Below are 72089 nucleotides of genomic sequence, written 5' to 3'. Positions count from 1 at the left end.
TTTAGTGTTCTTGGCCTGAACATGCAGAGGAGTGAAAGGCGTGCAAGGAATTAAGTGGGTTGGAATGATTTGGTATATACTGGGGGGAACGTGCTGTCTGTGGACTGACTAACCTTGAGCAGATGAAGCAGCGGGGGGAAACCATGGAGAGGTCTGTGGGGCCTGTGTGGATAGGGGGCTGTAGTCTTGGTGTATTACACACGACAGCTAGAGACTGGATGTGAGGAATGAGGCCTATTCTTCGCATCTGCCATGTGCTACCTCTCGAACATGGGAAATATGTATGAAATATATATATGTATATATATATATATATATATATATATATATATATATATATATATATATATATATATGTATATCCATGTTCATACTACTCGCCATTTCCCACGTTAGCGAGGTAGCGTTAAGAACAGAGGACTGAACCTTTGAGGGAATATCCTCACTTGGCTCCCTTCTCTGTTCCTTCTTTTGGAAAATTAAAAAAGGGAGGGGAGGATTTCCAGCCCACCGCTCCCTTCCCTTTTAGTCGCCTTCTATGACACGCAGGGAATACGTGGGAAGTATTCTATCTCTCCTATCCCAGGTATGATATATATATATATATATATATATATATATATATATATATATATATATATATATATATATATATATATATATATATATATCCTGCCCCCAGGAGTCCCTTCCATCTTTATGGGGCACTTACTACGGTAAGACATCCGGCTACGTCTTCCAGACGGGACCTTAGGTCATAAAGTGTCGTGATGTTGTGTGCGTATGTGTCTATCTGGGGCAGAGTGCGGGGCAGTAAACGTTCGGCGTCTTCACTTTGGTAGTTGCATCGTGGGCAAGAAGGGTCTTGGGATGTGTTGTATCGGTGCTTATCGTATTGTAGGGATGGATGATACCCAGATTCTATACGGGAGAATGTGACTCCTTTTAATCTGTGGAGTGTAGTGTCAGGTGGGTGAGTATATGGGGAGGGGAATCGAGTGTGTGTTTAAGACACTGATGGGGAGGAGGGAGTTTGTTGTTTCGTGCTCGTCGGGTCATTCAATCTGTATGTGTTTGTGTTATATTTGTTGTGGGTGTTGGGGGATATGTGTGTGTGAGTAGATATTGCTGAAGTGGGAGGAAGTAGACATTCTATTGTTTTTGAGATGGGTTTGATGGGCTGTTATTTCTTTATAGATGGGAGGGGCTTAAGTGTTGTTGCTGTTGAGGTGAAACTGAACTAGGAGGATCTTTGTTTCATTGGTTGAGTACTTGCTCAACAGCCAGTCATTACTCTGAGTGCTGTCCTTACATGTGGTTTGCAGCGTTGTTATATTTGTTTTGAGAGGATGGACGAGCAGACAGGTGAGGGGTGATTTAGCATGGAAAAGATGAATTGCTTGAAGAGGATGCTAAGGAATTTACTTTTTGGTTCATATCTGGCACCAGTGAGTGTTCTGAGGGCATTTCATTTGTGGTGTTTTTCTCTTGGAAAAGTCGAAGAATTACTTCATTAGCTCACATCCACCCTCCTGCCGTCATATGTTATGCACTAAAACTAGAGCCCCTTATCCACAGCTTGGCAAGCCCCACATATCTTTCTGTGGTTCCCCCTAACCTCCTCGCCCTACAGACAACGCGTCACCCGCTGCCTACCACACACTACACCTAACTCGCTGCATACCACACCCCACACCTAACCCGCTGGACACACCACACCCCACACTGAGCACGCCACACCTCACACTCTCCTGTGTGTTTACTCCCCGACCACTCAGAGTATCTTTCACTCCTTCCATTTCTGTTTTGGTCTCCCTCTTCTCCTTTTCCCCTCCACTTCTGACACGTATATCACCTTAGTCAGCCTCCCCTCAATCCTGTCCATATGTTCAAACCATTTTAGCGCTCTCTCTCTCTCTCTCTCTCTCTTCAGCTCTCTCATACATACTCTTAATGCTACCACACTTTTCCTTTTCCCTCTCATTACTTCCTCGATGAATCCATCTCACTCCACATAATGACCTCAGGCATTTCATTTCCAACACATCCTCACTTTTTCGAACCTTTTCGAACTGCGGCCCACGCCTGCCTCACACCTGTACACCATCACTTTCCTCACACTCGTTTATGCACCTGGAACCTTAACCTCGACACCCAAGCTGTGGATAACCTTAGCTTCCATGGTTCCATTCGCTGCTTTGTCCACTCCAAGGTAACTAACCCTCTCCACTTCTTCCAAGCTCTCTCCATTTCAACTCACACCCCAAGTAGCCTTACATTGTAACATTACCTTTATTTTCATTGCCTCTCAACTTTATCCTTCTACACACACACACACACACACACACACACACACACACTCACACACTCACACTCCTGCACTCAGACACTGTGGACCTTCCATGCAGTTTCTCACTCGACTCTGCCACGAAGACCGTATCATCACCAGACAGCAACTGACTCACCTTCAAGGCCCTCCCACCCGCCAAAAGACTGCACGCCCGCCCCCTTCCTCCAATATCCTTCTATTTACCTCCCTCACCACCCCATCAATAAACAGATTACACAGCCTTGTTGACTGCACACATCCTTGTGTACGACCCATTTTCGGGTGTAACGACTCTGCTTCCTCACCTCCTTCGCGCACATATGCCTCACTCTCCTTATTAGGAACTCTACCCACTGCTACTAGTGACTTTCCTCCCACATAAAAGCATCTCCATCAACTTTATCATAAGCTTTCCCCAGATCCATGAATACTGTCTACAAGTGATTCTATTTCTGCCAAGTATTTCTCACACAGATTCTTCAAAGTAAACACCTGAGCCTCACATCCTCTTACCGCTCCTGAACCTGCATTGCATACACGCACACACACACACACACACACACACACACACACACACACACACACACACACACACACACGTTTTAGTTCAAGTAATATTCATCCGACCTAACAAATTAACATATAACATTACCTCTCATTATACGTTAAGTCAACATAAGTGAAGGGAACTCAGATCTGGATACAATAGGATTCGATACGTGTTGAACTGGTTTAGGTCAGGTTGGGTCTAGTGAGTGTGAGTACATTCTCATTATTTCCTGCTTCACATTCTGGATACATGTGTTCATATATATATATATATATATATATATATATATATATATATATATATATATATATATATATATATATATATATATATTGACTTTTGAATTTAGTACATAAAGAATTCACGAAATTTCGTACAAATTGGCACAGAGTCAGCTGCCAGTCGCTGTTATACTAGCTGAGAGAGAGAGAGAGAGAGAGAGAGAGAGAGAGAGAGAGAGAGAGAGAGAGAGATAGAGAGAGAGAGAGAGAGAGAGAGAGAGAGAGAGAGAGAGAGAGAGAGAGAGAGAGAGAGAGAGAGAGAGAGAGAGAGAGAGAGAGAGAGAGAGACCTTTGCAAAAGGCGGGCCGAGCGCGTGGCGCTCACCGCAGGTAATTGGTAAATCCAGGGTGATCTCTCCACACACACACACACACACACACACACACACACACACACACACACACACACATTTGTGTGTTTGTCTATATATATATATATATATATATATATATATATATATATATATATATATATATATATATATATATATATATAATATATTGGATAATAGTGTGTATGTCTATGTATCACACTACCACAAGAGAGTGTTGCTGTAACCTATGATTATAAGCAACGGTAACGGGGTCAGTTACGAGAGTCCTTGATACCAAGGACCAACACAACCAAACGTTCTTGGTAACGTAGCTCTGGCTGCTCCTCTCCCCTCCCTGGGATTGACCAGCATATGCCAGCTGATCCTCCATCACTATACGTTACCTCCTACAGCCAGGTATATTGCTAGCGTCCACGAGACTATCTCTCATATCATGCCTACATGGAGAGCAGTTGTAGTGATAGTATTATCAGTAGCGTAAGTGTAATCATTAGATGTAGCAGCAGCAATATCAACAACAGTTAGGAGTATCTTCACCAGCAGGAGACGTATTATCATCGGTAGTAGTACACATCATTATCATCAGCGACAGCTGGAGTGTTATCATCATCAGCTGTAGTTATATCACGAGCCACAGTTGGAGTATCGTCATCCTCAGCAGCAGCAGCAGTAGAGGCGGGAACAGCAGCAGTGGTTGCTCTTGTGACGACAACAGTGATGTTCTTCCTCCTCCTCCTCCTCAAACCCCGACACCATCCTTAAAGCCTCTTACAGCCTTTAGCAAAAACCTTCAGGACATTATTCTAGGAGCATATGGATCAAAACAATGCAGAGACTCATTCAAGATTCACCTTTAAGCCTTCGTTAGCTTGGGACTTAGCACTGTGTTCCTCAGGAGTCCTCGGATATCCTGGAGGCTCTCAAAGATTCCAGACCAACTTTGTCTTCCTGGCCGGATCTGTGATTACCAAGTTACACAGAACTGGACTCAACCGGTTACCTCGACCCCAAAGTCAAGAAAGACCCCCAGCCAAAACCCCCTAACCCCACTCCCTTCACCCCCGCCGCCACCACCACCGCCAGTTCTGTAAAGAGGTTTTGTGATCTGGGTTGCCAAAGACAGGTCTCAAAAGGCGGTTGGGGATTAAAACGTTCGCAAGGGGAATTTTTTTTTTTTTCGGAATAGTTGTTGAGATTTCGGATTTCCTAGTGAGATAAGAAGGATCTAGAAACGGCACTGAAACGTTGCGTTCACGTCTTGAATTGAGGTGCTTCTCGAGACGAAAGTTGAGGTTGTGACCAGGACGCTGGGAAGTTTTTAAAGCTTGTTCGGTATTCCAGGCACTGATGGCATCCCATTTTTGATCCTCGAGATAGATTTGCGGTTTCAGGCATTCTCCTCTGGGCTTACGGAGTTTATTTAACCGTGGGGTGAAGGCTCCAATCTAATCCAGAGATTCACAAAATAAGTCTAGGCTAAAAGTCCCAGCTCAGCCCTGGGAAGTTTCGTAGAAGACACGCGCTGAGGTTCTTGGTAATACCTGTAGCTCGAACGAGGACCTGGATATGTATTTAGAAATCCCTCAATGACTGGAAGATCTCGGAGGCATACTTCAATACCCATGTATGGTGAAAAGGTGGTTCTCGAAGCGGAAAACGAAGCTCCATCCTCTGGATTCGGGAAGATCCTGAAACCCACAAAGCTTTCATCATAGCTTCCAGCAGAATCCTAACTGGAGGCGGTAGAGTCGTGTCAGACGTCCGTCCAGAAGACAGCCAGACAAAATTGCATTGAGTCATCCAGCGATCATTGCCGCAATCAATCGTGAACTACGTAAATGTTCTTAGGAATCAGATGCTGGAATGCGCTTTCGAACTGTGCCTGCAGGACTGGAAAGTCCGTCCAAACTCTGAGATTCAAGACCCGGAAACTTACTTTTGGCAAATTCATTCTTGCACTTGAAAGTGGCCCTTGACAAAAGAATTCCAGGGACTGTAAAAGAGCTCTCGGACGCCGAGTTTTAGTGTCGATATATATTTTTTTCCCCCCAGTGTCTCTTGTCATTTACCGGAAAACTGCACCGAAGTTCCCCGCGACGCAATTAAAGTAAAAATTTCCATGAGTTTGTGGGAATTATCCGCGAGGCTCCAGCGTCGTCATCAAGGAGACGCCGTGAGGGGACCACCAACATGGTCATCAGCTGCATGTCGGACCCCACATACACCTGGGGTGATGGGCACCACATACACCTGGGGTGATGGGCACCACATACTCCTGGAGTGATGGGCACCACATACACCTGGGGTGATGGGTACCACATACATCTGGGGTGATGGACACTACATACACCTGGGGTGATGGGCACCACGTACACTTGGGGAGATGAACACCACATACATCTGGGGTGATGGACACCACATACACCTGGGGTGATGGGCACCATATACTCCTGGAGTGATGGGCACCACATACTCCTGGGGTGATGGGCACTACATACCTCTGGGGTGATGGACACCACATACACCTGGGGTGATGGACACCACATACACCTGGGGTAGTGGGCAACATAAACACCTGGAGTGATGGAAACTACATACACCTGGGATGGTGGATCCACCTGCAGTGTTGGATCTCACATATGGGGATCCCTCATACACCTGGAGTGATTGGATGACACATCCGCTTGCAGCTTTGGACCACATATATGCCTGGAATGGTGGACACCACACACACACACACACACACACCTGGAGTGTTGGGCCCCACACACACACATAGAGTGGTGGGCCCCACATATACCTGGATACTGCTGAATACACCATTCTACCTCCAGAACCGTCTTTCCTCACCGTCCCTTGTCGGTATACATATTGAATTTCATCTAAAAGAACAGACTGTGTACACACTCGTCATATATATATATATATATATATATATATATCTTTTCTTTTCTTTCAAACTATTCGCCATTTCCCGCATTAGCGAGGTAGCGTTAAGAACAGAGGACTGAGCCTTTGAGGGACTACCCTCACCTGGCCCAATTCTCTGTTCCTTCTTTTGGAAAATTAAAAAAAAAAAAAACGAGAGGGGAGGATTTCCAGCCCCCCGCTCCCTCCCCTTTTAGTCGCCTTCTACGACACGCAGGGAATACGTGGGAAGTATTCTTGCTCCCCTATCCCCAGGGATAATATATATATATATATATATATATATATATATATATATATATATATATATATATATATATATATATATATATATATATAAACAAGAGTCAAAACCATTTCTTTCATTTATTCTTGACGTTTCGAGATACGCTCATCTACCGAATCTGCAGTTACAAATATGATAGATTATCTGAGTGAACACATAAAACAAATCACCTGTGCTATTTACATGAACGTATATTATTAGATATATTGTTTTTTTCGTCTGTTACTGGCGCTACCTCCCTAACGTGGGAAACGGTGATCAAGTATGACAAGTTTATATAATCACGGTACAAAGTTAGAGAGATTAAAACAATTTTTTCTTTTATTCCAGAAATGAAATGAAGTAAAACCCTACATGCCACATTTTGACAACCCCCATACACCGAAGCCCCACATCGCAAAACCCCACATCCTCCCTCCCCACACTCCAACACCCCACCCCGAAACCCCACCAGCAGACACCCCACACCTCACCTATCCCAGCACATTGACACCTCACACCTGCACAACCCCACATCCCATACCCCGCCACCCCACAAACCAGGGAGACAGGTGAGACTCACACTTCATAATAAAACTTTGGAATGTGCTTTTTTTTTTTGTTTTTTCCTCTCTCCTGCGTGTCTTGCGTCATCTTGTTCCCCACATTGAGTAAAAACGTCTGAGACCGAAATTACTGTACGATTACCTTCGGCTCAGCTCACAGCTTCACCGATGCTGCTGCTGTTGTTGTTGTTGTCCTTCTTGGTAACATGCTTAAGGTTATAATGTACTATTTTTCCCCTCCACTTGTTCGTCATTTCCCGCTTTAGCAAAATAGCGCCAGGAACAGACGACGAATGGCCCCATTCGCGTGGATGATACACGCCGCGAGGAGATTTATCATACACGACCATTGTATTTCTCACTAGAATTGTACTTCTGAATCATCAAGTGACCCATGGCTAGCCAGATGTTGACAATGTCTTTCGATATCCGTGGCCTTCGGTTGGCTATCACTTCTTTACCCTATTTTACCTCCTCTTCGCTACCTCCCCACCAACCAGTTCTCCCTTTCTACCCCTCTCCCACAACAACCCTCTCTTCACCTCCCCTCCCTCTTGGGGAGCTTTCGTACATTTGTGTTCCCTTCCATTACCTTTGGGTGCTCCCGCGTGCTGCTGGCCACGATAACAAAGATATCTTCCTCTGTCTGGGATGAGCGCGAATTTGGACAGGTAATTTAATCCCCCGTTCCTTTGTTTTCGGAATTTATCGCTCAGATAACCGTGGAACCCCTCTACAGTTTTGTGAATAGAATCTTAATAAGATTGGGCGAATATGGACGTATGTTAACGTAAGGATAAACATGTGTTTATAAAATACTTGTTATATCTTATGTGTTTTAGAAGAGTTTGTATGAAGTTGGCCGTATTATTGGAACACTGGCGCGGGGTATAAAAACAGGCACGGGCGGACCCAGACTTCCACTCCGACGCTCAACTTTATGCATTAGTCCTCAGCGGAGCAAAACATGGCGAGAGGTTTGGTCGAGTTAGCTCCCGAAAAAAGAAGTATATCACGCCTCGCGGGGGAGATGGTGATTAGGCGCGTCTTTCACTCATCGGGAAGACTTTAAGACTTTCTATAGCAGAAGAAATTCAGAGCAAAATCCACTCTGGTGCATTCTCCTCTCTCTCTCTCTCTCTCTCTCTCTCTCTCTCTCTCTCTCTCTCTCTCTCTCTCTCTCTGTAAATAAGAGAAGCCATTCAGGTGGCTTTTGAGCTTCGTACGCGTATCAAAAGCTTGCAAGTCTTCTTGATTATCATCAGCGTGTCGAATGATGATGATGATGATGATGAATATTCACTATACATATTCAGTGGCTGACCCTGATCGATGATAATGGCCTTTGAGGTGGAGTCATTCACTGCTGTTCTACACTGACTTGTTGAACTCGTTAGGTGTCTCTTGCTTGTCGATTACCATTGGCTTGTGGAGCTTATTCACTATCAGTGGCTTGTGGATCCTGTTCATTATCAGTAGCTTGTAGAATATGCTGACTATTTACTCTCTGGAGGAGGCAGTCGATTATCATTGGCTTGTAGAACCTGTTTGTTTATCAGTCGCCTGTGATGCACGTTCATTACAAGCCATGATCAGTCTGATCACGAATGGTTTATTGGTTACCTTATCAATGGCAACTACGTCTGCAAACTGGTATAGTCTCCTCTGAGCTCTTGTGTAGTATCTGTAACCCGAGATGATTATGAGGTGCTTGTGAGCTGCTTGTGAGTTCTCGTTAATTACAGGTAATTTGTGGTGTCTGTAGATGATTACTAGCTTATGGGGGGGTCAATCAGCCCCCTCTTGAGTACGAGGATATGGCCCTTGAACACGACGGTATGGCCCTTGAACACGATGGTACGACCCTCCAAAACGAAGCTGCGATCTTGAGGTAGGATTTTCTGGTCTTTGATCTAATCCTTAAGAGGTAGGTCAAAGGCCAGTCCAGCATACTCAACGTTCGTACCACTGTGCTCATAGTTGTTGTTTTTTCTTTCTTTTTGTTACCGTCGTGCTCAAGGCTATAGTTATCGTCCTCAAGGGGTATTACCGTCGTGCCCAAGTGTCGTACCGTCGCTTTCAAAGGATGTTTCGTCATACTGCAGGGTCGTACCAGCGTACTTAAGGGGTATGAATGACATGCTTGAGAATCGTACCGTCGTTTTCAAGCGTTGTACCGTCGTTTTCAAGCGTTGTACCACCTTGTTCAAGGGTCGTACCGTCGTACTCATGGGTCGTACTGTCGTGCTCAAGGGGCTCCATTATCAATGCCTGGTTATTATCTCTTTATAATCGGATAAGGCAAAGGTTTCCGTCACGAGGTTCATCATCACGACTCATATTTTTTTTCCTATTTTTCATCTGCGTTGTTGTGGGCACAAAGACACACCCCCCCCCCTCCCCTCATCCTCCAGCAGGAGGCACGCACTCGATTCCTTTTTTTTTTTTTTCATCCACGTGGATGGAAATGCTGTTGTTTTTCGTCCGAATGAGGTCACCCACGTACCTCCCATGGGTAGACAGAATACTGATGTCCTGTGGGAGGAGGAGGAGGAGGTCCTCTCTCTCGCTCATGTGTCCCGCACCACAGTGGCATACCAGCGTCTTACATCAGGAAAGTTTCGCTTTGACAACTTCTACTGAACCTGCTCCAGGATGGTATACAGAAAACCCCCACTTGGAAATATCATACGTGGATTTCTCGAGGCCCCGAGTCCCATGTATAGTCGACAAGTCTCATGTCACTACGGTTACGTGGTCAGTGAGTGTCTGTGGACTGGTTTTGTGGCAGAGAAGATATATATATCCTGTGCTGGCATAGTGACGGTGCTCCGTGGTATGGGACGAGGACCAGCCCAGCCAGGCAGAATACGCCGGTCAATAACACATCAGCCTTGTTGATCCCACGTCTGCTACTGAAGCTTGGTCTTGCAACAACGACCGTCACATCATACCTCAAAAAAAAAAAAAAACTGATTTTCGTTAAAGCACCTGTGTTTCTTCCTTTCTTTTTTCTATTTTGATTTGCTAATACTCAGATGCTAAGCATTCCAAGCCTCTGAAATATCATGTGTAAGAAAAAGGTATTATTATTTTCATCAGAACCTTCCATATTAAAAGAGACATCCGTATGTGGCATGTACGTGGCATGAAGCATCGTAGATCGAAAATGGCTTTCCTGAAAATCAACGAATTTCAGTATTGAATCTTCCTCTGTAACTTTTGCTGTGACTTGGATGGAAAAAAAAGAAATAATCTGATATTGTAGAATGCTTAAATCATTTACTGCAGGGACGAAATGAAGATTGAAGAATACAACGACAACACAATCGAGCTGTTTCCAAGACATAGAGAGGGGCCAAGAGAGGAGTAGTTTGCACCCACAGACGAATACTAAAGTCAATGTCTCCGGCAGCTGACACAGTAATGAAGAAGCAGAGACCGTGTCTTGGGAGGGACAGTAAGCCAACCACTCAGCAGGGCGAGCCAATGAGACGAGAGATAAGAGAACCTCCAGGGAGGAGGATGGCACCTTTGTGCTGTTGTGTCCAGGATCCAGCCACACCGCCGGACAGACGAGGCGAGCCCGGCCCTCCCCCACCGCCCGCCCGCGCCACCGATGAACTCCATCACACACGTGTTTTTAATCGCGGGATAAATCCATGGACGATTTATTTCACTGAATGTCAATCTCCCGGTTCATTTGTCTCCATTCATTGTCAGGGTTTTTCCCTCCCCCTCCCTCTCCTCCTCTCATGCTCCGCCAAATATTTCCCCAGTGTGAGGCCAGAGCCGTCCAGGGATGGGGCTACAAATATCAGGAATTAATCACGGCGTCTTTGTGTCGACGTTTGGCATAGCCTGGATCTCAGGGGTTGGTGGCGTATGTGGTAATCATGAGGCCGCTGCCATCCCGAGCCTCTCCAACCGCACTCCTGATGACCTATTGTTGACGGCGATATTAGCATGGATATTTTCCCCTCCTCCTTCCTCCTCCCCCACTTCCCTCTCTCTGTAGTACGTCTGATGGTGCAATGTCTATTACTGGTGACTTGATATGATAGCTTCGTGTGGCGTCATACACACCCACGCTCACTGAGGACGTGGTTCATGCAGACATGAAGAGGTCGTATGATAGTAGAGAATGTTCAAGAGATGGGGTCCATACCAGTATAAGACTCCCTCCCCATACAGTGCAAATGGACACACACACACACACACACACACACACACACGTGCGTGTGAGAGACGTGAGTGGCATGCATTAGGTGGGAAATGGATATATGAGAAAGAGTCGTGAGTGGTGGGGGTGACGAACTTGAGTTGCTAGTGAGAAAGAGAAATGTATGGTTCATGCAGGGAAGGAGTGTGGGCGAGTGGTAGATGTATGTATAAGAGAAAACGGTAAGAGGTAAGGAGGAACGGAAAGGGACTGAGAAAAAGGGCAAATGAGTGTTGGGGTGAGCGAGTATCAGCAAACCTCAGAGAGAAATAGAAAATATTTTGGAAGAAACAAGACAAGTAGGAGGATCGGTGAAGGGGAAAATGGGGAAGTGATATCTGGCAGAGGTGAAATGAAAACAAAATGGATTGAGTGTTTTGAAGGATTGTTGAAGTTGAATATGCTTGATGATTATATATATATATATATATATATATATATATATATATATATATATATATAAGCAAACGGACCAAGGCGATTGTAATACGAGAGCTTGTTAGGTATAGCTTAATTAGTCTCAACTGGTGCTCAAAGTCCGTCATCCAGCGCCAGCCTGGTAATAATATTTCATAACACAGATTTATTTCTTGAAATCATTCGAGTTAGGAGACTCAAGTGTGTCATTATGGAAAATGAATGATAGACTAAAAGAAGGATATCCCATTTTTTATTCCCCGATAAAATGAATATATTACGACAGCGTAGTTTAAAGAAAGAAGATATAGTTCATATAAATGTCATAACTGTAACAGGAGGGGTAGGTAAGAATTCACAGAAGAATTTATATACCTCGATAATCCTGGCTGGTCGCTGGTAAACAGGTTCTCAAATACCACCAAACAACCAGTGGATAGTTGTCTCATTAGAGAAATGGATCATTTATGTCATATACAATTCATACATAGTGTAAGTTATTACAGTGTATATAATCCTTTTTCTAACTGCATTTTCGTCATAATAATTTGAAAGCTCCTGACAAATAGGATTATATTGTAAATCATCGTTGCCACAGTAGTTCTTGATACCCGAATTTGAGAGAGAGGTCGAAACGCTGAGGTTAATTAAGATACACCAAATATACCCGCACTGTAATGGCTTCGGGCCGCCTGTCTATATTGTAGATACGGTTCCCTAAATGACAATCAGTTGTTGACTAACAGGTATAGATGGTTTAGAATATAGCTCTCTCTGTCTGTCTGTCTCCCTCTGTTTGTTCCCACTCTTTAGACATAGCGAGGAAGTTGCCGAACGCGCTGTGACCCCGCCTCTCTCCGCAGTTGCCAATATATTTCATGTATTTGCTTGGCAATATAGACATTGCTCGCTGGGGTGGCCTTTGGTGACCTGAGAATGGCCTTCAAGGCCTAAGTCCTAACCCCAAAGTTTGAAGTACAATCGCTTGACACACACACACACACACACACACACCCTTTATATATATATATATATATATATATATATATATATATATATCGTACTTAATAGTCAGAACGGCCGATCAGGCTTAATTGGCAATGGACCTTTTGCCAAATATCTCCACTTTTTATTAAATTTATTATTTACCGAGTTGAAAAAAAAAAAAAAATCTGTATGAAAAGAAATATATTCTGGTCCGTGAAAAGGGAAATTATCAGGCTGGAATCAAAGCGAGTCCAACTCGTTCAAAACCTAGCAAGATTAGGTTAGGCTACGTTTGGTCAACATGAGTTAATGTTGGATGAATGTTGGTTGACATAAAAAATATATATGATGATTCAGCCTGTTTGGTGTCTCTGATTACCTACTAGGCACGATGTTAGGGAGATGATGCTGCGAATTACAGATTCAAGAACTGAGATGAGAGACTGAGAGATTTGGAGGAGAACTTCCAGGTTAGGGAGCAGATGCGTCAGTAATATCCTAGCTCCTTATTATAGTCTTTTTTTGGACTAAGCTTTTGTGTCATGCATGTGAGGCTTGCTCTGCCTCGCCCAACACCAGTCAATGGTCTTTATATTGACCTTTAGAGCACGACTGTTGCTCACTTGATTGTCTGGGCTATATTAAGGCCATTCAGCTACTGAGGCCGTTGAGTTAAAAGGCCGTTAACGTCAAGTTATAGATATCCACCCGTCGCAAAACTTGGGACGAGGAATTCCTAAGACCGTAGACACGGTAGGACCGACCCTCTGACCACAACACCCCCTCCCAGGTATAGTGTGTAATAGCCTTGTTTTTTGACTTTATTCTTCAGTCTAGTCAAAGATCAGGCCATCAGACCCAGGGTTCATATACCACAGAGCTCAGGGGTCATAATAAAGTGCTCAAGGATCATACTACATACCCATAGTACTCGAGGAGTATACCATAGTGCTCAAGGGTCATACCACATACCATAGTGCTCAAGGATTATACAACATACCACAGTACTCAAGGATTATACCATCGCGCTCAAGGGTCATACTATAGTGCTCAAGGGTTTGGTTTTATATACTGGAGATTTAAGGTGTTTTGTTCACAAAATGATCCTCCCTGCCTCTACAACCATATTTTGTAGTATCTAATCCTCCTTTCCATTATCACCTCACGTGTTCCTGTGTCCTCCCGTTCATGTATCTGTCAATGTTCATTTTCCAGCATAAGTAATTGTTTTGTGATCGAGTTGGGTGAAATTCTTTTCAAACATTAGTAAATATATGTATATATTTAGGTACGAAGGTCTTCTTCCCTCAACTTTCATAGATATACTATTTTAACTAATTTTTTTTTAGATAAAGAATACACTTATATATTATAGTTCATTCATTCACGAATCGTACACAAAATAGATTAGCGTCATTCCAGTGCAGGGTGAAAGTAGAAGGGCTTTAAAACTCACAAATTCAACCCGAATATGAAATTCCTTATGTGGCCGGACACGCTGAGTAAATGTGTCGCCCCGGCAAAATTGTACCAGCGTCGAGATCTGACCCTGGTGGTTGGCAAGGGAATTTTACCCCTTGCTCCGAGCATGCAAATTTTCACCCTCTTGGGAAATGCAGGCATAAATATTTCACGAATCGCAGAAAGAACTCACATATGAAAAAATATCTCATGAATTATTGCATGTATGAGTAACGTTGCAGGGAGGGAGGGGTAAACCACGATGCTTGGCGACTGGCGTAAGATTTGGGGAGGAGGAAACCTTTTTCTGAGGAGAAAGTTGCAAGTAAAACATTGGAGTGTTTAGATTAATGACTCACCGTCGTTTCCATTGAACAACGAAGGTGTTATGAGTAACATGGGTATACCATTTGCTGGTGAATAAATATTTTATTCATCTCTCATATACTGATGAGGTAGGGATGGACGCTTGTTCGCCCCAGTATGCACGTTACGCTATACTTACTCCCACTACCTGTTGTTCTGGTGGCTGGTATCCTACTACCCGTTGTTTATCCACCCGTGTACAAACTTCTCATCCCGCTGCCTGCTGAACCATCACCTGCCAACCCATTCCCTGTTGTTCACCACCTGTTGTGTGACCATCTCGCCCGTTGTTTTCTGTTCCACTTGCCTGTCTCTTACTGCTCTGTGTCCACCGCCTGTTGTCAGTATGTATGTTGTCCCATCACCAGCTGTAACGCTTCGAATGGCTCCCACTGCCCGTTGTACCGTTAGGTGGCATCACAATCCCCGTTGTGTGTCACCATCCTCTCGTCCATATACATTGTACTACCGCTTCATAGTATCCGCCACCTGTTCTACCCCTACACATTGTACCACAACCATTTACATCATCACCCATTGTACCATAACCAGTTGCATCATCACGCACTGTACCATCATCCAGTTGCATCATCACGCACTGTACCATCATCCAGTTGCATTATCATCCACTGTACCATCATCCACTTATCTGTTATGAACACGTAATGGGAGATTTGAACCAATCGATACTGTTGTTAGGAGAACCACTTCTCAATAACCACTGGGAATGGACTGTACCAAGTAATCTTGCCTGACACCGCTCGGACACAGTAAACGTATTAGACTTAGTCATGGCTACAAGATGAGGATCATCTCCATATTGTTATGGTCAGGGAGGAAAAAAATAAAAAAAAGCTTTGGTGCGAATTATCACCGACAAGTTACCTCTTGAGTTCACTTTGGCTACCGCAATCCTAGTCATCACGGAAGGCACGATAAGAATACTACATTCTGAATATGTAAATTGGAATGGTCTTCGCTTTGCTCTTGACTGTGTGGGTTGAGATGACATCGTCTATGACAAAGAACATAATTCGTAATATAAGGAAGACCCAGGAAGATGTACAGTCTGGTAAAAAGGAATATATTCTATCTTAGAGCCTAGCAGACGACCAGTTTCCAGACCTAAACAGCCAAGTGGTAGAATTCTCATCCATATATGTTGTTTCCCACTATAGAATTTCGAGACGCTACCGTTCATTTCTGTTAACTTGCTGAACGTTAACCATATCTCCTCCGCTCTGTCCTGGAGACCTCGTATAATGAACACTGTAGAACCTGCCTTCGAAACCTGGAAGTGTTCTACAAGTGTTGAACTTTCTGTTCTTCTATAGCTCTCTCATATGCTTCAATAAGGAGTAGTGCTATCAGCCAGAGTGGAATCAAAAGCCTTTCATCTTACTAAGGTCTCCAGCCATCACCTCCTCAACCATCCCCTTCCTCTGCCGAGATATTGTTGTGCTCTCTCTCTCTCTCTCTCTCTCTCTCTCTCTCTCTCTCTCTCTCTCTCTCTCTCTCTCTCTCTCTCTCTCTCTCTCTCTCATGAGCGTTCCAAGTGCGTCGTCGTTAAACCCTCAATGGACTAGACCCGCGTCAGGCAGCTGGCTGGCCTGCTGTTTCCCATAAGTTATGGTGTGGAGACCAACCCGTCGAGGATTATCCGTCATGACACCTCCTCCTTTCCTCACACAGCCAAGCTTTGTAATTCTCTACCTTCAGTTTGTCTTCTCCTCTACTTATAACCTTTTGCCGCTTTAAGAGCCAAGTCTCCAAACACCTTGAAGACTCTTTCATGTATTGTTCTTCGTTGTGTGCCATCCCAGCCGGTGCCCAAGAAGGAAAAATGACTATATACAGATGCAGCGGCACGCTATCTTAGTGGCAGATGGTATCTGATAACTGCTGCCAGCAATTTGTTACGGCAATTTAACAGGAGGAGCTTAAAGATAACCAAGATAACAGCACCTCTTGCCTGGCCTCCCTTCCTGCCCCGGAGCCGATCACCCACCCACGTATGAGCGGCCCCGCCATGCCTCGCCACCAGGAATTTAATTGAACTCGTCGCATCAAAGTTTGTCTAGACACAGTGGCCATAAAACCCTCTTGGAACGTGAAGGATACTTCAGGAGGTGAACTGCGCCGCGTGAGAGAACTGAGAGAGAGAGAGAGAGAGAGAGAGAGAGAGAGAGAGAGAGAGAGAGAGAGAGAGAGAGAGAGAGAGAGAGAGAGAGCACCTACGAGTACCACCTACTACGAAATCTTGCCTTGAAGGTAGGGTTCGCACGTAGCGCTCACCGCTTGACTCAGTTGTGTTGAAGAACCGCCTCCCCTCGTCCCATCACTTGTCTCGCTTGTAGTATAAATATTTTTTCCCCTCCCCCACCAGCTGTTGTTGTAATCCTCTGGCGTAGTTATCTATTCTGGGTTCATCCGGTATTGTTTTCAGCCATGAATCTAATCTTCTTTGGAATATTTCTGTAGCCACTACTGGTAAACAATTCTTACATCACACCGTATTGCGTTAAGTAATAGACCCTTCTTTCTTACCTAAAGAGAGAGAGAGAGAGAGAGAGAGAGAGAGAGAGAGAGAGAGAGAGAGGATGGCTGGCTGACTGGGAGATTGCCATCCATAAACAGACAAACACACACGAGACAGAAACGCTGAGAGATTTACATTAGAGCGATTATCAGACACAGAGAAACAGATGAGGAACGAACTGGGTAGGAAAGAGGCAGACACTGGGAAAAGCAACAGATGGTCGGTCACCAGTCTGGCCGGTCATAAGGGTCTTAGACGTAATTTTTACCACCCGAAGAAGGTGCTGGAAGCCCGCCTTCCGCACCCAACTTCTTAATGGCGTCTTATCAAAACAAGAGACTGTTTGTTAACTTCATTGTACGATAATAACTTTGTCTTTCATTAGTACTTCAAAACAGAATATTCCTTAAGATCAAGGTCGTCATTTTCAATGTTCTATCAAAGATTTTTGCCCAGTATATGAGAAAATTGTATATATGTATCTTATTATTCTCCATTCTCAGACGCTTCGAGTTCGATGCTGGGCACTGATTGGGTCGGCCCCAGCAGACTACACGCTATACTGACAGGTCTGGAACTGTGAGTAAATCACTTTAGTCTCTTATTATCACATGTTGAGGCTACCAGCCGCAGGTACTGATGTTTAGAACTTTTCTTCTCCGTAGAGAACAGAATTTAACCCTCAGATCCCCAGATTGTTTACAAGAACTTGTATGAACCCTTGAAGAGCGTGTCCTGAACATTTACAAATGCCCCCTCGGATATGAAAGTAGTGTTCGTGTGTATGTGAGACTTTACGAATCTACAAAAAAGGAAAAAAAAATCGTTAGAGTTATTGACACACAGATGTTCGTTCTTATTTGCTAATCTGATCGCAGTACAGATGATTGTACTTCGAAGAGGACTAGCTCTCTGAAGTCTCTCTTGTTCTTATTTTTCGTTACTTCTGTGTCTACGACCTGCTCACGATGCACAAGCTGTGGCAGCGTGGATTAGGACATCGTTGATGTCTTCGACAGCGTGTATCGTGCAGGTCCTCCGACCAAAGCCTCAGGTTGGTTGATGCTGGAAGGGTGAAGCTCTCTGTGATAATGTGTGGTTCCCGGCCACACAAGCAGGCCGCGCGCCACCGCTCGAGCATGTGATGTGAATTACTATAGTAACATGCTCAGATTACCGTGTGTTGGAGGAGGTTAGTATACTGGGTTTAGGTAATGGTACTGATCGCATGAATTCACCAGGAGGTATATCATGGTGATCGTGGGGGCGGAGGATAGGTCATGGTATTGATGTAGGATAAGTCATGGCACCGGAAGGGGGTGCTCATGGTTCATGATATTCTAGGGGAGGGGGCGGTATATTCTACTCGACGGGGGTAGATCATGGTACTCGAGTGATGCTAGAGCGTGGTACTCAAGGGAATAGGTCTTGGTACGAGAGGACGGTGGGCCATGGTTGTCCGACTACCACAGAAGAGACAAGAACCAGCCACGCAGCAGGGCGGACCATGGAGCTACCATATTCTCCCCTCTCCCTCGCCAGGCAGACTGAGCTCAACCCTAGCACAACACCTTAGTGTACCCTTGCTTCTATAGGGGCGGCCGGCGACTGTACCATTGACCCGGGGCCGAGGAGAGGGAGCTAGTGCAAGCAGCCACACCATCTTCCTCCACGCACTGACGTAACCTCAAAACGCCCCACTCCACGTCCATCCCCAGTGACAGGTCAAGTCAGTCTCAGGCGCTGGGCAGAGAGGCCAGCTCCCCTCATGGCCCCCGTCCCAAGCCATACGTCCAACTTGGCCACCTGGCCAACATCTGAAGAGGGAAAAGTGACAAACGATGTAACTCATCACTGGGAACAAAGAGCAACGCCACGTTGAGAATACGTGATAACCATTGTAGTCGAGAAGACCAGTCGATATTCTCCTGCCGTAATCTTTTACATTATACGACGCTGCACAAGCTGCACCCCCCCCCCCCAGGGGACCTAATGTAAGCAAAGACACGGCCCTGGACGAGCACAGGCCTTCCTGGACGACACCACGGGTCTGGATATCCACCTTCCTGGAGCTCCTGGCGTCCAGGCTGGCAGACGTGGAGTAACATACCCTGGACACCAATAGCTAAACACTGTCCTTGTTTTTTTTGTTTTTTTTTTAAACTGTGCCCCATAACGTATTACTCTTAACGTAAAGACATAACAGTTATTAGGCCAGTGTTTTTAAAAGAACAGCCTGACTTTTAAACGGACCCCAAACTGCTCTCTAGTTAATGGAATGTTAAACGAACTCCGTCCTTTAACTCATTTTAGATAACGGGTTAAAAAAAAAGGGGGTGGGGAGGGATGGGAGGAGGAGGGACTCAGTTTTGGAAGTTAGGCGATCTTTTACCCCAGGAGGGAAAGATTACGAGTACTCTGCTGTGTTTGAGTGTTTACTGCATACTATGATCATTTTTATTTTAAAATATATTATTGAGAATGTGGCTGTGAGAATATTTTTGGTCTTCTTTTTTTCTCTCTCTCTCTGATTACTATTTGTGTGCTGCAGGGAGAGAGTTTTACACTCTAGTTGCCTCGTCTCTTAACCTAATGTATATATATATATATATATATATATATATATATATATATATATATATATATATATATATATATATATATACACATTAGCCTATACCAGGTACCCATTTTATCAAGCAACCCTTAAAAGGAAGATGAACAGCTGGGTGGAATGTGGACGGGTTTCTGTGACCAGGGTTCGAACCTAGGCGAGTGTGATCCCAGGCGGTCCGTGCATGCACGACGGTCAGTAGCGTTAACCACTACACCACGGAGGCCCGTGTGTGTGTGTGTGTGTGTGTGTGTGTGGTAGTTGCACGGCAGCTACCGACCAGGGAGGTATATTGCCGGCACTACCCGCCAGGGTACTGGGGAAGGGGGCTAAGTGACGGTTGCGTAGTGAGACGGCACTTTAGTGGCTGGCCATCTCTGTTACAGTGTGATCACTTGATTAATCAGATTAGATTTGTATATGTGTGATTAGCTCAACACTTTCCTTGTGATTAGGATTCATATTATTACCCCGGTGTTACCGGGTTCCGCCCGCAGGAGGTTACACCGCGTGAATAAAAGTGACCTTTGGCCAAGCTGTGTCTCACAAGAAGTACACTCTCTGTGTCAAAGAACTTTTCAGTCCAGTGGAGACTACGTTTCCCTCCTGTTGGAAGTAGCGCAGCCATGGGCTGAGGGAGGCTTTGGAAAGGTCCTGGGTAAAAGCAAGACTCTTCCATAGGAACTAGTCCTCGGGTGATGATAAACAGATACATTACTCCTTTTTTTTCAACCTTTTCAGCACGAAGGGTACGACCCCTGAGCACGACGAGTACGATCCTTGAGCACGACGGGTACGACCCTTGAGCACGACGGGTACGACCCTTGAGCGCACGACGGGTGCGACCCTTGGTTATGATTGGCGGTCGTGCCGTTGTGCTCAAGGGTCGTACCACCATGCTCGAGTGGTTGAGTTACCTCGCCTTGTCCAGCAGATCGTGTTTGCCTGTGTCGTGACTGAACTAGCGTAAGTGTAACACGTACGTTGAGGCTATACTCTTGTACCTGACCGAATCCTGATTGATTTGACGTGATCTGATAAATCCTTTCTGATCTCCTGAGTGCCCTCTGAGCTGATGGGTCAAATTTGATTTCATGACAAGGGAAAGAATGAGAAGGTAAGGACAAGAGAGAGAAGGGAAATGTAAGAAATCACAGAGAGAGAGAGAGAGAGAGAGAGAGAGAGAGAGAGAGAGAGAGAGAGAGAGAGAGAGAGAGAGAGAGAGAGAGAGAGAGAGAGAGAGAGAGAGAGAGAGGACAAGAGAAGGAGGGAGGCATCATTTTCTTTCCTTTGGGCTGCCATCCACATGAGTTTCATCCGCCCCAGTGTGGAGTACTGCTCCCACACCTGGGGTGGCTCCTCCTCCTCCTCCACCTCTCTCTCTCTCTCTCTCTCTCTCTCTCTCTCTCTCTCTCTCTCTCTCTCTCTCTCTCTCACTTCCATTGGAATCAAGGTCCATCCATGTTCACTAATTCTCCAGGCATCACCTCTTTCCTACCACACCTTCCTGTTGTCCACCGTTGCTGCTCCGTCCCTGTTTTACAAGTATTGTTGTGGCCTCTGTGCTCATGAAGAGGTGTCAGCGTGTGCACTTACTGCCAAAGCATGGACTCGTGGCACGCCTGTGTCTGCTGCTTCCCATAGCTTCTGTGCGGAGACCGACCATACGGGTATTGACCGTTACGATTATTTTTTTTCATTTTCTGGAAGAGCGAAATCTGTGTGATTCTCCCCTTCTTTTGATCGTTTTTCTCTCCTCCTATAACCTTTTCTTCCTGGCTTTTTTTTTTTTCCCGTACCCTCTTCTCTGTTCGACCGAGATGGCCATGACTTGGGCTTGCTGTGTCCGTGTCACGCCTCTTATTGAGAGAGAGAGAGAGAGAGAGAGAGAGAGAGAGAGAGAGAGAGAGAGAGAGAGAGAGAGAGAGAGAGACCAAATAATAGCTAAACAGAAGACCTGATCGTGCATAACAGCCCTATGATAGTGTGTCTTAAATGCTTCATCTATATAGATGAAAGGAGAGAGAGAGAGAGAGAGAGAGAGAGAGAGAGAGAGAGAGAGAGAGAGAGAGAGAGAGAGAGCGAGAGAGATTTCTTGGGAAAGACAGAACAAGAGTGACCGTTGGCCTCATGTCCAAACTATCTGTTTCGGACTTCACTCAAAACCTATTCCCAAATCTCATTCCGAGTGGATGAGGTAGGAACAGAACAGCAAGAAGGCAGGCTCCTCCCTCCCTCCAGCAGCAGCAGCCGGCAGGAAGAAAAGAGAAATGGATAAGCGATTACCAAATGGGATTAGAAAAAAATGAGTCGATTCTTTCTCTCCCTCCCACCTCGTGTTCATTCAGTTTGATCCTTCCCGAACTGATCGAGAACTTGTCTGACGGGTTTTTAAAGGTCATTACAGTCTTCGTGTTTACAACCCTTGACAGCGACGTGTTCCAGCGTCTAACTCGTCTGTCGAGAAGGAAGCTTCTGTCACTCCTTCAGCATAATGACATCTTTCATCTTTGCCCAAGTCTTATTTCCAGTTGTCTTTGCCCAAGTCTTATTTCCAGTTGCCTTTGCCCAAGTCTTATTTCCAGTTGTCTTTGCCCAAGTCTTACTTCCAGTTGTCTTTGCCCAAGTCTTATTTCCAGTTGTCTTTGCCCAAGTCTTATTTCCAGTTGTCTTTGCCCAAGTCTTATTTCCAGTTGTCTTTGCCCAAGTCTTATTTCCTGTTGTCTATGGGAACCGTATTTTCTTGCATCACTCTATTCGTATGCGTGGTTGTATTTCATTGTGTTTCTGAAATATTTTTTCATGTATTACGTTGTTCAGTCGATTCACTTTCCTCCCCATCCATCATATACTTGATCGCCGTTTCCCCGCGTTAGCGAAGTAGCGCCAGGAACAGACGAAGAAAGCATGTATTACATCATGGCGAAGTCTACACTTCTTCAATGAGGAGAGATTTAGCGTTCTTTAGTCTCCCTTCATACACGGGGTTCCTCAGGGCTGGAATGAGTTTTGTCGTCCATTTCTGTATTTGTTCCTGCTTTATCTCATGTACCTTTGCGCACCAGAAATGAACTGCATCATCTTCAAAGTGCTGGACTTACGAGAGCATTAAGAACGGTCAGCGTTACTTTGCAGTCGATAATCCACGCGATGGAAACCAGCATCCAGTGTCCTTTTTTTTATTATTAATTTTTTGACTTGCTGCTAAACAGAGAGAGAGAGAGAGAGAGAGAGAGAGAGAGAGAGAGAGAGAGAGAGAGAGAGTGGACTGGCGGGGGGAGGTGGGAAAGAGACTAGGGAGGTATATTGGTCTTCGATATTACCAACTCATAATAAAACCTCTCGCTGGGTAAATTTTAAGGCCATAAAAATTTACGTAGGTGGTTGGTGAGTTGGTGTTTGTGGTAGTAGTGTGGTTATGACGGTGGCGGTGGTAATAGTGGTAGCGGTGGTGCTGTTGACAGTGGTGGTAGTGGTGGTGTTGGTAGTGGTGGCAATTGTGATAGTGGTGGTGATAGTAGCGGTGGTAGTGGCAGCAGTTGTGGTGGGTTGGTGGTAGTGGTAGAGTTGTGGTGGTGGGTGGGTGGTGTGGTAGCAGGTGTGGTGGTGGGTGGTGGTGACAGAAAACAGTGGTGATAGTGGTATAGGCTGGGGGGGGGGGGGGGGCTAGTGGTGGGCAGGCGGGCTCTGCATATTAGATTGAAATTAAGCCATGTATTGATCCCCAGGCGGTCACTTGTCCTTCATTACTCTCTACATCACTGGCTGCTGCCTCCCCCGCTTCCCTCCCTCCCTCTCTGGCCCACGCCACTGCCACCACTGGCTGCCTCGCCAACCTCCCCTCCCCCCCACTTTTCCGGGCCCACTCCACTGCCACCACTGGCTAACCCCTTTCCTGCCCAACACGACTGTCAACAGTGTATGCCCACCGGCCTGACACCACTGTGTGCCCTACCGTCAGTGGTTTATCTCCTTTTAGCCTCACACCACTGACACCACTGGCTAGGCGCCCACTCCTCGCCTCACACCACTAGCTGCCCCCTCCCTGCCTCACGCCACTGACACCACTGGCTGCCCCAACCTCCCTGCCCCACGCCACTGACACCACTGCTTGCATGCACACCCACTAGTCACCGCTGGCTGCCCTAATCCCCTCCTCACACCACTGTCACCACTAGATGCCCATTGGCTTGACTCCATTGGCAATCCTGCCACCACTGTCTGCTCCCTTCCCACGTCACGCCACTAACTCCTATGGTTCTTCCCTTCCTTGCCTCGTACCACCAACACCAGCTGGGGGGGCTAACGCCTCACCCAACCTACATAACAAAGCTAAATGTTAGGGTGTTTTACTCAAACAATGGAAGGATTCATCATAAGATGCGATCAGTTGACATCATATGATCCATCAGAAATGCCTGATACCCTAGTAGAATCAGAGACTCGGGTAGATTCCGCAAAAAGACATCTACTAGTAGAATCAGCGAGCCCCGGTTTCTGTACGCGGACAGCAGATCAAGTATTCATGATGTGTTCCCTCCTTTGACTCTGGTGCGTCCGATGCCACGCTGGCACAGAAGGTTAGTTACCTTGAATACATTTTTTTTTTTTCAAGGATTCGCTTCCATGATGTTCGTCTGTTTGAATACAAGCGTTCCCAGTCAAGTACCTCATAGTTTGAAGTCCCCCATTACAAGACCTTTTCCTTCCTTGAGTAGGAGCTGTCCAGCAGTCTCCCTGCACCACCTTCGCTGTATCCTCGTTATTTTCGTAAAAATATATGACTCGGTTCGTCACATCTTTTCCCCTCAGATCTTTTTCCCCAGGACTGGATATACTGACACACCAACTATGCAGGCTTTTGTTATTAGTACGTTCCGAATATGTAAAGTTTCGAGGGATTTTATTATGTGAATGCCCAGACCCCTTACTGCCACGAAAATTTTGCACACACACACACACACACACACACACACACACACACACACACACACACACACACACACACACACACACACACATGTTGTTTGGGAAATTGGCTCATGAATGGTCGAGCTCCAGAATGGTCAGACGTGACAAGTGGTGTGCCGCTGGGATCAGTCTTGAGACCGGTTCTCTTCCTCTTACACATCAGCAATATTGATGGTGAGTTACTTTGTGATATATCGAAATTTGTGGACGGTACTAAGTTGAGGAGATAAAATCTTCAGAAATCGAACGTTTGCACCTTCAAACTGACGTCGAAAAACGGATGGACTTGCCGCCTCACAGGTGGCACGTGAGTATCACTACTGATAAGTGCGGTGTCTCACACAGCTGTAGCAAATATAAGAAGGCGGACTGCAGCATAAATGTTACTGAGCGACGACAGGCAATTGAGGAGAAGGACTTGCGTGTGATGATCAGTGATGACCTAAAGCCAAGTAAACAGTTCATAGAAGCCGTGACAGGGGCGGACAAAGTTCTTGGAGTCATAAGTAAGAAGGTGTGTGATATCGAATGTAAGTCTAGGGACTTTATCCACCCTCTTTACAAGTCGCCGATGTGTCCTTCTCGTGAATCTTGTGTTTCATGACTGTGGGACAAACCTTGTTCGTGCCGAGTAAATGGATGACGTGTATTCATCTTAGAAAAGACGAGGTTACTGGGTGATCTCACACAGATATTCCAAATTATCAAAAGCCTCGATAATCTCGATCCAACAAGCGTTATACCTCGAATGAGGTGAAATGAATCATTCACAACAGGACTGTTAACATATGGAATGATTTAGAGGTTAGAGTTGTTGAAAGCAGTACCATATACCATCAAGAATAGATCTGATAAATGTTTCAAACTCACCGTTTCAAAGATTTGGATCTTTCTACTCCCTAATTTAAGAGTTTCTGATTCCCATTGTCACAAACAGCCTCGATAGAACCCAATGGTCTTCTGCTCTTTGAATTATTCTGTATTATACATTTTCCTCACGCAGTTCTTCTCTCTTTCTGCGAAATTTAGTTTTATTCTCATCCTTTCTCTGAAAAATACAGTATTGCAGAAACCACTTTTACAAAATACAGCATGATACACTTGAGCGGGACAAAATACACCGGGAAGCACCACATAAAGTCATTAAATACACTGTAAACCTGGCCACAAGGCCGGCATTAAGTTTTAGACCAGCGGACCCACACATAACCTGCCATGTTGGTGCACCAGGAGGAACATGACCGCATAGGCAGGCCATGTTGGTGCACCGGGGGGAACATGACCGCATAGGCAGGCCATGTTGGTGCACCAAGAAGGGAACATGACCGCATAGGCAGGCCATGTTGGTGCACCAAGGAGGGAACATGACCGCATAGGCAGGCCATGTTGGTGCACCAAGGAGGGAACATGACCGCATAGACAGGCCATGTTGGTGCACCAAGGAGGGAACATGACCGCATAGACAGGCCATGTTGGTGCGCCAGGGGGAACATGACCGCATAGGCAGGCCATGTTGGTGCGCCAGGGGGAACATGACCGCATAGGCAGGCCATGTTGGTGCACCAAGGAGGGAACATGACCGCATAGACAGGCCATGTTGGTGCACCAAGGAGGGAACATGACCGCATAGACAGGCCATGTTGGTGCGCCAAAGAGGGAACATGACCGCATAGACAGGCCATGTTGGTGCGCCAGGGGGAACATGACCGCATAGGCAGGCCATGTTGGTGCGCCAGGGGGAACATGACCGCATAGGCAGGCCATGTTGGTGCACCAGGAGGAACATTATCGATCAAATCCCCGACAGTAATCTGGCCACACGACCATCCACTTGACCTGTCCTGCGTGTGTACCCTTCCCGGGAACCTGACCTGTCCTGCGTGTGTACCCTTCCTACCTGACCTGTCCTCCGTGTGTACCCTTCCCACCTTGACCTGTCCTGCGTGTGTATCCATCCCACCTGACCTGTCCTACGTGTGTACCCATCCCACCTGACCTGTCCTGCGTGTGTACCCATCCCACCTGACCTGTCCTGCGTGTGTACCCATCCCACCTGACCTGTCCTGCGTGTGTACCCTTCCCACCTGACCTGTCCTGCGTGTACCCAACTCTGAAGTTTGTGATGGTGATGGAGCCAGATGGCCCGGGCGGGCGTCTGCTCCTGACTGCCGATCAGCTACAGCGCTGGACTGTTGTCGGCCGACAGTCGTGTGTAGTGAACCCCTGACGGTCACCTGCTGCGGGAGGACGACCCTACCCTCGAGAGCGGCTCCCTTTTGGTATGCGTTTCCTTAGGTTGTGTTGGCCACCTGGTGGGAGGAATCTGGTCTACAGAAACGTTCAAGAAATAATCCAAACGTCGTCGCCTTCCGCCAGGCATATGCTAACGATCACGGCCAGGGGCAGAGTTTAATAATGGCATTACCTTGTGGATATTGTAATAAAAATGTCGTGAGATGGTATCAGTAATGTTTCTCTCTCTCTCTCTCCACAAGATGAAAGGCCAAGACGAGGCATCTGAGGCTGATGTGTGTAATCACATCGGATAATAATTGTACTGAAATATCCATTCTAGGTCTGTCGTTTGATGTAGAATCTGATATTAGCAGCCAGGACACGTGGGGTGAAGCTGGCTTTTGGATATGATCTGCTGACCATAACTTCAACCCAAACTGTAGAGGATACAATAGTTAAAAAAAAAAAAAAAATGGCTAAAGCATCGGTTATATATGAAGCCTCGTACCAAGGTCGTCATTGGCAGAATGCAGACACATCTTGGGTCAGACAAAACTCCACTGCTCATTGTCTTCGCACATGAGCATTTTGGATATAGTATGTGGACAAGGTAGAGATTCGTTGTCGATTTATCAAACATGAACGCACATGGAACTGACAACTCCATCTACAGAAGGTAAAGGTACGATTGCCAATTTTCCTCTGTATGGCCATATATTTTTCGTCAAATCACCACACTCGTACCTTCACACCTTACAAGCTCTGGAGAAAACCATCTATATGTTTACTCTTGTCTTTAGTGCTGGTCACCTCGCCATATGAAGCCGCGACAGACACTGGGGCTGGACCCTTTATTGGCGAGCAGGTGCTGGGAAGCGTAGAAGCAACAGGCGTCGGACAGCGAGACTGGGGGAATGAAAGAAGCCTAGCTGACTCCTTTGGGGTTTGCGTCTCTCGTCCTGTGCGGGTGTGGAAGATTCTTCTCACAAAACTGGGTATTGTGAGTCACCACACAAATGATCACCACAAGCAAAGTAGATATGACACAGAGGAGCAGAGATCAACGAAGATAAACTGACTGTTTTGTAATTCCTTGTTAACAAGAACTCGTACCTTGTTGGTACAACCAACACTGCTTAACACTGTGGTGTGGCATTCACCGCATGTAAGAGTTAATGCTGAATTTCCATGAAAATAACTGAAGCTGTAAGTGGTCAGAATCCCGCAGAATGTGTATTTAAACAAACTGGACAAGCAGTGTAATGAACTCTGTCATGAACCAAGGCTGTTGACGAGGAGCCTTTTCACGTCAACCTTCCCGCTAATGTTTCAACATATCGCTACATCAGGAAATACTCGAGGATGTGTCGGATGTATTCGCTTATGTAACCGGTAGGTGTCGGTCGTTCACATTTGGAACCTCTGGACTTTTTTTTTCTTATCCGCACAGAATCCGTTCGGCACATGCGATTGCAGTACGGGGCTTCCAGTGTGCCATGCATACGTCTTATCTAAGGATGAAGTTCTGTTTGATCTCGAGGGAGGAATGATTCTCCACAGCATCCCAAGGGAGCCTCTTAAGAGGATCTCAGTTCTCCTTCATTTTCTCTATGTAGAATGTGCGACGAGAATTTATTGTGGTTATTATTGCGCTTGACATTCTACCTGCCACGCACCCGCGTCTTATTATAGCCAGTTGTTTTTAGTTTTCCATTTCGTCTTTGTCTTTCTTTTTTTTCTTTTCGTACGAGAAGATATTCTTGTGCCGCTCAGGTGTTTGATGATTATTGGCCTTGTTCATTTACAAAGGACATCACGCGGAGCCGAGGTCAACTTCGACGGAAAACAATACCACTTAGGAGAAGAAAATCTTTGCTACTACGGAAAAGATGATGTTCCTTAAGCTTCTAAGCAGACGACTAGAAGAGGAAGGATAGACCACCGTCCACGCCACAGCTGACAGTGATTTGCTTATTGTACCTACAGCAGGAACGACTGGGTCAGCCGTGTTACGTTGTGAGTCGGCGAGGAGGCAGACCGACTAGGCTTGTTGTTATACCACACTCACCCTGATGCTCGCGAAATAATAAATTTTCAAACTGTGTTACTGAGTGCCAAAAATTGTCCCAGAAAGTATGAGACATCTGAAAGATTAAATTGATGGTTGGGTACAGAGAAACATGTCGCTTGGTGCTGCATGTTCCTGCCATCGTGAGATGTGACACAGAATCGGAACTAGTTGACGGGTGGCGGAGGTATTATTGCTCTCGTGAAAATCCGCCGCGGTGGTGGTGGTGTTGATGACAGAGGACAAGCGGAGGTACGCCGCCCTACTAGCGGGTCTGACCAGAGGCGAGTGTAAAAGAAGGCAATAATACCGTTGTACCTAAATGAAATACTTCGACCTCCGGCACCGCAGATGAATTTACACCCAAGATAATGCTAGCAGGGTGTAGCAGCATGACTTCATATAACATACCGTGCCGGCGACGCACCAGCAGCTGCAGGCTACTGTACTTAACACGTTCATCTGCAAGTCCGGCTGTAGCTGGGGTCTAGCTCTGGCATTTGGTTCTGCAAGGCTGGGGACGGTGCCTTGAGGACCTGGTTCGGCTAGTACCACAGAACACGCATTTGCCGCCGATCCAGAGTGAGGTAGGCAGAGAACGAAAATTGGTTAGTTGTGAGTTTAAGGGGAACTGCTACAGAAAACGTTACAAGTGTATAGCACCTGGATTCGAATATAGCTATGTGTGTGTGTGTGTGTGTGTGTGTGTGTGTGTGTGTGTGTGTGTGAGGGAGGGAGGTTGCACCAGACAGTGAGTTGCTGTTATGCACAAGTAGCAGTACGACTGAGATGGACCTTTTAAAGATGATCTCCCGTTGTAAAGCTCACTGGAGTGCCGTCTGAAAATGTACTTCAGAAGGTTTGACTCGAGTCTGCAGTAAGTTTTCTCTCCACTCCATAAACATTGTGGTGTTCTCCTCCCGTGAGGATTGAATACATTTATGCAGTAGAAGAGAAGAAGGAAGTACTGTGCTGTAATAGATGGAAATGTATATTTTTCACATAGTTATACACGATCTGTCTCATTTGTAAAGGGGTTCAGGGCAAACTTCTTCATATGTCGTGCACAGTGTGATGCTTACGAAGGTAATTCTAGGTCCCCTTAATGTCATATTCTTTTTTTATGGTAGCCTTTGGTTTAATGTTACTGTCCACAATGACATTCCCTGTGGTAAAGGCTGAAACACTGAACTAATTTGTAATTCCATCAAAAAACAATGTTGAGTACAGTCCAACGAAAGCTTTTGCTGTCTCTCAACATTTATTTGTATTTTTTCAAAACTCTTGATTTGTTGCTCTGTGTGACTTTTTTCCAATTTTGTTGTTAGTTTGAGGTTTGGCAATATTTTCTCATATACTGACTGGATTAGGATGAGGATTTGTGTCCATGACTGGAGCCTTTCGCTTAAAATGATGAAGTAAATGACAGGACACAAGATAGATAGTAAGAACCAGTTGACTACTTTTTGTTAAAGATAGATTTCTTTCCACTCGACGTCCGTAACTAACTTATCCTTTACTGCAAGCCTTTTATTGTGACCAAGATACTGATAATGATCATGATAATTTGTAAGATAATGGATGACCATCAGTAGTGATATGTGGGGAAAAAATGATGTCAAATATCTACATTATATTAGTCAAAGGTCGTGTGGAAACACCATATTAACCTGAACGTATAAGACGTCTCCCGGACAGGAGTGATAAAGGCCTGATCCTCAATTCTCACAAACCCTTTAATAGTCACTAGAAATACCAGGGGAGCTTACACATGCCCTCCCGCAACTCTCACCTCCCGGGTGGGTTTTTTTTTTTACGCAGCATCTTTGATGTCACTAGATTACGTACACACTCAGGGGGAAGGAGGAAACTCTTGTGAGTTACGTGACGGAGAGGTGTTTTTTCTCATAAGAAATTGTTCTTGTAGGTCTTGTTGTGTTCCTGTGACGTACTCCTTCCGAAACCCGGTCGCTGTGGTCAAGCAAACTGTTTGTTTCTCTTGGACAGAAAAGAAAAAAAAGATAAGATAGAGTAAGACATTTTTGTCCACTCGTTTTGCTGTGATATAAAGCCCGAGTCAAGCCTCAGTATGATTGTGAGTGAGGAGAGGGACACCTGCACTTACCCTAATTACTCGCCCCTTTTTTTTTTAGGCCGTAACAACAATAGGGTTGTGGTCAGGTCCCGTGGTCGCCACCCTAGATGGTCAGGAAAGTGATTAAGTGTGGTGGCTCTCTCTCTCTCTCTCTCTCTCTCTCTCTCTCTCTCTCTCTCTCTCTCTCTCTCTCTCTCTCTCTCTCTCTCTCTCTCTCGTACACACCCCTCCCCCTCCCTTGCTCCCTCTTATCCGCAAAGAAATAACCAGAACTTTACTGGCGAATAAATACGCAATAAAATAGGGTTCACTTATTTACAAACTACAATATTCCGCAAGCCGACAGGCCACTAAATAAAAAGGAAATGAATACCAGCATTAAACCACAGCCCAGAGCGGGAACATTGTATAAGCTACCGCGTATATCATTTTCCCCCAAAGTATATTACCTTTCCTCCTCTGTTCCTCTTTTTTTTTTCTCTCTCTCTCCTCCTCCCCTCGTATTTACTGACGGACTCCACTGATCTCCATCAGTCTGTGGGAAATGCTACCCGAACGACGGTGGTGTTGGAGTACCGTGTACCGACACAGGTTACACCTTCCACCTGACGACGAGGCTAACAGTGGGGTGTGAGGTTTGACTGAAGCTCTCCTAGTGTTGCTGTGTAGAGAGGAGCCGCGGCAACAGGAGTGTGAGGAGCCACGACAACAGGAGTGTGAGGAGCCACGACAACAGGAGTGTAGAAGGATCCCAAGTGTCTATCACTGTTACTGGTAGAGTCTTTGATCATGACGGTACGACCGTTGATCACGACGGTACGGCCCTTGATCATGACGGTACGACTGTTGATCACGACTGTACGGCCCTTGATCAAGACGGTACGACCGTTGATCACGACGGTACGGCCCTTGATCATGACGGTATGACCGTTGATCACGACGGTACGGCCCTTGACCATGACGGTATGACCGTTGATCACGACGGTACGGCCCTTGATCATGACGGTACGACCGTTGATCACGGCGGTACGGCCCTTGAGCATGATGGTACCCTGAAGGGCCACAGGTGAAAAGGCCAGGCCATCATCCCGATAGGTCGTACCAAGATGATAACTGCGCCTCACCTCCTGAGATGTATCATCACTGCCTCAGTGTGAGCCGCCCGTCGCCCTCACCGGGATTGACCGACCGACCAACGCTCCCTCGCCCGCGTTAGACACATCACAAAAATTCCACTGTGATTAAAAACCAGAAGCTTACCATTACTTGATCTCACTTTAAGCCCGCCAGTTCGAAATCAAGAAGCCATTTTATTTCTCCTTTTTTTTTCCCCCCCCATCACCTCCAGTCTCAGCTTTAACTAGCATCAAGGCTATCTCCTCTGGTTTTTGTCAGAGATTTCTCAACAAAAACTAGAGACACAGAAAAAAAGAAAGTTGGTTTAACAAGAGCTGCCTGACCACTGCCACCTACCACGAGCTCCCTCCAGCTCTGACGTGGCCCGAGCTGTGCCCTCCAGGTGGGGGAATCTCGTGCCTCACCGAGGGTGAGGTCCCGTGCCTCACTCATGTTGAGGTCCCATGCCACACCCGAGTTAGATTCCCGTGCCACACCCAAGTTGGACTACTCTCCACATCTGCCTTGATCACCAGTCAAGATTAATTTTTTCTCGTCTTCTCGTTTATCCTCTGGTATGCTTCCTCCTCCTCCTCCTCCTCCTCCTCCTCCTCCTCTTCCTCCTCACCGCGCTACTCCGGCCGCCTTTGTCCCTCAGTGTCTACTATTTTGTCTTTCACTTCTCACCTTCCCTCACCTGTGAACTCCTTTCTTACCTCACCTCAACCCATCCCTCTCTCTCTCTCTCTCTCTCTCTCTCTCTCTCTCTCTCTCTCTCTCTCTCTCTCTCTCTCTCTCTCTTTATACACCTCCTCCTCCTCCTCCTCCTCCTCCTCCTGGCTCCGCCCGCCTCTCCCAGGCGGCCACAGGTAGAGCTGCTCCCCGGCTCCTCGCCACACACAGAACGGACGTAATTTCATTTGCATTGCCTGACTCGGGCGGGCGAGCCGGCCGGCCGGCCAGCCAGTCACCCACGCCGGCCGGCCGGCCACGCCCGCCCGCGATTAAGTTTTGTTCGCGGGCGGAATATGGGTCAGGGGGAGGATGTAGCTGCTTCGGGAGGATAGGCTGGGGCTGTTTGTGGGCAGGATAGGATGTGACTGGTGCGGGAGGATGGTTAGGGGGGCTACTGGGGCAGGTGATTCAGTGGGGCTCCTTGGGGAAGGGAGGAGATGGGGACTGGTGTGGTAGAGAATTTGTTTGTGTGTGTGTGTGTGTGTGTGTGTGTGTGTGTGTGTGTGTGTGTGTGTGTGTGTAGCCAGGGAGGTTATAGCACTCGCCTCAGAATTTTGTGGTTGTCAGTTCGAGCCCAGCTCTCACCTTGATCGTGTGGAACTTCTTCCACTCAACCCATGTGTGTGTGGGAACCAACACATCATGAGGTGGCAGGTGTCGTCTGTTGAAGTTATAGTCAATGCTCTGTGGCCACAGGGCCCTCCCAGGCCCCCAGTACACTGACTAGTATTCTATAACTCAGCTTCAGCCAAATATTTACTTATTGAGCAACTCTACAAGGGATGATGAAGAGCTGGAGTAGCTGTGGGCCGGCTATGGGGTCGAGGATTCGAACCTAGGCTGCCCACAATTATTCCACGGTAGCAAGACCAGCCAGCGTATATATAATGCCAGTTAACCATCATGAGCTCACCTACCTAAATGTTGACCTGGACATAAATGTACCTCCCTTAAGTACGACCGTACGATCTTTGGGTACGACATTAGCTCAAAGACCAGGCCATCATACCCATGGGTCGTACCGTAGTCGTGCATAGTCGGGCTTAATCTCGTCCATCAACGGCAAATGCCTTTACCGTGCAACTAACTGAAGCCATGGGTTGTATCTACTGTGTGAGGAATAAGCCAGACGAAACACGTTTTCATAAAGCCTTGTGAAGGCGGATCCTTCGTTCAGGGGAAGTTTAAAGCTTCAAGTTCTCTTACGGATCGAGTCGAACACCATCATTATTCCTACAAGCCTGGTACCACTAACGCCTGAGTCTTAAGGGAGAATATTTGCCTGAGCCATCCATTGATCGGCCAGTATTTGAAGACTGGTCAGAGTGTTTCTGATGTTCCTGCTTAAAGATGAAAGAGCTGGCTGGGAATTATTCGCTTTGAATCTCGGAGAGTCTGTAAATAAATATTTAGATTGGAGGATTCACATCCTTTTCGTCGACCGTAAAACTGCTCGAGTCTGCGGGATTGCTATGATTTGCTTCTGAATACCTAAGGAGGTCAGAGATTGAGTGGATCTGATGCTTCAACAGGAGGATGACGGCTACAGTGAGCGTGTTACAAGCTTCTCTGACGTTCACCTGATCAAAAGAGAGAAAGGATCTTGTTATATACATTGTATACAAGGATCAGAGACACAGTAATTGCTTCCAACAAAATCATATGAATTTCTATTCCCCGAGACGTATTTTCAGACGCAATTTAGCCTCGCATGATGTCCCCGCTTGGATGATAACAGCTGACATCATCGGTATGATTGGGAGGGGAGGAGGAGTTGGTGATGCCCCTGGCTATGCTGAAGTCAGGGGAGACGAGTCTGAAGTCTGGGTCCGGGAGACACGTTCCTCTTTTTCCAACATGGTCTGCCGTGAGAAGGTTCTCTCCTTCTTCAGTTTAAGCAGCCGATTCGATTTAGCCGTCTGCCGCTGGTTTATAGCGATGCAGAATGTACTACCGTTAACATCCTCAGCACGACTGTACCCAGTCGTACCGTCATACTCAAGGGCCGCACTGTCGTGCTGAGGGGCCGTACCGTGGTGATGAGGGGCCGCACCGTCGTGCTGAGGGGCCGTACCGTGGTGATGAGGGGCCGCACCGTCGTGCTGAGGGGCCGCACCGTCGTGCTGAGGGGCCGCACCGTCGTGCTGAGGGGCCGCACCGTCGTGATGAGGGGCCGCACCGTCGTGCTGAGGGGCCGCACCGTCGTGCTGAGGGGCCGCACTGTCGTGCTGAGGGGCCGCACCGTCGTGATGAGGGGCCGCACCGTCGTGCTGAGGGACCGCACCGTCGTGATGAGGGGCCTGCACCGTCGTGATGAGGGGCCGCACCGTCGTGATGAGGGGCCTGCACCGTCGTGCTGAGGGGCCGCACCGTCGTGTTTACACTCCACTGGTCCCTCGTGGGCTAGCCAGAGGCGCGTGCCCCACTCAGCGGTCGCTGTCTGTCTCTCAGCGGCCCACCTGCTCGCTATATTGCAGATTGAGAGCTTGGTATGATTTGGTGATTATGTATATATAGTTATTAGTGCATGCGTGTGTGTGTGTGTGGGTGTGTGGCTGTGTGTATGTAGGGAAGTGAAATGTGTGTAGTGATGATGATAACAATAGTAATGATAATAATGATAATATGATAATCATGATGTTGATAGTGATAGTGATGTATAATAAACACTTGTTCGCCGTTTCCAGCGTCAGCGAGGTATAGTCAGGTACAGACGTATAAGAAGAAATTGCCTCGTTCCCTTACATCCTTTCTCCAGCTGTCATGTGTTATGCTCCGAAACCACAGCCCCCTATCTACAAAGAAGTCCCGACGGCCTTTCCGTGTTGACCCCCGCTGCTACATATGCTCTGGGTCAGTCCATTGGCAGCAAGTCGGCCCCTATATACCATATCGCTCCAGTTCACTCTATTCTGTGCATGCCTTTCGCCCTCCTGCGTGTTCCAGCTCTGAGAGATCAGAACCTTATTCACCTCATCCTTCCATCTACATATTGGTCTCGCCCTTTTCCTTGTCTCCTCCACTTCAGACACATATCCTCTTTCTCAACCTCTCCTCACTCATTCTCTCCTTATGTCCAAACCATTTCAGTACACCCTCCTCAGCTATCTCATCCATTCCCTTCTTACCACCACGTCTCTCTCTTATCCTATTATTTCTTACTCGATTAATCCTCCTCACCCTAGATAATTCCTTCAGTCGTTTAATTTCCAACACATCCACACACCCTCTTCTACGATCTCATCTACAGTATAGTTCACGCCTCGCAAACCGATTACTCTACCTTTAGACATACCAGTCTTCTCCTCACGGGGACAATGAAAGAGGCGAACACTGAGATAGCAAAGACCTTTACTGCTCTCCTCAGTAATTCACTTACTACGGGGAGAGTTCAAGAGGTGAGAAAGTTTGCTAATGTAAGACCGATATTCAGGAAAAGGAAGTAAGTCACTGCCGGGAAATGATCGTCCAATTAGCGTAACGTCTGTAGTTGGAAAACTTATGAAAACCATCATTCCACTTCGTAAACGACTCTCGGTATAGTTTTCGACAAAATCGTGTGTGTCTGACATATCTGCTTAATTTTTCATTATGGTATAACCAGCACGTATGATGAAAGTAGAGCGCCTGATGTCTTCTATATAGAATTTCAAAAAGAAAAAGAAAAAAATCGAGAAAGTCTTTCATCAAAGGTTACTGACAAACCGGAAAAAGTCACAAGGTATAGATGGGGTTGTAGTTCGGTGGTTGGGGAAACTGGCTGACTGACCGTGAACAAAGATTAATGGTCTAGCTTCAGAATGGTTAGACGTAACAAGTGGCGTGCTGCAGGGATCAGTCTTAGGACTGGTCCTCTTTCTCTCATATATATATATATATATATATATATATATATATATATATATATATATATATATATATATATATATATATATATATTGATCATACTGATAATAAGCTGCAGTGTGAGATATCGAAAGCTTTAGATGATACAAAGCTGGCAAATAAATCTACAACTGACAAACGTTTGCATCTTCAAACTGAATTAGACAAACTGATGGACTAGTCTCACTGATGACAAAGTTTTACATATCGGTAATAAAAACAAGAAGGCAAGGTATAGTATGACCTCTGTTGAGCTGCAAAATATAAGTTAGGGAGAAAGACATTGGCGTTATAATCTATGGTGACCTTAAAGCCAAGTAAGCAGTGAACAGAAGCAGTAAAAAAACATCGGACAAAATTCTTGATTCATAGGCAGGGCCTTCGAATTTTTGTCCAGGAAAACCACCTCACTCTTTACAATTCATTGGTGCGTCCCCATCTTGAAGACTGCCTTCACTTTTAGTCACCCTACTTAAGAAAAGACAGAATGGAGAGAGTATAGCGGCGAGGAACGAAGATGATTCCCAGACTGAGAAACAAGTTCTATAAGAGCCGACTAAATGACTTGAATCTATTTAACTTAAAAAAGAGAAGGTTAAGCGGTGATGTAATGCAGGTACTCCAAAATTACCAAAGGTTCTGATAATGTTAATCTAACAAGCTACACAAGGCTTTCTCTATTCCCACATCTCTCGAAGAGCTGTTCATCCTCCACGTCCTGAATTTGTGTGTGCGTGTAATTGCATTCTGATAATTTTTCATGATACAGATGAATAATCTCCCAAATTTTTCCCCAATTAGACACTGCAATTGTTTTCCTCTAAACCCAAATGAATATACAATCTGCATGGGTTACGTTTATCCCCGGGATGAAAGTGTCTTCAGAGCAAACCACTCGGCCAAACACCGCTGTGCAGGTGTTTCTCCCGGTAATTTCATTCATCAGCCAAACATAATACGAATATTATTCCCATTCTCTCTTAATTTGCATACTTGCCACTAGAGGTCCTCCGGGTTAGTGCTCCGCATCACAGCCGGGTTAATGCAGATTAGGATGAGTTTCCCGTCTTTAGAAAAACTTTCCCTCCCCCATCTCTCTCTCTCTCTCTCTCTCTCTCTCTCTCTCTCTCTCTCTCTCTCTCTCTCTCTCTCTCTCTCTCTCTCTCTCCCTCCGCTTCACAGCTTTCCAGTTTTTGTTTTGCTCTCTTTATCTGTAATGTAACATAAACTGTAGGTGACATTTCCAGGCATTGCATAAGGGAGACAAGAATTTCTAAACAATTTGGAAGTGAGCAAAGAGCTGATTGGTTGCCATAGGCATGTTTAAGTGTGTTTACCAGAGTTGAAGAAAACGTAATAGGATGTTGAGAAGGCATATAATAGAATTGATAGAGATGCTCTGTGGAAGGTATTAAGAATATATGGTGTGGGAGGTGAGTTGCTAGAAGCAGTGAAAAGTTTGTATCGAGGATGTGAGGCATGTATGCGAGTGAGAAGAGAGGAAAGTGAGTGGTTCCCAGTGAATGTCGATTTGCGGCAGGGGTGTATGATGTCTACATGGTTGTTTAATTTGTTTATGGATGGGGTTGTTAGGAAGGTGAATGCAAGAGTTTTGGAGAGAGGGGCAAGTATGCAGTCTGTTGTGGATGAGAGGGCTTGGGAAGTGAGTCAGTTGTTGTTCGCTGATGATACAGCACTGGTGGCTGATTCGGGTGAGAAACTGCAGGAGCTGGTGACTGGGTTTGGTAAAGTGTGTGAAAGAAGAAAACTGAGAGTAAATGTGAATAAGAGCAAAGTTATTTGGTTCAGTAGGGGTGAGGGACAAGTAAATTGGGAGGTAAGTTTGAATGGAGAAAAACTGGAGGAGTGAAGTGTTTTAGATATCTGGGACTGCATTTGGCAGCTGATGGAACCATGGAAACGGTGGGGGAGGGGGCGAAAGTTCTGGGAGCGTTGAAGAATGTGTGGAAGGCGAGAACGTTATCTCGGAAAGCAAAGATGGGTATGTTTGAAGGAATAGTGGTTCCGACAATGATATATGGTTGTGAGGTATGGGCGATAGATAGGGTTGTGCGGAGGAGGGAGGATGTGTTGGAAATGAGATGTTTGAGGACAATATGTCGTGTGAGGTGGTTTGATCGAGTAAGTAATGAAAGGGTAAGAGAGATGTGTGGTAATAAAAAGAATGTAGTTGAGAGAGCAGAAGAGGATGTATTGAAATGGTTTGGTCACATGGAGAGAATGAGTGAGGAAAGATTGACAAAGAGGATATATGTGTCAGAGGTGGAGGGAACGAGAAGTGGGAGGCCAAATGGAGGTGGAAGGATGGAGTGAAAAGGATATTGAGCGATCGGGGCTTGAACATACAGGAGAGTGAAAGGCGTGCAAGGAATAGAGTGAATTGGAACGATGTGGTATACCGGGGTCGACGTGCTGTCAATGGATTGAACCAAGGCATATGAAGAGTTTGGGTAAACCATGGAAAGTTTTGTGGGGCCTGGATGTGGAAAGGGAGCTGTGGTTTCGGTGCATTATTCATGACAGCTAGAGACTGAGTGTGAACGAATGTGGACTTTGTTGTCGTTTCCTGGCGCTACCTCGCGCGCACGCAGGGGGAGGGGGAGGGGGGTGTCATTTCATGTGTGGCGGGATGGTGGCAGAAATAGATGAAGGCAGCATGTATAAATATATACATGTGTGTATATATATATATATATATATATACATATATATATATATATATATATATATATATATATATATATATATATATATATATATATATATATATATTCTTTCTTTCAAACTATTCGCCATTTCCCGCATTAGCAAGGTAGCGTTAAGAACAGAGGACTGGGCCTCTGAGGGAATATCCTCACCTGGCCCCCTTCTCTGTTTCTTCTTTTGGAAAATTAAAAAAAAAAAACAAGAGGGGAGGATTTCCAGCCCCCCGCTCCTTCCCCTTTTAGTCGCCTTCTACTACACGCAGGGAATACGTGGGAAGTATTCTTATATATATATATATATATATATATATATATATATATATATATATATATATATATATATATATATATATATATATATATATATGTATGTATGTATATGTATGTATACGTTGAAATGTATAGGTATGTATATGTGCGTGTGTGGGCGTTTATTTATATACATGTGTATGTGTGTGGGTTGGGCCATTCTTTCGTCTGTTTCCTTGCGCTACCTCGCTAACGCGGGTGACAGCGTCAAAGTATGATATATATATATATATATATATATATATATATATATATATATATATATATATATATATATATATATATATTATCCCTGGGGATAGGGGAGAAAGAATACTTCCCACGTATTCCCTGCGTGTCGTAGAAGGCGACTAAAAGGGAAGGGAGCGGGGGGCTGGAAATCCTCCCCTCTCAATTTTTTTTTCTTTTTTATTTTCCAAAAGAAGGAACAGAGAAGGTGGCCTGGTGAGGATATTCCCTAAAAGGCCCAGTCCTCTGTTCTTAACGCTACCTCGCTAATGCGGGAAATGGCGAATAGTATGAAAGAAAAAGAAATATATATATATATATATATATGTGTGTGTGTGTGTGTGTGTGTGTGTGTGTGTGTGTGTATTCACTTTTACCAGAGTTTAAGTGTTGAGAAGAATAAGTACATAGACGGTTAGAGAGAGAGGTAGGAAGCGAGTGACAAAGTGAGTGGCAGGGAGTGAGTGACAGAATGAGAGGCAGGAAGTGAGTGGTAGAGCGAGAGGCAGGAGGTGAGTGGTAGTGGTGCAGGAGGGCAGCAGCAGCAGCAGCAGCAGCAGCGGTGGTGGTGGTGGTGGTGGTGTGTGGCCAGTGTTAGGAACCATTACATTAAGAATTCCATGTTACAACTGCTTGGCCTGAGATATGGCAGATTTGTATGTAAAACCCGGAGCTGAGCCCCGGCAGCCAGCCGCCCGTGTTCTGTGCCTCAATAGATGCCCACGACCCGCCCCTGGCCAGGTGGGGGGGAAGGAAGGAGGCAAAACAGGTGCTGGAGAGAGTGAGAGAGGAGTTGTGGGAAGGTACAAGGCTCAGGAGGAGCTTGGGGGGGGGAGAAGGGAGCGGGTAGGAGGCCACGGCCAGGTGTGGGAAGACGAGGAAAGGTGGTGGTGGTGATGGGAGGAGAGGGCTGGTGGAGGAGGAGGAAGAGGAGGACGATGATGGAGGAGATGTGGGAGAAAGAGGGACGGTAGAGAGGGGATAGAAGGAGAACTGCTGGAGAGGACTGAGGAATAGGGAGACTAGAAGAATAAAGGAAGGATGGTAAGGAGGAGGTAAGAATAAGGGGAGAAGGACAGAAAAGGACTGAGAAGGTGGATGGGGAGATGGCTGTCGATGGGAAGCGGAGGATGGGATGGGATGATGGGGGTAGTCGAGGGAAAAGGAAGGAGGATAGGCAACAGATGAGACAGAAATTGAAGGAAAGATAAGAGCAGATAACAGCAGGGAAGGAGGAGGATGGAACAACTTGAGCTCTGGGTGAAAGTAAAGAAAACGGGAGAGTCAACTGGTGGCGTAAGGTGGTAAAGGTCCGTGGAATGGAACGAGCCATGACCTGAAGGAACGAACCTTGAGCACGACGGAACGAACCATGACCTGGTGGAACGAACCTTGAGCACGACGGACCGAACCATGACCTGGTGGAACGAACCTTGAGCACGACGGACCGAACCATGACCTGGTGGAACGAACCTTGAGCACGACGGACCGAACCATGACCTGGTGGAACGAACCTTGAGCACAACGGTACAAACCTTGACCGGATGGTGAGAACCTTGAGCGCGACGGTACGTACCTTGACCGGATAGTGAGAACCTTGAGCACGACGGTACGTACCTTGACCGGATGGTAGGGACCTTGAGCACGACGGTACGAACCTTGAGCATGAGGGTACGAACCTTGACTTCATGGTACGAATTTTAAGCAGCAAGGTACGAAGATTAGCCACGAAGGTACGAACCTTTGAGAACGACATGAAGATGCGGCCCTGGAGCACGACGGTTAGACGCCAATCCGTCATATGCAAGGGTCGGACCGTCATGCACAAGGAGACAAAACCTTACAGTCACTTCACTCGCTTCTCTCTCTCTCTCTCTCTCTCTCTCTCTCTCTCTCTCTCTCTCTCTCTCTCTCTCTCTCTCTCTCTCTCTCTCTCTCCCACACACACACACACACACACACACACACAAACGAAGCAGTCTACCCCCTTTTACACTTCCGTTTTCTATCAGTCTATATAAGGAATATATTCTCTCAAAGCAAAATAAGACTATATTTCTTTTTTGCATTGTCCTACATATCACGGGCACAAATGATTGCCAGTCGGAGCCATATCAGCTGAAAAGGCAAAAATGATCATTCAGAAACGAAAAGAAAAGAAAGTACGACAAGGTAACTTCACAGAAGTATGGATATAGAACTCCACCTTAGCCAAGGTGACCCGCTAGATGGTCAACACAGCTGGAGGCATTCCGGCTAGCGAAGATGTACTCTTCCTAGGAAAACAGCGGTGTGCATGTTGTGCAAGGATGACCACCGAGCCCTCCCAAAGTGCAAGAGTGTGCGATTCGAGAGTGACATAAGGGGTCAACGTACATAGTGTAAAAGGATAGGGGAAAATCTCATGGCACCAGAAACAGTGTGTCTTTAGCAGGAAATCACGCTGGAAAAAAAAAACTGAGTGTTGCAGAGGTATAGTCATGGCGATTAGGAAATCTCGTTGTCTAATTAGAGAAAGGACCTCGAGCCCATCGAGATCATCCCAAGGAGAGCCAACGTCTGCAGCGTGCGGTGGTCTACCCTACTTGGATGTGAGGAGAGTAAAACCTTGTGGCTGGAGATCAGATAGTTGGGGAGGTGCACGTAGTTGGGAGGATCTGGCAGGAAATTATGCGAAATAGAAACACAAGGTTTTAAGAGAGTAAGGAAGTATTGAGACAGATGACATCAAAGTTGGGAGACTCATGATCCATGAGACGAGCACTAGTTGTCTCTGTAATGCAGCGGGCGCAAACACCGCCCTTGGAGTTGACACTGTGGTGAAGATTATAGACGCAGATTTGATTATGAAGAGGAACGGCCGCTTTGGACAGTTGGATTCCAAATGGAAGATCAGGTGGTGTTCGACAGATTTGAGGTTGGATCTGAGACCATGAATATTGCAGGATTGGACAGAGCGAGAAAGAGCCTGGTCAAGAAGAGGGATTGACGGCAGAAATGGGATGGGATTCGATCACTTATTGGCAGTCGAGGGGCCTCTGGGGACTGTTCAGCCTTCCTCGACCAGTGGTGGAGTTCTAACTCAGTGTTGGTGAAGTACCCTCTCATACTTCCACATCTGTGTGGTAGCCACATCACGCTAAGACACTTATACCAACAGACTCTCCTTTATTTCTGACACAAAACAGAAACTATTCAAACCATGTAATGTAAGACATGCATAGAGAAGCTCTTAAATCCTTTATCAATTACCTTCATCTGTGAATTTTCTCTCTGCACACTGTATCATATTTATGAAGAAGAAAAAAAAAACGAAAATAGAAATGGCTTTACCGTTTCCTTGTGGGGGCAGAAGTTTAAATTCCTTTTAAACAAACGAAAACTTATGCGTATTTGGCCTCTGTCGGGAGACGAGTACTGTACACGTCTTAAAGTGACCCGGAGGACGTTAGTGTCTCTTGACTTGAAGACTTACGAGAGCGAGGGAGGCGAGCCTCTCCACTCCCGCTCAACTTTACACTCCTCCACATTGTATAAGACTCGTTTCAGCGGCAGTGCAACTCGTAAAGTCCGTCCGCCACGTCCCCTCAACCCTCCCCTTAACCCACATTAAGGGAGTGGCAGCGTCTCCCTCCCCTGGGCCTACTTGCACACACACACACACACACACACACACACACACACACACACACACACACACACACACACACACCCACCCACCCGCCTACTATCACATGCCTGGACGTGGGTGTGGTGCGAGCTGTGGCAAGCGGCCGGCCGCTGTGGTGGTGCTCGCCTCCACCACTCGCACAGCAGTGGTCAGTGTGACTGTCGTCCTCATGCTGACCACCACAGTCAGTCGTGCTGACTACCACAACCACAGTCAATCATGCTGACCACCACAGTCATGCTGACTACCACAACCACAGTCAGTCATGCTGACCACCACAGTCAGTCATGCTGACCACCACAGTCAGTCATGCTGACCACCACAGTCAGTCATGCTGACCACCACAGTCGGTCTCACGCTGACCACCACAGTCAGTCATGCTGACCACCAGTCAGTCACTCTGACCACCACCACAGTCATGTTGACCACCACAGTCAGTCATGCTGGCCACCACAGTCGGTCTCACGCTGACCACCACAGTCAGTCATGCTGACCACCACAGTCAGTCATGCTGACCACCACAGTCAGTCATGCTGACCACCACAGTCGGTCTCACGCTGACCACCACAGTCAGTCATGCTGACCACCACAATCAATATGCTGACCACCAGTCAGTCACTCTGACCACCACCACAGTCATGTTGACCACCACAGTCAGTCATGCTGACCACCACAGTCAGTCATGCTGACCACCACAGTCAGTCATGCTGACCACCACAGTCAGTCATGTTGACCACCACAGTCAGTCACGCTGACCACCACAGTCAGTCATGCTGACCACCACAGTCAGTCATGCTGACCACCACAGTCAGTCATGCTGACCACCACAGTCAGTCATGTTGACCACCACAGTCAGTCATGCTGACCACCACAGTCAGTCATGCTGACCACCACAGTCAGTCATGTTGACCACCACAGTCAGTCATGCTGACCACCACAGTCAGTCATGCTGACCACCACAGTCAGTCATGCTGACCACCACAGTCAATCATGCTGACCACCACAGTCTGTCATGCTGACCACCGCAATCATGCTAACCACCACAGTCATGCTGACCACCACAGTCATGCTGACCTAAGCTCTCACGTCATGCACAGTTCACCTTAGATTTTAAAGTTCCATGTAATTCTCTCGTGTCGACGTGCACTTGTGTATTTCTCTGAATATGTGTGTGTGGTGTGTACATACGATTGTATGTTACCTGTGTGTGTGTGTGTGTGTGTGTGTGTGTGTGTGTGAGCGACATTGCAGGAACATTAACCGGCCGCCTGGTGGCTCTGGAGGATAATAAAGCTACGCTCCTCCTCCCTCCTGCCACCCTCATCTCCCCGCTATTACTAACACACACACACACACACACACACACACACACACACACACACACACACACACACACACACATGCCACATAGCCTGAGTGTAATGTACACGAATGCAGATGGAACAGTAGGAAATGTTAAAGAGCGAGAATTTTGAAGGGTCGAATTGGGGAAAAATGCACCTGATATGACTGGAGTTGTGGACTCGGACTTATTTACTAGCCATCATCTCAACACTTATGTGCCAAGCGATACACGATTAGCCAGGAGGGAGAGTGAACACACAGGAGGAGAGGGATTTGGCCCGATTTAGTTACAAGAGACGGCTTTAAGTTTCAGAATATGGTAATGGAGGACCCTATTCATATAATGCGTAATGGGAAGCGTAATAGTAGGAGAGACTCGTAATGGTGTTGGTCACAGAAAATCCTTCCCTTAAATGTGAGTGAATCGGAGAAATAATACATTAATGACAATGGAGGAACATGAGAGTGGTCCACGAAGCTGGCTAACTCGTACTGCTCAGAGATGGTACAGCAGGAATGTTAGTTGATCTTCAAGCTGGGTGGAGAGTGACACGACCTCAGTGAATTGGATCATCGTAGAGGAATGGGACCAAAGAGAGCGTGTCGTGAGGCTTCGTCGGAAGAGTTATAGAACTGTAGTGGCGCATCACAGGGATCTGTTCTGGGACCATTGCTTTTCCCGACCTATGGAAATGATTAACGAGAAGGATTGGACTCTTGCCTGAATACGTTGACAGATAATGAGAGAGTCGTGAGGAAAATGTAAAGTGAGGTGGGGATTGCATCAACCTGCAGGGGGACCTGAAACAAACGCCATAGTTCATCTAATATGTGATTAATGAATGTAAATGTAAAGTGAAAAAAAAAAATGGACCACAAGTGAAACAGGCTTCGATGTCCATACGATCCAGCAGGAAGTAATCTGCGCCAGGCATCTCTTTATGACAGAGACTTGAGAGCAGACATGGTCACTTACCTGTCGCCAGAGTCCCATTTTAGGGACTAGTAAAGGAGACATGTTTCCTGCTGGGACACATGAGGGTGATATTCAAGTATATGGATGAGGAAATGAATTGTAAAACATGTTGCTCACATTCTAGATTGTGCCAGAACTAGAAAATGCTCGTCCAGTTTGGCCACCGAACCTAAAGATGAACAAAGAACCAGCAGAGACGGTCCTGAGAAGGGTAACACAGATGGTACTGGAATTAAAAGGGCTAAGTTATAGGGACAGGTTAAAGGCCTTGAATATGCCTCTCAATGAAGAGAAGAAAGCAAGGAGTGACTTGATAACAATCTTTAATTTTTCTTTCACACTCGTTTGATGGAGTCAGTAGTGTATAGTTTGTCGGATTGTGTAAGGATAGAACAACCAGATGCCATTACATGAAATCAAGATAGAAACTTGTTCACAAAGACAAGATGTTAAGAGGCACATTTGTAGTGCAAGATTAGTGGATGAAGGAGATAAACCGAACGATGATATTATGAATGAGGATAGCAAGAGGAGGTTAAAAAAAAGAGGTTGTATGAGAGATGAAGAACTGCCTCCCCGTACAGTACAAATGGGCAATTAAAAGTAGGTAAGAAGAAGGTAGTCACACACACACACACACACACACACACACACACACACACAGCTCATGGAAACATTTAGGGATACGCCATCATTAGCATACATGCACTGATAAATCTAGAGACATACAGAAATACACTTAGTCCTTCAACCAGCCCAAACACACTCAAGTCCCACACGCCAGTGACAGTGGTGCCACACACCAACGTCAGTGGTGCCACACACCAACGTCAGTGGTGCCACACACCAACGTCAGTGGTGCCACACACCAACGTCAGTGGTGCCAGCGGCTGTGGTGCCACACATCAGTGACAGTGGTGCCATAAGGCATCAACAATACACCTTTAGCAAGCCCTCCGCACACCTCAGCGAGTCCTACTCCATACATATCTACAATCTACAAATATGTGCCATTTGTCTACTTTATCTAACCCTCCCCAACTCCTTCCCCCTCCCGCTGTCCCCTCCTAACTACCCAATTGAAAAATATAAAAAGTGGGGAATTGGGAGGGGGAGCCCTGGGGTCACACACCATAACCGTTCCAGTTTATGTAAACACAAGATCCATTTTACACGCCTCGGCCCCTCCCATCGCAGGCCTCTAGCTTCGCCGCAGGACGCCTGACGATTGGGTGTTTTCTGAAGAAGTTCATCAAGACCTGGGTGCGACGGGCCCGAGGCGGTCACCTCCTGTCATGAACATAAAGTGATTCCTGCCAAGTTGTCTATCCCTCGGGAGCCCGCTCTCCTACGCCTCCGTACGTAAGGGTGGGTGCCACAGTGAGTCAGGTGTAAACGCTGGGTCACTTGGCCTCCTGCTGTTGCTGCTGCTGCTACTGCTGCTGCTCCATCCACCACCATCACCGGCCAGCGAACTCTTCATTTTATTGCGGAGAAGACGGAGCAGCTGTGGCCAGCGATTCTTTTTTTTTTTCCAGGTGAATCGTAATGGTTGAGGTATTTCCAGTCAGCCAAGATCGCTCCAGTCAGGAGGGGAAAAAGGTGGCAACTTCAAGGAGGTAAATGTGCCGATTGTACGATCCGTCAGTGCATCAGTTTTACATGGCTCGATTCACAAGCACAGCTGTCACTCAAGTGCTTGTCCCGGCTTTAGGGAGCCCCTAGCAGGCTGGGGACATATCTCCAAGACATCCCTTTATCAGAGAACCTACCAGCTTCCATCAAGGCCACGTCTCGTAGAACTCTTCGTTACATTTTAGAAGCAGCCTGTCGTCTGGCTGCCCTCGAGTACACTGATTTCCTGAAGGAGGTCAGAGCAGGTTCTGGATGCCACCCACCCTCACGCGACATCATCAGGACCTAACATGACCCTCTCCTCTTCGGGAACGTTTGCTTCGCTAAACCTGTTAAAGGTGGCAAGGTCATAGCTTCTTCCGTTAACAAGGTAGTAACGAATATGCAAGGGCTGAGGACATTAATTCGCATTTCCAGCAGGGTTAGAAATTTCGCCATTATGATTGCAAAACCAATATCCTTAAGCTCCTCAACAGTAGAGCAGTAAGACAGAAGACAACAAAACATTTGGCACACAAAAACTCATCACCAGTAAGAACTCATGCTTTCTTGTACCCCAGATGAAAACAATCCTTTTTGTCTTCCGTTTAGTCTAAGGTAGAGCTCACACTCTCGTGGAAATTTTGGAGGCTTGTCACTAATGACCTTTCTCTAATACCGGGCTGTCTCACACTTAGGTGATCTTTCCAGTGTGGAAAGTCATCCATTTGCAGTCTGATTAGTGACGCTAGTCCTTAGTCCAGGCCCTCTACCCAGTCTCCTTTCTTATTGATAGGTGTGATTTTCGCTCTTCTCCATTCCCTTGGCACCCTGCCTCTCTCTGGCGAAGTCTTAAACAGTATTTCAAGAGCCTCAGTTGTTCCAGTTGTGTTAGCGTAGTGCTGCATGTCTCATTGTTACAGTGGTCTTTGGGTGTTGTTATGCATACGAAAGGAACTTCATATTGAGGCTTGCCCGAGGTTATGGGATTTCATGTCGGAAGAGACTGAAAGGAGATGGAGAAAGAAGTGCTCCTTGGGGAACCCCATTGTAGCATCGATGTGCTTTGGAGGTGAAGCCATATATCATGTCGTCTAGACTCCAGGTATCTCCTCCTTACCACCATCAGTGTGTACGATGGTGTACGCTCAGGGAGGACTCTGGTACGATATATTCTGGTGTCCAGTCTGTTTAGTTCTGAGTCAGGGTGTCCAGTGAATTCTAATCAATCTGGCCAACAAGGCTGCGGACCGGACGGACAGATCGGAAATCGCCTGTGTTCCATTATACTGTACATGGCGGCGTCTGCAGGATCAAATATGGCGCTCGACTCATCCCTGTCTATTGCGTATGACGCCGCCTCCCCCTCCCCCTCCCTCCCTACGGAAATTAAGGCAATCCCGTCGGCATCGTTAACCGCCTGCTTAACGCTACACCTAGGCTGTCCCTCGTTAGTCATCCGTCCGTGTTTGCTAGAAAAAAAAAGAAAAGAAAAAAAATGTACGTGACAAGTCCGATGTTAAAGTGATTGTTAAAACATGCATTGGACGCGACCATCCCATCAGTCACGTGTTGATGAAAACAGCAGACATTTCTCTCTCTCTCTCTCTCTCCAGGTGAGTCTGTAATATACTGACGAGCGAAGCCAGGAGTACCACGGCTTGGCTGCCAGCTGGCAGAGGCTCTGTTGTTTACATCGGGTATTATCTTGCAGTAGACCTTTGAGAGAACTTACACCGAAACCCTAATGTAAGCTCGGCATATGGAGAAGACAGAGGAAGAGAAGAATTTCCTGACATCGAATTGACTTTCGTTTAGAATATGACCCAAGGGCTTCACCAGGTGAGGTAAGGATCACCTGTGTCCCAGGGCATGACCCCCAGGCTTCATCGGGTGAGTTAGGGGGGTGACTTGTGTCCCGGGACACGGATGACTCACAACATGGTGACCTCGCTATCTATGGCGCTACCCTAGAAATTGTCTGATAGGCCTCCAGCCAAGACTTCTTTGAGACTTTTCTGCACAGCTCTCGCTTACTACTTTGTTCCCAGACTCACCCTCCTACCCTTAACAGTCTCAACACATCCCTCAACCTCATCTTCAACCTCACACTCAACCTCACTAACAAACTTAACCCACGAGTTCTCCTTTTCTCCCACATTCCCACTTCTCCGACATTCAAGGCCTCCGTGATGTACCGGTTCGCGTTTCTGACCGTGACGTATTCACGGGCCGCCGGGGTCGAGCCCACGTAGGTTCGAATCCTGGTCGTGGCAGCGGGAGGGTAAAGACCATGAATTTGTCCACCACAGAAGCAAGAAGCATAACTAGTGACTTCACCACAACCCTTAAGATTTCACACCTGTTTGATGACGCCAGTAGCAAGCAGTCCTTCGAAAATCACATGGATAGAACAACCAGAGACCGTACTTCGAAATGAACAAAGAAACTCGTTTGAAAGATGTACAGAAGTACTTATTTTCAGTAAGAGATAAGTTAGATAAACTGTGTCATGGGAATGTGAATGCTGACAGCAAATATAAGTTTAAAAAGTTGCATGATAGAGAGAGATGGAATGTTGGGTCCTCACGGCCTTTACGAGTGATGAACCCTCCTCCACGTACAGAGACGGTAATTACAAGTAATTAGTAACAAAAAACACAAAAACAAAAACACGTCCCTTGTCACTGGTTCCCTTGCTCATCCTCACATCCTTTCTCGTACCTTTCCTCACCAGAAAAAAAAAAAATCCTACACTCGATCCTACACTGACTCTCAAACTGAATCCCACTGCAACATCCTCTCTCCTACACTGACACCCACACTCGTTTTCCATAATCTCCCACACTCACTTATACATTCAGTCCTACGTCGTCCCCCTACCCCACTCCGACCCCACCCCGACCATGGCCCTCCCGGCCTCATAACTTCCAACTTTAACTGTTTCCCAAACACGGCAGAAGTTGGAGCCCCGCCCCACCCCACCACCCAGCTAGGCTACACAGATTCTTTTATTACGCCTGATTATCATGCCCCTGGCTGAACGCACTTGAGTGCATTGTCCCACTAGGCGCTTATCTGCTACGGCGGCGGTAGAATATCTGACCGGAGTATTATGCTGGTTTGGAGAAACCCCTTTATGCTGGTTGGAGAAACCTCCCCTCCCGAAAAAATAATGCTACTGGCTGTAGGTACACGAGTGCAATATCCCACGATGCACTTACTTGACACAAGAATAACATAGTAGGGTGAGCCTTTTCCAGTGGACAAAACTCGCTGTTGATGTGTTCATGTGCACCCAGAATGATAAAAGAAAACTGTAATTACACTTTAAGAGTTGTATGACGCCACGGACGAGAGATTTTGATAAAAGTGTACGTCCCTGCTCTCGCTCTCCTTATACATAGATTTCTCAATGTGCGTAGAAGGTAGTAAACCATGTAAAGTATATTGTTTCAGATAGGTGTCATGCATCTTTTTTTTTCATTTCTCATGTCTAGAATAATGACTGTAGACAGCAGATACCGTAAATATCTAAAGACATATGTCTCACACGCTTACCAACCTTACCGAGACAACAGGTGTCGTAGTGTTCATTTTGGAAACCATCGGATCCGTCCGTATAGATAATCACACGCTTACTAACTTTACCGAGACAACAGGAGTCGTAGTGTTCATTTTGGAAACCATCGGATCCGTCCGTATAGATAATTCATTCGGTGGGCGTGCGTAGCGTTGAAAAACCGTCCTCGGAATATCGTCTTGCTACTTCCCGTGTGCACGGTAGGTGAGTGTACCGTCTCATATGTCTCGCTTCTGGCTGTATGTACGTGAGGGTATGTCTCATTCTCTTGCTGCTGAGTGTACGTATAGTAGTGTATTGGCCTCATTGTCTTGCTGCTGGGTGTGCGTACGTATCACGGTGCTCGTGTACCTGAGCGATGCTACAGGCTACCCTTACGGTACGACATTTTGGTGACTGGCACCAAACATAAACAACCTTCCAGTGAAGTTCTTCCGTGTATGGCAGTAGATAACCCGACCTTACTCACCATAGCCATCAGACCTTTCTAAAAGCTTCGTACAAAGGGAAAGACAATATATATATATATATATATATATATATATATATATATATATATATATATATATATATATATATATATATATTGAATCCATCTGAGGCAGAGCATCACGTAAGGTTATGTACGTTCCCTTCCTCAGATTTTCTCGTTCGGTTGGGACTAGTTGTGATGGGAACTAGTCAGTAACAAGTTTGGAGGTCCGGTCAGTGGTGGAATCTTCCCCGGACAGTTGTGTTGAAGTATGGTAAGGTCTGCTGCGGTACTTGACGAGAGAGAGGTATGTGTCCGCTGCTGCTGCTGTTGGAACCCGCCAGCGGCAGCGGCCTAAGGGGACCCACGGGGGAGGTAACACCTGAGGCTTGTGTCTGTGACGAAGTTCAGTTGTTGTTGTTGTTGTACATAAGCGGTACTCTCCTAGTGAGCTAGTCTGGCAGCCATGTGTACTCCTTCCAGTATATTACAGTTCACTGTAAGCTCCATCAGTTCAAACACACACACACACACACACACACACACACCAGTCTGCTAAAAGGGGAAGACTTATGACAGCGGTGGAAGCCCTGTGTCCGAACCTGCATTATCTGCTCTCGTCAGCACGTTGGTGTACCTACGATTTATGGTAGCTGCTAGTACGGCCGTCTTCCACTGGTGGCGCTCCCGTGGTATATTGGTCCAGCTGTCAGCACCTACCCTGTAGATTCCTATCTGATCGTCAGGCCGTGTTAGCCTCCTCCACTGCCTTTACTGCAGCGCACCAACTCCCTTAGCATGCACGGGATGAAGTGATTTGGAGCGATGTGATAAACAGGGGTCGACGTGCTATAAATGGACTGGACCAGGGTATATGAAGCAGCTGGAGGAAACCATGGAAAGATATGTGAGGCCTGGTTGTGGATAGGGAAGCTATGGTTTCGGTGCTTTACACATGACAGCTAGAGAATGGCTGTGAGCGAATGTGTGGTCTCTCCTTCGTCTCTTCCTGGCGCTACCTCACCAAATCGGGGAACGGCAAACAAGCATCATCTGATTACACTCTCACCCGGAGCACCACTGCTAATTCCCGACGAAGGACGCCATTGCATCCATCCAGTCGTCTGGCGGGCTGGCTGCCGTGATCACGAAGAGATAACAATAAATAGGTTAAATCCTAATGCTGGAAAAATGTGTTTGGCCGGTGTTGAGTGACGGAATGTTGGGGGAGCGTTAATGAGCGGGACGTGCGCGTTGGTCTCCACGCCGGGAGGGGCGTTGATTTTGTTACGGGACCACGCAGGCCTTGGCTAACTGAGCCTTGGCTCCTCTCTCGCCTTCAGGAAGGGGAAAAAAAGGGGGGAAGAAAAATATATTTTTTCTCGTAGTCTTTTGTCGTAAATCTTTCGGTTCTTTCCCCCCCTCTTTTTTTTTATGTTTCAAATTGACAGCCGAGGATTTCGAACTTTTCCTGGAAGGATTTCGAGACCGTGGTTTCTTTTTTTTGTGGTTGGTAGACAAGGTTTTCTAAGTTCCTCTTCGCTGTGTTCTTTGCTTGGGGTTTGTGCAATTTTTCTGTAGCCGTCAGACGAAGCATCAGCCTGGGATATTGAGTCATTTTGAAGCATCAGCCGAAGACATTGAGTCATTTTGAAGCATCAATCTGGGATATTGAGTCATTTTGAAGCATCAACCGGAGATATTGAGTCATTTTGAAGCATCAGTTGGAGATACTGAGTCATTTTGAAGCATCAGCCTGGGATATTGAGTCATTTTGAAGCATCAGCCGGAGATATCGAGTCATTTTGAAGTATCAGCCGGGGATATTGAGTCATTTTGAAGCTATCACCCTGGGATATTAAATCATTTTAAAGCCATCAGCCTGGGATATTGAGTCACTTTTTATATCTCAATCTCCTTTAAAGTTATTTTCAAGTTTAAATACCCAGGTCATTTTTTTTAAGATATAAAGGTAATGTGCCCTTTGATGTGCAGTCTTCTGTAGCCTGCCAGGTGAGGGGCTCAAGACGGTATACTTAAGCAAGACGGAGGTGCTCCCTAACAGCTACGTTTTATGAGATATTTTTGCGCCCCCTCCGTCAGGATGGTCCACGGGCTTCACTCGCTCGCTGTTCACACCCCAGTCCCCCGTCAGGAATGTGAGATCAACTCCCACCCACTTGTAAAAGTATGAGAAATGATAACACAGGAATGGAAGACGAAGGATGACAGGAAACATGATTGAAGTGAAATAAAAGGGGCATCAGTAAACTGGTTGAGAGGGAATATATATAAAAGGGCACTTGAATTGTTCATATGTTAGATGCGAACATGTTGAAGAATGTAAGTATAAAACACACCAGAATGAGCATAAAATCATTTCTTATTGGAACTTTTGATGCCAGAGGGTGTTTTATAGATAGATAGGTAGATAGATAAATATAGATAGATAGATAGATAGATAGATAAGCACACCCAGAAATCTGCTTTAGATATGATAAATTTCATATGTTCTTTGTGGAAGATGAATGTGGTAGGTTCATGTACCCAAGAAGCCTGAGGGAAACAACAGACATTCTGCGTAAAAAAATCAGGAGCCAAGTGTGGAAAACGATGGATATGCAGGAAAAGAGAAGGAAATGACGATTGCCACAGACATGAATAATGACACGTCGAGATGGACATCATGTAATGAAACACAGAGAAGGTTATACTGGAAACAAAAATACTGTATAGAAAACGTTGGGAGAAACATCAAAATCAACAGTGATGCCTCGCAAAATAAATACGAAGCCAAGAAATTATAGAAATTATGAATCCTCGCTTACAAAAACAGCAGAATGGTATTGACGGTATGAACCAATACACTGGTAAGGCCTCGAAACACACACAGGACGAATTCAAAGAGAAGATCAAATGAGAACTTGAAACAATTACCTCCCAGATCATGACTACTACAGAAATCCACTAGAGATGTTGGAATCTTCTTTTTTTCCCATCAAAGAACGAAATGAGGAAAGTCTTGGCTGCAATTTTAAGAGAACAATAGTAAAAACGGACATGATGATTGGAATGAAGAGCACTTGTTTTAGAAATGGAAGTTATGTAAATCCACAACGAGAAATTATGCAGTATGAGGGAAGACATAGTAACTCAAGACCAGCTAAGGACTAACATAGCAGCTGAGATTTCTTAGAAGATAATGAACGTAACTGCTACATAACGCCTGATGAATCAAAACTCTTAAATCAATACGAATTAATATCAATATCTGAAGTCTGTTTAGGTCTCCTTGTACGCTAGCGATGTATCCCTCCTCACTTTCCTCCTCCTTAGTACTATGACCCGTTCGGTTCAGGAGACCATACCTTCAGGCAAGTCACCTACTTAGTATATGAAGGTTTATTACGTATGACCTCAATGACCTCCATTCCCTGAAACTATACTGTTGTCTCTAGGGACTTTGTTTTTTTTACCCTCCTCTGTAGAAAGCCAATCACGCGCTTTCTCATAATCTTTTACAGAATCTTACACGCACCGCACTCATTACTAATACTGGTCCGTAGTTCATATAGGTTTGTCATTTTCCATTCCCCTTGTCTCTTTACCTCTCTCCAGTGACATCTTGAACAGTGATTCAAACGTGAATGTACACATCTTCAGCAGATGTGGTGATTTCATCTAGAACCATGAGCCTTAGATGGATCATTTCTAGTATTCAATTCTTATCTTTTCTAGATATCTCAATGATTTTCAAATCCTCCTCCTCATTCCATCTCCATGGGTTTCGGGCCGCAATGCCTTCCATTGTGTAAACACTTTTTGAGCTTTGTTATTCAGTTCTTCACATATCCTTAAATCATCCCCCACTGCAATTTTTCCGCCTTTGAATTCCTTATCCTGATTAGCTGCTCCTTAACTGACGCCCGACGCCTGATGAATTTATGGGAAAAGTTTTGGATTTTCACCTGCCAAGACCTCAATATTCTTCTCAAAGCTTCTCTGCGACTTTCATCTTAACCTGCTATACTTTTCCCGTGCTCTGTAATACCTTGCAAATACTGGCCGACGGGAGAGCCGTCTATATCATCGTCACTGCACATCTAAAAGCTCCTTCGCTTTTTTCATATCTTCATGAAACCATCCGTTCCTCTTTTTTACCGCTCCATCAGTAAATTTGACAGAACCTCTTGCAGCAAAGCCCTGGCGGCTGTACATTTTCCCAGTCTCTGTTAACATAAAGCTTTTGAGGTTAGTCTCTCTCTCTCTCTGTGTTTCCCAGTTCTTTTCTCTGAGTGAACAGCTATCGATATTGTTTTTTGTCTGCACTGCCGCGCCCTCTGTTTACAATAGATTCTGAATATGATGAGGCCTTTCCTCTAGCTGAACAGCTGCCGATATTGCTCCAGCAGTCGTCCCAGCTGGAGCGATATATTAATAGATTCTGAATGCGTTCTAATCCTTTCCTCGAAATGCCCAACCTATTGTGCATCCTTCTATACGTTCAGAAAAGACCCATCAGCCAGCCAGCCAGCCAGCCTCTGTTCATTGTTTAATGGTTTCACTCCTATCCTCTGGTTCTTGTATGTTGTGACTCCTCTCCACTAAACTGTGTTTCTGTTCGGACTCAAAAACTATATTTCTTAGATTTCTGACTTCCTTCTATATCTCATGACTTCCATCGTGATCCTTGAGACGTTTCCTGATTTTCTTTCCTTTGTCCCGTTCTAGTCCTCATACACTGTGTGTGTGTGTGTGTGTGTGTGTGTGTGTGTGTGTGAGTGTGTGTGATATCATGGCCAGCTAGATTGGCCATATGTCTTATCTTTCCCTTCCCTTCCCACACTCCCAGTTTTCCGTTTCTCGCAGCCCTCTACCCTCTGTCTCTTGGCGACTTCTGTTTTCCCACGACCTTTTAGATTACTGGCCTAACACCTCCGCCAGCTCACTCGATCGGGTATCACTCCTTGCGGGAGAGCCACGCCTCAGACCCGAACTCCCGCGCCTCCGTCGGGTCGTGGCGTCCCCTAGGGTTGATGGCGGTGACTTAGGGATGTCAGTCAGAGTTACAGCGTCGGGCAGGAGAGAGAGGTGTCCTGCTTGTGGCAGTGATAAGGCTGTGTTCCCATACCCCCGCTGGCCCTAATTTTACCTTACCCGTCAATTCCAGTGTCTAGCTCTCTGGTGTGTGTGTGTGTGTGTGTGTGTGTCAGCCATATGTATATATGTTGTTCTCCATAAATGTTCTTTGCTCCCGTGCGAACAGTTCCCACCTCAACTGTAAGCTTATTATCTTAGTATTCACTGTGCCAGTCCATTTCCTTTGTCCCTCCTTACGGTGGAGGTTATAGCTCTCTCTCTCTCTCTCTCTCTCTCTCTCTCTCTCTCTCTCTATATATATATATATATATATATATATATATATATATATATATATATATATATATATATATATATATATATATATATATATGATTTCTGCCTTGCTGTTCTCTTCATTATCTAAACAAAGTTCTGTTGCATAAAGTTAGGGAAAATAGTTTAGAATGGTTTGGTTGTGGCCTGGTGTCCCCTAGTTACGCTAACAGGGAGGGCTTTATTTTGTTTGCCTCGTGAGTTAGATCATTGAAATACTTATATATGTTTGTATGCTTTTGTTCTACACATGGATTATTGTCTACACTATTTTTTTTTAAAGTTTCTATGATTATGATATAACTCAGGCCATTTATTTCAGGGGTTCCTGAAGCTCCAAGGCTGCGCTACACTCAGTAGCAGGGGCAGGATGAACTTCTTTGAAAACGAGAAGTTCCTTGACAAGACTGTGCTTTCGTCAACTGACGATGAAAGAACTTCGTTAAAGATGGTGACTTTCCACTCGCGCTGTAACCTCAGGCAGGCGGAGACGGTAAGTATTTATGTGTGTGTATATATATATATATATATATATATATATATATATATATATATATATATATATATATATATATATGTATGTATATTAACTTATTTTGCTTTGTCGCTGTCTCCCGCGTTAGCGAGGTAGCGCAAGGAAACAGACGAAAGAATGGCCAAACCCACCCACATACACATGTATATACATACACGTCCACGCACGCAAATATACATACCTATACATCTCATCGTATACATATATACACACACACACAGACATATACATATATACACATGTACATAATTCATACTGTCTGCCTTTATTCATTCTCATCGCCACCTCGCTACACATGAAATAACAACCCCCTCCCCCCACATGTGCGCGAGGTAGCGCTAGGAAAAGACAACAAAGGCTACATTTGTTCACACTCAGTCTCTAGCTGTCATGTATAATGCACTGAAACAACAACTCCCTTTCCACATCCAGGCCCCACAGAACTTTCCATGGTTTACCCCAGACGCTTCACACGCCCGGGTTCAATCCATTGACAGCACGTCGACCCCGGTATATCGCATCGTTCCAGTTCACTCTATTCCTTGCACGCCTTATATTTGAAGGTATAAGTAGTCCCAACGATGTTATACATACGCGAGGCATGGGTTACAGATGAGAATGTGTTGGAAATGAAATTACTAAGAACTCTGTGTGCTGTGAGGAAGGTTGATCGAGTCAAGTTACGAGAGAGGTAAGAGATGTGTGGTAATAAGAAGAGTAAGGACGAGAGAGCTGAAACAGGAAGTGCTGAAATGGTTTGGACAAGTGGAGAGAACGAGTGAGGAGAGGTTGACAGTGAGGATATATGCGTCAGAAGTAAGGGGGGGGGGGGGGGGAGCAGGGAAGGATACCAATCTGGAGATGGAAGAGGGTTAATGAAAAAGACTTTTGAGCGCTCGGGGCCTGAAAATGCATGGAGTTGAAAGGTGTTCTCATAAAATTCCTTTATTTGAGTGTCAAATGTACCTAACATGCAAGGTGTAACGATTCATTCGCACAGTTATTCATTAATTTAACAACTACACGTATGAAGTACTATAACTCGTCCTAAGTTAGCAGACATTTTACAGTATACTTTGGATTCTCAAACTACAATCCAATATGGCGAAGTGAACCTCCAATCGAAGCGTATCACAACAAAGTGTTATAGCTTAAATATGACATACGTTGACTGCAAAGGAAATGGTGGTGAATTTGAACAAAGTCTTATATTCCGAAACGTACGTATATAAACGTAAAAACCAATTAGATAGATAACACACGACTATGAAGAGGATCATGTGCACGAGAACAAACATAAACTAACCACATAATTTGCTCATCTCGGGAATTAGACACGACGAACGAAACAAAAACGAATCGTTCTTAAATGGACATTTGCTATGACGTATACGTAGAATTATCTCGTTGATATAACACGTAAATAACTAACTGCCTTGGAACAGAGACATTTCCGCACAATGGAGCAAGGAAAGTAAAGTAAATATTTCCTCTTCTTGCTCTACTTTATGAAAGGATTGATCGATTTACTCGTTCGAAGAGAAGTTGTTGCAATCATCGAGATTGCCGCAAATGTCTGTTCCGATAGGCGAAAAGATTTTTAAATTTCGTCCAGAAAAACAAATGTGTTTTTTATTCTTTTCTTCGAACCTTCGACCCCCCTCCCACCCAAAAAAAAAAAAAAAAAAAATGCAGGAATTTCGATGATTGAAAGAACTTTTCTCTTATGGGCTAAGTCGATTAATTCACAAATAAAGAGAGAGAGAAGAAAAAAAAGAAGACAAAAGTGAGGAGGGCTTTGAAGTACGGGAAAAATAGGGGGTTGTAACAATTAAACTAATCAACCGTGTCCAGCCATCAACCAGCGGAGCGGCTCCTCTCCCACCCAACCTCCCTATGTGACTGACTTCACCGTAACCCAAGTGGAGGCTCTTCCCTTTCGAATACCAGGACAATATATATATATATATATATATATATATATATATATATATATATATATATATATATATATATATATATATATATATATATATATATCAACTTTATGTCCGTGCTACTCGCGTCAATGTTTGAGGAATATGTAGGCATTTTCCTGTAGTCTTCGTAAGGTTATTTTCTGAAGCACCACCACTCATCATATGACCAAGAGGTGATGCTAGATACACAAGCAGCCTGGACACAGACGGAACCCTCTTCCTGCGAGTGATTCCAGTCCCTGAAAGTGCTCATGCTTGTCGCTTGTGGCTAGAAATAAGCGAAAGATTGTGCCCTTCCGACAGGACGCGCCCAAGTCGAGCATGAAAAGGCAACATGGGAACCAATTTCACGAGACTACAGGTCACAATGGATTCAGGACAACTACTGAAGCATATTAGAGACACAAAGTGTCTCTTTTTGATTCCCTACAACCGACCGACACCACACCGGACGAAGATCGTAGGTCGCATCTCGTCAACAACCAATCAGAGGCGAGATCTTCAACGGACTTGATCAAATGTACGCCAGCCAGCCACCGTTCCTGCACTTTTTATGTCCACTTTCCACCCCCTCAAAAGAAAAAAAGAAAAAGAAAAAATCTTAACCTGATCTATTCAGCCAGCTTTGCTGACTACCACACTCGCTAGTGCTTTCCCAGCGACCATAACCCAGTCCGGATCTTACTCTGTGTTGTGGAGGAGTCGAGTCTGCTTGAACCAGAAAGACTCACTGTATACAGCTCTGAGCCGTCACGTATCATCCCTGTCTGCGACCGGCGAAGAAGGAACATCCGTGGGCAGTGTATATACACAGAGGCTTGATACCGCTGGGTGACAGCGGGATAACTTTCTGTTTATTCGGCTCGCTTTTATATTCATCCCTCTGCCCAGTTCAGAAGGCCTACAGACTTCCATATCTGTATTCGTCTGGTGGAGCCACCTGGGACCGTGCCTCACCCGGGAGTGGGACTGTAAGCCATCGCTAGTGGAGGGGGGGATATTATTGTTTTTGTTTCCGCGGAGCGCCCCACCCTCGGGAGGAGGATCTCTATGGTCGTGGAGATTGTCTCCCTGGCGGACCCTGTGGTTAGGAGTGGTAGCTTCATAAACGGCTTACGAAGGCACGTCTCCTGAGTGGGGGTTCTGCAGGTCAAACCTACAACCTCCTGAGTGGGGTTCCCAAAGGCCGGACATTTGATCTTCTGAGTGGGGTTCCCAAAGGCCAGGTATTCAACCTCTTGAGTGGGGTTCCCAAAGGCCAGACATTCAACCTGAGTGGGGTTCCACAAGACAAACCTTAAGATAGGTTGAGTGAGGCATGCTTTTGCTGATACGTTTTCCTCTGGTATAAGAAAATTCTCTCTCCTGCTTGTGGCGGTGGTAAGGCTGTGTGCCCATACCCCCGCTGGCCATAATTTTACCTTACCCATCAATTCCAGTGTCTAGCTCTCTGGTGTGTGTGTGTGTGTGTGTGTGTGTGTCAGTCATATGTATATATGTTGCTCTCCATAAATGTTCTTTGCTCCCGTGCGAGCAGTTCCCACCTCAACTGTAAGCTTATAATATTAGTATTCACTGTGCCAGTCCATTTCCTTTGTCCCTCCTTACGGTGGAGGTTATAGCTCTCTCTCTCTCTCTCTCTCTTTCTCTCTCTCTCTCTCTCTCTCTCTCTCTCTCTCTCTCTCTCTCTCTCTCTCTCATCTTGGGTACACAGACACACGGTCCCCGCCAGCTCCCTGCCCCTCACTCTACACCATAAATCAAAACTGTGAGAGCCCCCGAGCAGGTAATGTGCCCCTGGGGCTGGCGAAGCCATCCACACGGATCATACACACCGTAATGGGTTTTTGATACCCATACACCTCCCACGTACACTCGTATATATTATGGATCATACTCCCTTTGGGGAGGTAGGTCGGCTGTCTTGGTAGGAAAGGTTAGGTAGAAATAGATAGATAGATAGATAGATAGATAGATAGATAGATAGAGAGAGAGAGAGAGAGAGAGAGAGAGAGAGAGAGAGAGAGAGAGAGAGAGAGAGAGAGAACTTTCCCTACCAAGTGAAGGTTTATGTGGGCGTCCAACACCCCAACATTTTTCTCTCTCCAGTAACCTCCTCCTTATCTATCTCAAGAGCCACAGTGGTGCGCCCTGGAAGCCACTCCTCCCTTCTTTCAATACCCCCTTCCCCCTCATCAGCCTCTCCATCCTCCCTTTATGGTCTCCGAACTTCATGAGACTCGTGAAAAATAAAACGGATACAGAGAAGAGCAACAAAACTGATTCCGTCACTCAGAAATAAACCTCACGAAGAAAGGATCAGAGATGTCAAAAAGAATCGAATAAGGAGATTAACAGCTTGAGAGATGTGGTGGAGATTTTCAAGATGCATGATGGTTTTGAACATAACGCTTGAGATAATATCTTCACATAGAAATATATGAATTGACCAAGTATAATACAAACGTGGGCGGCTACTCAATTTATGGATAGACTTAGACTTTATCATTGAATATGATCCCTTCAGAAACGACCGTATAAGTAATCATTTCAATCGCGTATATTTCAACTAATTTTTCCTTTACAAGTGCACCTGTTAAAGTGCTTCTTCTTCATAGCATCAGGCGGTCGTAATTAGAACAGAAATTCTTTTCCAACGCAATTTCCAAGCTGGTTGGTGCTACTACGTCTTAGCTATTTTCTTACGAAGTGATGTCCCAATTAGTGTGGTGGATGGGGAGGAGCCTTCTGCTTTACTATCCTGGCTCCTATTGTGGTGGATGCAGAGGAGCCTTCTGCTTTGCTATCCTGGCTCTATCTATTGTGGTGGGTGGGGAGGAGCCTTCTGCTTTTCTCTATCCTCCCCTCACTCGTTACCCTCCCCTCTCCTCCTCACCAGGCACACTGTGCTCCCCCTCACCATCCATACTTCTCCTCCCCCCTCCTCTTACCGGTCACCCTCCACTCCCCTCCCCTCACCTCCTTTCCATTGTCAGCCTGACCCTCGACTAGCGTAATAATTAAGTCCAGAACTTTGATGTAACGTTCCTGCCTTCCTGCCTGGCTCACACTCTCACACGTCGACTGATCCCCACTCTCACGTTCCCCCACCCCTCTCACATTCCCCCACCCCTCTCACATTCCCCTACCCCTTTCAAACATCACCCCTCTCCCCTCTAGCTTCATATTCCCCCTTCCCCCACACCACCCATTTACGGTAGAGAGTGTATACATCTGAGGTAGCAAGCAAGTGGCCATGGCCTGCAGCAAATGCTCTTCCTCAGCTGGTGCCAGTGGCCATCTGTTGGCCACACTTCTGATACGGCTGGCAGCTGGCTCTGGTGGTGACAAGGTAATGTAGCTGTTCCCCATCTGGTGCTGAGTCGTATCTAGGCTTCGGAGGCCAGCTGGTGGACATATACCTTTGGCCATCTGGTGCAAACGTGGAAGGAACTTCACACTCGTGGGACCACGCCTCTGGCTCTTGCTATCATCAGTCATATTGTTCCTCGAATTTACCAGCTTGGTCAACTTGGTGTTGGCTTACCTCCGTTCACAAGACTTGCCTCAGTTCCAGCTGTGACCTCTTGTTCTGGATTCGCTCCTCATGTTGAAGAACTGTTCTATGATCACTGCGTCATGGGCCCTTAGAACACAAAAATGAATATCGTGATCATGTCTCCCCTAAGTCTTCTTAGGGGTCTTAGGGGTCGAGGAGCTTCCCTTGTCTCTTCGTAACTCATTTCATTGAACTCTGGTAACATTATGTGCTCCATTCCTCTGGACCCTCTCCAGCAACTCTCTATATGGCTCTTCGAGTGAGGAGACTACACTTTTTTTGGTGGACTCTGTAGTTTAGTAAGGGTATACGTACGTTGTATATCCGTATTTATTTTTTTATTTTACTTTTTTTTTTGCGTCTCCGTAAACGTTAAAGTAATTTAGATAACGATTAGAATGTATAATTTTTTCCCCTTCTTATTTCTTGGTAGAAAACATTCATGTTGAGGCTTTCTCTTAAGACTTGTCCCCCACACACATTACTTTACATTTACTTGGGTTGAATTTAATCTAGCCAACAGCTGGTACTGGTGGCCAGCTGTGGCTCGTAGGCAGCTGTTGCTGGTGGCCAGCTGGTGCTGGTGATCAGCTGGCTACACTATACTCACACACGAACGAACCTACAGGCAGGGTTTTTCGAAAAGAAAGAAATGCTAAAAGGAATTAAGGACAAGACAACCAAGGATCGGGGTCATCAAAATCATAGAATGCAATCGGAAATGAAGGGAATCTAAGAAGAGATAATTGAGAGAGGAGTAGAAGATCAGGAGAACTAGAAAAGAGTAATCTACGTCATACGATTAATTTATGAAGGAACGAACCATCAGATATTTTTCATAATACTGAAAAAAGAGATGTGGGTAAAAAGATGTCACGAAATGGAAAATGAGAGAAGCATTGTGACAGAAAGTCAGAGCAATCCTTTTTTTTTCATATTCCACTGATGGCGAGGAACCACAGGGAAGCCTTATGATGATGAAGCAGTGGAGGATAGCACGATGGAAGTACGTGGCTTCATCATCGAAAACGATAACACGTGACCCCGAAGTACCGAAAGAAAGAAAATGGGAATTTCCTGCAGAGACGGTGACACACACACACACACACACACACACACACACAAGGAAAATATGATGGAGAAAATGAGGAAGCTAAGAGAAAGGTTGGAGAGAGGGAGGGTGGTGTGGGGTGTGTGAGAGGTGTGGGAGGTGGGGGGGAAAGTGAATAAAGATAAGAGAGTGGTGGGCTTTGATGAAGCTGAGTCACAGGTTGGCTGGAAATGAATTTCTCTCTCTCTCTCTCTCTCTCTCTCTCTCTCTCTCTCTCTCTCTCTCTCTCTCTCTCTCTCTCTCTCTGAGACTAAATTAAAAGTTGGAGGGCTGAGGATGAGAGAGGGTGGGTGGGGGGGAAATGGAGGTAAAACGATGAGTAAATGAGGGAGGAGCTGTGGTGTCTGAGCGAAGACAGTGTGGAACAAATTAGACAGCGATACGCACCAATGCTATACATATATATAGAGAGGGTATCAAAGAAAAGAAGGCGATAGATAAGTCATAGGAGAGATAGATCTATGATGATAGACAGACGAACAGCCAGCCAGGCAGACAGATGACAGGAGTTAAAGAGATGAAGAGATAGTCCTAACAACTGAGGCTGGAGAGATAGTATTTGAGTTGGTGTTGAATAAATGGCAGGGAATCTTGAAGACGTTCAGAATCTGCTCAGAACAGGATTTAGTTCGAGTGACACGACACTTATTGTCTGCTGCAAATAATGTGTGATATATAGGTGATGGGAGGCGTCGGTTAATTACAGATGCAATTACTCATTCCGTAATTACTGGATAGTGATGCAATTACTCTGTAATTACTGGATAGTGATGCATTTATTCTCTCCGTAATTACTGGGTAGTGATGTAATTACTCTGTAATTACTGGATAGTGATGTAGTTATTCTCCGTAAGTACTGGATAGTGTTGCAATTACTCTCTCTAATTACTAGACTGTGTTGACTGATCTGTTCTTACTGTAGTTTTCGTAGGATGATGATGATGCAATTACTCCCTCCGTAATTACTGGATAGATGTTGACGCAATTACTTCTCCACTAATCACTGGATAGGTGTTGACGTAATTACTCTCAGTAATCACTTCATGGTGATGAAGTAATCATTCTTCGGCTAATTAATGCATGGTGTTGACGTGATTAGATATGAGCTTGAGACGAGACTTAATTAACTATTTCGTCTAATGAAATGCTACGACGTGATGATTCTTCTGTGATGCTCTCTCTCTCTCTCTCTCTCTCTCTCTCTCTCTCTCTCTCTCTCTCTCTCTCTCTCTCTCTCTCTCTCTCTCTCTCTCTCTCTCTAACCATCTGTCTCTCTGTCCTTGTGTCTGTATATATCTCTCTCTCGCTATCTGTCTCTCTGTCTGTGTGTCTGTATATATATCTCTCACGCTATCTGGGTACCTTTATCTACTCTGGCCAGAGGGCGTGACTTGCCAGAAGCTGGGGATGGACACGTCCTTGATTTTTTGGCAGACGATGCGGAGATCACGAGGGAGGTGGAAAGTGAGGAGGATTGCAGGGACTTACAAAGGGGATCCTGACAATTCCAAAGTTGGCCTGACACACACACACTGTTCATGAACTTCAACCCAAGTCGATGTCAAGTTATGAGGATGGGACACAGCGAGAGAAGACCTCAGTGTAAATATCACCTAAAGGGGGGGAAAGCAGCAGGAATCAGTGTGTTTGAGTTTCTTTTGGAGTTGACTTCGTCCCTAACCTGTTGCCAGAGTCTTACATTAGGATGATAGCAAAGGAAACAATGCGTCTGCTGGCAAATATTTGATGAACATTCAGATATGTGGGAAGATGATATTTCCCCTGCTGTTCACATCCTACATTAGGCCAAAACTAGAATACGCCTTTCAGTATCAGTCATCGCACCTGCAAGAAACACAAAGGGCTAATAGAGAAGTTCCAGAGGACGACAACAAAGACGGTACTGGAATTAAGAGAACTTGAGTTATAGGGAAAGGCTAGAGAGGCCTTCAATTTGCTCACCATGGAAATGAGAAGAGTGAGGTGTGACCTGACCACAAGTTAGATTTTTTAATATATGATCCATGTTAGGACAGTGAACAGTTCTTTAAGAGATGTGTAAATAGAGGAACCAGGGGACATAACACTAAGGAAGAACCTTGATAAACAAGACATAAAGAAGTACTTCGATGGTGTAAGAATGATGGATGAATGGAATAAACTGAAACAGGATGTGGCCGATGATAATCCAGTACCAAAGGGTAGTTACACATACACACACATATTTCGTATCACCCCTTCGTGAATTCCAATCTGTAGAAAACCTGACAAACAAGAGAACAAAATGTTCGTGAATCTGTGTAACAAAAACCTGCCTGGCTGCCATTGGAAGTTGGGTGGTGGAGGAAGTATTCAGTTATCCACCACAGGTGGAGAATTTATCCTTTTTTTTCGGGGTGGTGAATAGATACCCAGGGTGAGGATTATCTGTTTATGAAGATATCTTTTACATAAGTGAAGCATTGGACTGGATGCGAAGTACAATGAGTTTACGAAGAGCTCTGGTGAACTGTACTATTTGAAAGGAATGTGAAATTAATTTCCTCTGCCTTTTCCATCTCTCTCTCTCTCTCTCTCTCTCTCTCTCTCTCTCTCTCTCTCTCTCTCTCTCTCTCTCTCTCTCTCTCTCTCCCTCCTGATGATCCAGAGGAGTGAGCAGTTGGTCAAAGAATAAAAAGGAAAATAGAGCTAGACTGGAGAGAATTCTTCAGGATAAATAAATCATGCGGGAGTGAGGGAGGCTGGTGCGGGGAGATACGAGGGGAGAGGCCAGGTGTTGAGGGCTCGAGCAGAGGGGAAGGTTAGGGCTGTGTGTTGACCCAGGGCTCAGACGGCAGGGATTACACCTACCTACCTCATCTCCCCCCCCCCCCCCTCTTCCCCATCAGTAAGCTAACTTAACCTAATCCAGCAGCCTTACTTAACCCGATTTAACTCAAACCTAACTTAATCTGCCTTAGCTTAGCCTAACCCATCCTAACCTCAACCACATCTAACCTTAACTTAGTCTTGCTTAACCTAATCTTACCCTAACCTAGCTTAACCAAAGCTAAACTTAACCTAACCTGCCTTAACGTGGCCCACCTTAAGCCCTAACCTAGCTTAACGTAACCTAACTTTAACCCGGGTTAACCTACGCCTGAGGAGTTAAGGTATTGAGGGAAGAGAACGAACGAAGAGGCAGGTCGAGGAGGAAGTCGCGGAGAGAGAGAGAGAGAGAAATGATGAGAAAATAAGATGGATATAAAGAACAAAAACGCAAGAGGAAATATTGAGATGAAACTGGCAACAAAGAAGGAAGGTTAATAGTGACGGGAACAGCTGATGGTAACCTGGGAGGTAGTGACCAGCTGCTGGCTGGTGCTTCACCTCACCACAATCCTGCCAGTCACAGCCTGGCCCTGCCCTGCTTCACCCTGCTCCTATCTCGCCCTTCCTTGCCACATTCGACCCTTCCTCATCCTACGCTTCTCCTCCAAATCCAGTCCTACCCTCCCCAGCTTCACCCAAGACTACCTCACCTTGCGCTCCATCCTGCCCCATCCTATCTTGCCCCTTCACATCATGCTCCACTCCACCCAATTCCACTTTGCCCATTGCTCCTTCCCAATCCACCCCACCTTACCAACCCTCCCCTACCACATCTCATATGGCTTACTAGAGACGGCAGTGCGCTGGCTGCTCAGCGCCCTTAAAACTACGAGGTGGAGAAATACTATCAAGATGTCTCATGCTACTCGCTTGACTTGGCCCACAGTTTGGTCGGGTACATACGTATAAAAGATTTCGTCAAAACGGACGATGGTAAATGTCCTTTGCTTTTTTATTTCCTTTTTTTTTGTGCGTGTCTCTGTCTGTCTGCCTGTCTGTCTGTCTGTCTGTGAAAATGCCAGTGATAATAGGACAGAGGTACAAGTGTTGCCAGTAGATTTTGTAGGGGGAAGGGGGAATTTTTTTGATAAGGTTTAGGTTGTTACTAATATATCTGGTGACCTAGAATGGTCAAGGTAGACGCGTCATTAGGTGACAGCGATACTTTCTACGTGGTTAAGGAACAGGACGAAGCCTTAGGTAGGAAACAGAATCAAAGGGAACAGAAACCGACAATAAATACATTTGAAGTGTTGGGTGACGAAATAGAAGGTGAAGGTAGTCTTACCATTGTCAGGGACTTAGAGATGAAGGGCCGTAGCAGGAGCAGAAGCAACGCGGGAAGGGGAGGCTGTGCTTCCAGAGATGAAGGGCTGTAGCAGATGCAGAAGTAGCGGAGGAAGGGAAGCCGTAGTCCAGGGAGCTGAGCTGGAAGTCTTAACAAGGACAGGTCGTAGTTAAGGACACTGTTGAAGACGGTGTAGTTGTGTTTCTGGCCGGGACGCTGGTGGACCATGGTCCTCACTTGGCACAGATGAACTGTGGTTCTTCCTGCCGTTGGCACAGTGACGAACCACGTTTCCCACTGCCTGCTATCGCAGTGGTGGATTGAGAAACGATCGCTTTACCACTGCAACCACATAGGAAACAATAATTGTTCCAGTGAAATGAGCAGCTGAGTCACAACTGTTTCACTGAACCGGTTCACTGAAACCCAGTTGTTCCGGCGAACCGACTCACAGATGAAACATTTTTCCACCGGACTGATTAGCAGATAACGAGTGATCTGTTTCATTTTAACGTACGATATCGAAGATTACGAAAAGTAGAAGTTACCACTAGGAGTCCTCCGTTAACGTAGACTAGGAGTCTTCTGTTCACGTCAAATAGAATCAGTGTATACATCCTTCACAAAAATCTAAAGTGGAGAATTGTAGCAACGCTCTGAAATGGTGGACTTCCGCGTTTAGGGATGAGAGAGAGAGAGAGAGAGAGAGAGAGAGAGAGAGAGAGAGAGAGAGAGAGAGAGAGAGAGAGAGAGAGAGGAAAAAAAAGTGATTCTTAACTCGGGTTTGGTCGGAGACTATAATCATTTTTCCGCGCGAGCTTCTCATGTCAGTAAAAACAATCGTAGGCGATTTTTATGTTCTTCATCAGACGCACATTTTCCGTGGCGAGAGCTGGACTAGATTTTCCCCGCCAATAACAGGGCTCATAGCGGCGGTGTGTCGGTGCGTGAGGTGGTTTCATAACGTCAGTTGTCCGGGGGGTTTACCCTCGCTGTGCCTTCGTACTCATCCCTCATGACATGATATTGTCTATGCTGATGTTTGCTATGACTCATGCTGTCCCTAAAGCTGGATTTTCTTGGTCGTCTCTTTCTTCTGCTCCTGTCTCTTTATTCGCCCACCTCCTCCGCCTCCTCCTCTTACTCTTCCTCCATGGTCTTCATATTTTCCATTCCCTCCTCCTTTTTTGAGCTTTTCCTATTGATCTTGATTTCTTCGTACAATAATAATCATTGAGATGATCATCGTCAAAATATTATCGTTAAAGTTATTTTCATTTGATATTATTATTATTATTATTATTATTATTATTATTATTATTATTATTATTATTATGATTATTGTTATTATTATTAGTATTATTATTTCCACGTCTTCTCGTTCTGTGTGGGATCACAGGGAAGGATCGCAGGTGAATAGAGATTTTTGTCATGCAGGGAGACACGCACTCCAGCTGCTCTGGTGAGGAAGTTCAGTGAGGGAGACCGTAGCAGTAGTATGTGGGAGGGGAAGAGGTTGTCGTCCCAGAAGGTAATGACCGTCGTGTCTCAGAGCGATGAAGCTCCGCCAGCCATGGGCGACTCGCCTATTGGTTCTCTGACTAGGATCATCTTGACTGTTTTCGGCTTCTTAAATCTCTACGCTCGTCATCATTGGTATCATTGATAATATCATCAATATTATTATTTTAGAATATTATTTATTATTGTATCTATTTTCCATTAAGTATAATCATCAACATCGATTTTTTTTTTCATTTCTTCTACAACATCGATTTTTTTATATATATATTTCTTCTACCTGTTATCAGTCCATCACTTCGATGTGTGTCTAGTCACACAGTAATGACCAGAGGCAGACCAGCTCGTCAGGTTAAGTGTAGAACTATTGTTTGATCTGTCCGTCGTGATATATGGACGGGAACTGATCTCGGGGGAACATTTCCCTCATACCAGGCGGCCGGACCTGTCAAGGTCAGCCTCGTCCCAGCCAAACAAAACCAAATCTGAATTCATCCTCCGACCGATCCGACCAACCGCGTCCGGTTCGAACGTACGAAAAGAGAAGGTTCTGATCCCGTCTTTCTCACACCTTATATCGACAAATCCCCTTCCCCCGCGGCGCACAACCTGCAGTAGTGTGCGTTTATCGTCGGTCAGAGAGATTCCTAGCGCGCTAATATCCACAGACAATTACGTGAGAACATTCAGCAAAAACAGTATCACGTTCCCCCACATCAACTATTCTATCCGGTAACAAAGCTGCATATTACAGACCCACTGATTTGCTATTCTGGACTACAGATATGATGTAAGGTAGCGAAATATATCACAAGTAAGTAAAGGCTAGTATACACAGATACCGACTATATCCGTCTATGTATATGGGAGCAGAGACAAAACTTAAGGCCTGGGTCTCTCTACATGGAGATTGTCACAACGGTCTATGGCTATTTTATAACCTTATTTACATTTTGATTTACCCGTGTATTCCTGTTGCCCCTTCACCGTGTCTTTGATGAGGTAAAGGATAGATGAAAATACTTTGATCCTAAAACCCAATCATCACCTCCACAGCAACCCTCGCTATATCTTGGTTAGGATGTAGCGGCCCGGCTACGCGCGTATCCAGTTGCACTAGTATTACAAAGGCGTAGCCATTCTGTTTCTTTCGTTATCATTTCCATTTAGACTGTGCAGTGTTACAGTAAATATTGGGCAACTTTAAAGTAGATCAAGAATTATAAGGACTATTATTGGCCTAACGGCCTTTCAATCCGTCGGTGTCTTATGGTCCAGCGCCGTTACCATATAGCTTCACCTCCCCTTTGTCATGTTTCTTTCCCTTCTTATTTTTCTCCCTCATTCTTATCTTTCTTTCATTGCCATCCTCTCCATCTTCTTCCAATTTACCTCTCTTCCTTCACGGTTCTATTTTCCCGGTATGATCTTTTCTTTCATTTAAACTTAAGTTTTTCCTCTGAAATTCCTTGTCTTTGATACCTGTAGTTATAAGACATCGTCCTGAGGAAACACTGATCAGTTCTCTCCGTCCCTCTTTCTCTCTCCTTAGGACACAGACTCTTCAGGCCAGAGGGGTGTATGTTAATTAGTGCCCGCCACTCCTTCTGGCCTCCCGATCCTATTACATGGTCTCCTAACAAACTCCCTAGTAAGGCTTCTGTTGACCTGGTAAAGCTATAGAAGGAGACCCCAGGCCTTCCTTTATGAACAGAGGCAGAGTCCGGGTACCTCCCTCGCACCACTGTCATCCATATATCCCCGTCAGGTGGCTTCTCTCTGTAGGGAGAGGGAGAAATAAGACAGTATTCCTGTCTTATTTCCTGGAAACGTACAGTCGCCAACTTCAAACCTCGCCCACAGTATCGGTCGCTGGACGGGGGATATGCGTCAAAGGTAACTACCGCCGCGGGTCGGAAAAACG

Source organism: Panulirus ornatus, chromosome 58 (assembly GCF_036320965.1).
Source record: "Panulirus ornatus isolate Po-2019 chromosome 58, ASM3632096v1, whole genome shotgun sequence".
NCBI lineage: Eukaryota > Metazoa > Arthropoda > Malacostraca > Decapoda > Palinuridae > Panulirus > Panulirus ornatus.
Note: the sequence above shows the minus strand (reverse complement) of the source record.